General features: G+C 51.8%; 3 protein-coding genes and 1 pseudogene across 3 annotated transcripts; 2 read left to right on the top strand and 2 right to left on the bottom strand.

Moving 5' to 3' along the window:
- Window positions 1-1,371: 1,371 nt before the first annotated feature.
- On the bottom strand, window positions 1,372-5,106 carry LOC136480880 (stachyose synthase-like). Its single transcript, XM_066478312.1, has 4 exons — window positions 3,750-5,106; window positions 2,848-3,589; window positions 2,231-2,641; window positions 1,372-1,536 (listed from the first exon to the last, which is right to left on the bottom strand). Exons 1-4 carry the CDS (start codon window positions 4,472-4,474, stop codon window positions 1,372-1,374), a joined length of 2,043 nt encoding a protein of 680 aa, XP_066334409.1. The 5' UTR covers window positions 4,475-5,106.
- Window positions 5,107-5,256: 150 nt separating this feature from the next.
- On the bottom strand, window positions 5,257-6,058 carry LOC136482929 (heavy metal-associated isoprenylated plant protein 47-like). Its single transcript, XM_066480080.1, has 2 exons — window positions 5,921-6,058; window positions 5,257-5,810 (listed from the first exon to the last, which is right to left on the bottom strand). The coding sequence occupies exons 1-2, from the start codon at window positions 5,927-5,929 to the stop codon at window positions 5,457-5,459; spliced, it is 363 nt and encodes a 120-aa protein (XP_066336177.1). The 5' UTR covers window positions 5,930-6,058; the 3' UTR covers window positions 5,257-5,456.
- A 30,838-nt stretch (window positions 6,059-36,896) lies between these two features.
- LOC136480879 (cysteine-rich receptor-like protein kinase 5) lies at window positions 36,897-40,992 on the top strand (annotated as a pseudogene).
- Window positions 40,993-53,233: 12,241 nt separating this feature from the next.
- Window positions 53,234-54,347, top strand: LOC136480878 (uncharacterized). The gene is made up of 3 exons (XM_066478310.1): window positions 53,234-53,836; window positions 53,924-54,160; window positions 54,237-54,347. Exons 1-3 carry the CDS (start codon window positions 53,708-53,710, stop codon window positions 54,345-54,347), a joined length of 477 nt encoding a protein of 158 aa, XP_066334407.1. The 5' UTR covers window positions 53,234-53,707.
- Window positions 54,348-70,547: the final 16,200 nt, after the last annotated feature.

The following is a 70,547-nucleotide window of genomic DNA, read 5'->3' as shown; positions in this document are numbered from 1 at the left end:
GGCTATTTCATGGAAAAGCTCAAAGCAAACTGTCACTACATCGTCCACAATGAATGTCGAGTTTGTAGCGTGTTATGAGGCAATGGGGTAGGTGAACTGGCTAAAGAAGTTCATACCCGGTTTGAAGGTGGTTGACGACATCTATAGACCACTTAAGTTATACTACGATAATAATCCGATAGTACAGTATACTCACAACAATAAGTCAAGTGGTGTTGCCAAACACATTGACATAAAGTATTATGTTGTGAAAGATAAAGTTCAGGATCATGTCATAAGTCTTGAGCATATAAGTACCGAAAAAGATGCTCGTGAATCCGCTTACAAAAGGCTTACCACCCAACGTGTTTAGAGAACATGTAGCTAGCTTGGGTTTAAGGGAAAGCCTATAATTTCTGGACAAAAGAAGGCTTAAAGTTAAGTATCTATTTCAGAACAAAGTGGTGTGTTGTAGCTGTTAAATCTATCGGTAATTGATCGTGACGATGAACCATGCTCTATGTGCTAATCTGTAATGGAATGAACAAAAGTAAATGATATGAAATTGAAAGATGGTACTAAGATCAAGAGGGAGAATGTTAGTTGATCTCCGCCAATAGGTCCAACGGCCTATTGGGCCCTTGGATCTAGGCCCTGATCGGAGGCGCCCAACCCTAATATGGTTGGTGGGCTTCTGTCGCACAGCACTATAAAGTGAGGTGGAGATTAGAGCTCTAACTACGAGGTTGACCTGAGCCGCCGTAACCACCTACAGAGAAACACTAATCCGATCTAAAGAAGGGTGTTGCCAGCGACGGAAGCCGCCACCAACCTCACCGTCGTCTCTGCATCGCCACTGGACCTCGCCACCACTACGCTGGACTCCACTGCGCCGAGCTGTCATGACACCGGCGTCCGAGCCGATGCGATGCCATGGAACAAATGATAACCTAGGACGAGGTACATCAACCGTTTCCACATCTAATTAAGATGCTTACCCCTGATCTACATTTAACAGATACACTGATTCCCAACGACCATACGTACAAAAACAGAAAAAAGGGAATCGAATTTACAGCTGCAACTTGCAAGCATTGTTGCTTCCGTGGGCATCTCTTCTCCTAGAAACAGAAGACCACGGGTGTGTTTAGTTGCACCAAAATTTGCACCAAAATCTAAACTTTGACACTATGTAAAAAGAAGATTCTTCATCACATCAAACTTGCGGTACATGTATGGAGTACTAAATATTGATGAAATCAAAAACTAATTGCACAGTTTGGTTGTACTTTGCGAGATGAACATTTTGAGCCTAATTAGTCAACGATTAGAAAATTATTACAAATACATACGGAATGGTACAGTATTTCTGCCGCCGCCGAGTCGGGCCAGCTAAATGAGGGCCACATCAGAGACACCATCCTTCTCCTGCTTCCACGTCACATCGACCATCAGCTTGCCGCCATTTCCCCATTCAAAGTCAGCCTCACAGCCATCCACCAGGCCCTTCTTGGGTTCCACGTCAGAGTACACCAGTAGCCGTCCTCCCCCCTTCACCTTCATCTAAGGATGGAAACGGGTATATACCCGTCGGGTATCGTCGGAACGTTCTCTTCCCCGCTACGAAGAATTCATCCCGTCCCCATCCCCATTAACTGTCTCGGGTATAGATTCTTGCCCATCCCCGTACCCGTCGGGTATCGGTCGGGTAACAGATACTCGACGGGTACTGCATACCCGATAAACAAGGACACTTGGGGTCGCAGCTTTGCAATCGGAGACGTTTCTTCTTCACCCGGGTATAGGTGTCGGAGTCTCGGAAATGCCGAGGAGAAGGAGCGAGGTTGCGAGGAGGACGAGCAAAGGTGGCAGAGAGACCGAACTGAGGAAGCGAGGGGCACGAGCGCTCGTGAGACAGGCGTGCTTGTGCTGCTGGTGGAGATGGTGAGGAAAAATTGAACGAGGGTTCCTAGAATACACAAATTATATATATGACTGTTCAGATTTGGACCAAAATATCTATGTTGAGCTTCTTTGGACCTAATACTCGCATGACAGCTCAAATAGTCGGGTTCCCCAACGGGTAACGGGGACGGGTAAACAGAGAACGTTCCCGTACCCGCTATACCCGTCGGGTATGGATTCTTGCCCATTTAGATGCCCGCGGGTAAAGATATGATCCCATCCCTGTTCCCTAATGGATCAAATACCCGTCGGGCATCGGGTATCGGGTCCCCGTTGCCATCCTTACCTTCATCCTCACCTCGTCTCCACTGCCGTGCTGAACATCAATAATGGCGCCGCCACAGTTGAGCAAGTCAACCAGCCCAATTGGCGCGAAGCACGCTTTGGTGGCACCAGCACCGCCGATGGTTGTGACCGGAGCAAATGTGAAGAGCTCAAAGGACGATGGCTGGAGGGTGAACTGGATGGGTTCTGAATCTGGTGTCATCAGGAGGAGCTCCTCGGTTTGGCATCGGTAGACTGCGTATGATGCAGCTTTCGCCATGGCGGATGTGTCTTCCCGATAGCTCCACTCAACGTCGGCAGGCCGGACATCACCGGAGACCGGCTTGTAGCAGTGCGAGTAGCCTCGGAAGCGGTGCTCCACGGGGTCCCACCCTGCTCCCTGGCAGTTGAATGCCCCAATGACCCCTCCAAACTGCAAAAATTAATTTGGACAGTTTCAGAATTCTCATGTTAGTATATGGTACTACATGGTAGTATGCCACTTGGAATCCAACTTGTCAAGAGCAACAATTCAAGAACTGCCCGGGATATCTAAGTTCTACAGATGATAATCAAACATCTTAGTTAATTTGTGGTGACTGCAAACACTAAGCAAAGGCAGATTTAAAAAAAACTGACCTTGTTCAGGTTCCAAATCTTAAGGACCGTCTGCTGATCAAAGAGCGGATTTTTGAAGAAGCAGTCTCTGGTGGGCAGAGCATAGTGCAGGCACCTGGGCACTGTGCCATCGGGGAAGACGAGCCTCCTGAGCACGGCGAAGCCGTGGCCGCCGAGGGAGTCGCTGACGTAAACGGGGCCGCCGCAGATGGCCCGGGACGCGGCGTGGAAGGTGGCGCAGGCGTGGTCGGACTGGAACATGTCCCAGTCCGGGCGGATGAACTGCCCCATCCACAGGCTGTTGTAGGCGCAGTTCACCATGTGCACGCCCTGCAGCCAGAACACGCCCATGGGGTCGCCGTTGGGGTCCTCGAACCAGAAGTCGTCGCCGGCGCGGCCCATGGCCACCGTCAGCGTGCCCAGGAAAAAGAAGTCGTTGCACTGCTGCATGCTGGCGATGATGCCCGTGCCGGCGAAGTTCTTCGCGACGGAGAGGCCGTCGTAGTAGGCCTTGGCGAGCTCCACGCGCCCGCCGTGCTCCTCGCATACGTACTCCAGCGTGTGCACGACGTCGACTTTGACGCCTGTGACGCCCGCGCCGGCGAGGTACGAGTGCATGGACTCGTAGAGGTCGCCCGCCTGGTCGGGGCGCACCAGCCCGATCCCGCCCTCGATGATGCGGTCCACGGCGAGGTAGAAGGCGTCCCACGTGCACCACCCGAACCGGTCCGCCATCGGTGGCAACGCCTTCTCCTGGATCAGCCTGCGGTGCGGCGCAGCGCGCGTTCCATGTCCAGAATTAATCACAGCCGTCCGATCGTAAAATCAAGGGTTAAACTGACACAGCACACACGTGGGGCCTGCAAGGCCCTTCTAGGCGCACAAAGAAATGAACAAGATTTTGTACTAGCACAAGTACCAACCTGAACGTGCCGACGTGCACCCTGGCGGCGAGGTAGGCCTCCTGCATGACTCTATAGGGGTCGTCGCCGGCGTGCACGTAGGCGATGCGGCGGAAGTCGGTGCCCGTCACAGTGGCAGACCCGCTCTCGGCGCAGATGACGACGCCCTCGACCTCCCCAGGGAAGATGGCCGACCGGAAGCTCCCCTGCACGAGAGGAAGGACGAACACGTACCTGGCGCCGGCGCCCGCGAGCTCAGGCACCTCGAGGAGCACCCACTGCGTCTCCATCTGCAGGTCCCGCCCGCGCCGCCCCGCCCACGCCGTGCTCCACCACGTCTTGAACCGGAACACGCTCAGGAACCGCCGCGGGCCGGGCAGGCGCCCCACGCGGCACGGCGCGCGGCTCGCCGCCACGGGGAACGTGAAGCCCCGGCTCGCGTTCGCGGCGGCCTGACAGGCCAGATCCCGCGGCGCGTCCGATGACGCCTTGGTGGGGTCGGAGGCCTCCGCGAACGGGGTGAGGGTGACGTTCCCAGGGACGCCAGTGAGGAGCGCGGCCGTCTTGCCGGCACCGACGCCGACGGTGAGCTCGCCGTCCCGCAGCGAGAAGAGGCACGGCGACCCGGACGACGACGATGTGCCGGCCTTGGCTGCCGCCGTGGTGCCGGTGGTGGTGAGCTTGGGCGCGGCGGCGGCCGTGGGCGCGACCTTGGGCGTGGGCTTCGACTCGTTAGGCGGCGCCATTGGCAACGCAATGGTCAAGAACGATCAGAGGGTTGATCTCGCTCGGACGGAGTATGGCTGCTCTTCTCTATGCTAGCTGGCTGGCCAAGCTCGCTGAGAAGAACGGAGCGGGTTCCATGACGATATATAGGCGCGGGAGCTGGGAGGACGAAGGTGGCGGGCCCTTTTTTTCCTTTCTCACAGAAGCGTCTGGAGCGTGATGGCGTCGTCGAGGTTCGAGAGTCGAGACGTGTTGCAGTGTCTGCAGAGGTTCGCGAGTGATGTATGCAGCTTGTCGCTGTTGCATTGGTTAGTGTGATGATTGTTTTGTAGCGAGACGTCACGTGCGAGGTCGACTCTGTCTCGATGACGTGGCACGTTTATAACTGTACGTACTAAGTTACCAGTTGAAACAGCAGATATATTTGAATTTGAGTGATACTGAATTGATGGAACAAGAGCAATTCGAACTTGATTTTTGACTCATGGACAGGGCATTTGAAAGAGAAAATTTCGATGCTAACCAACTGGGATATGAATAGTTCTAGTAGGCATCTTGGGACAAAAAAAATCTGAATCAAGGGCATAACTGAAACCCGGTGATTAATGCTTCACCCTTGGAGCACTTAGTTAGTAACCGGGCAGGGTAGGTCAGCAGATCTTTCATGAACAGAGGAGAGCCAACGAATAAGCGTGGAATCAGCCTCATTTGCGTAGCGGCTGTGTAATTAGGCTCATCTTTTCTTTTAACTAAAACAGGTTGTGTGATCGTTGTGTAGCTCCCGGTTGAATTTGCATCAAACTATCTGGCAAACCCTATCTTTCATTGATCATCTTCAGTCTAGCAAGAACTTCTTACTTCCCGATGCCAACTTCCTAGCTTTTATCTTAGCCCACTGCTCGTACTTCGTAGTTGGTTTGGCCAGAGGGATCTCCTTTTCTTATGATTGGCACACCCTTTTTTTCCCAAAAAAAAACTATACATATGCACAAGCTGAGTGGTCTACATTATGGAGCAGGTGCTGCCCGGCCGCGAGTAGGAGTCGTAGACGACGCCGACCGGCGGCGGCGGCGGCGGGTAGTGGTAGTAGTACTGGGTGTAGTCGGCGACGGGGTCGGGCTTCTTCTCCTCCTTCTTCTTGTCCTCGCCGACCTCGACAAGCTGCGCGTCGCCCATCTTCTTGCGCAGGTCGCTGGTGAGCTTGATGGAGTCGACGCCCTCGCCGACGACGACGACCTGGTCCTTGCCGGCGCCGGCGATGGCCACGGAGTCGACCCCGCCCGCGGCGGCCACCAGCGCCATGGCCTTGGACCGGGACTTGTCGCTCGCCATCGGCACCTTGATCACGATCTTTTGCTGCAGAGTCAGGAGGCGCACACACACGCAGTGTCAGTTTGAGCCGAAATTAGGAGCAGAAGAGACAGAGAGCGCGCAAATGAAGAATCGAGCTGATGCAGTGCAGGTACCTTGGCCATGGCTGATTTAATCCAAACCTGAAGATTCAGAACGCCCCGCCAAGGATCGGTCGAAGAGGCTTGGTGTGGAGATCCGACTATCCGAGGGTTGTGTTGTGTGGAGGCTCGAAGCAGTAGTTGCTTTGCTGTGGTGGGAGCTGAGCAGAGCAGCGTCCCCTGAGCTGCTATATATAGCCGACCGGACCAACGGGAGATGAGCTCTTCTTGTCTATGATATGACCCGGCCGATGTGGTCACTGAGTGAGGAGAGGAGAGAAGAGAAGACTTGGACTCAGAGAGCGCGTGCAGGTCGCCTCGTCTTAGTCTAATGGCCCCTCCAAAGGGAAACCGTGTTCAGACTTTGGAGCACAGCACACCCCAAACAGGACGACTGTTATACGGTCAAGACGTCATGCGCATGCAGGCTTCCGGGCGGAGAACACCGGATGATCCGATCCCATCCCATCCCATCTGTTCAGTGCCACGTACGATACTGATGGGCAGACGGACACCACAGTCCCCCGTCTCGCACGCTACAGCTTGCTTAATCATATCATTCCATCCACGTGCGTGATCTGGCCACTCTTGGTGCCGTTGCTGCTTAGCTAGCTCCATGGATTCGCTTCAAGATTAACCAACTCTCTCGCCGCCAGCCGCGATATTATTATAGCAGTACGGAGTAATTGTCAATGATTTGGCATGGTAGAATAATTAAGTGGCACATCGCCGTGGGACCATAGAAGCACGCGATTTTCTTCTTGTGTGTCTCAGTAATAATTATACTATTATATACCGAAAAAAACAAAAGGGGAGCTTGACCTCAAGTCAGCGATAATTGCGATGTGCGGGGATGATAATAAATTAATAATAGCGGAGCCAGTCCTGGAGGACGACTTGACCTGGGACGACGACTGACCAGGCGAGCGATTCCATTCACACTCACACGGCGCGTACCTGGAAGGCTGGGCAGCAGGTTGTTCCGTTAACTGGAGAGCCAAGTTCGCATGAACGAGGAACCGAACTGGAGCCTGGAGGAGCTTTTGCTGCGCCGCAACCGGACGGTGACCGAGCCAGCACTCAGCAGAGCAGCGCTCATGTTTTGGGGGTCGATAGTGTTATGACTATCGTTGAAACAGCGATCCGCTTTCTGGTAAAATTTCAGGGGGCGGATCTTGTATCCAGACGGTTTGTGTTGTGTAGCCCCCTCTCCTGTATATATATACAAGAAACAACAGAATGACATTCCCATCCTATGCAAATTAAGATTTTTTTTAATATTCAAGTCGGAACTTTATAGCTTAAGTCATACTAACTATAGTCCAGTGACGCGACACGAATAGATTTTATTTTATTACTTGCTATAAGTTGTTATCCGCATATTAAGTTCGAAATCTTGTGTTTATTGCACTTTTTATTTAAAATTATTCGTTTGTATTTTCTTCAAATTAATGATATTATTAGATCTAAGGTTCCACTCTAATAATTACTAGAATGACGTTAAATATTAGCATTGTTTCCTCCAAGCAAACTTCAAATATCAAGGAGACCATGACCACCTTTTGTTTGCACTAACCTCTTCCACTTCTCAAGATGTCAACTTCGGTGTCATAGAAGTAGAGTATATGTGAAGGGCTTGTTCGGCAGTTGGTTTTGCAGCCGTCACCGCCGCTGCATCAGCTACTGCCTCTCACAGAATCACTGTATTAACCGCCAGCATCGGAAACTTTTACGAGTAGTTGAACAGGCCTGAAGTTGTATTTTTTTCTGTACAAAAATCGAGTGTTTATAACTATTCGCATTATTGATGGATGATAATGTTGCTGACAAAATGTATATAAGATCTAAAGTAACAACTTATATAAATTACCGTCTAAATATCAATTTAACTTTAAATGAATAGTTAGTGCCATTGTATATGAAACATTAAAGGAGCATTTTTTCATTTGTTGAAATGTAGAAATCTATATATCACTCATGCAAAACAACTATACTTGATCTATATCATGACGCAAACATGTATAATAAAATGTGTTGGTAATTTAGATGATAGAAGAGAGAAATATTGTCGGTGTTTCGGACCGGGGGTCCTCAACCAACCAGTGAATTTGTTCTGCGTGCTCCCGATTCCGGATGGTGATGCAAAGAGACACAAGGTTTATACTGGTTCAGGCAATCGAGGCCCTACGTCCAGTCTGAGAGATCGATCTTGTATTCCTTGCACCGGGGTGCTCGTAGTAGGGGGTTACAAGCTAAAGGGGAGAGGGAGCCGGTCCCAGGTCTCGGCAGGGTGTCGTGCGAGCCGCTTGAGACGTTGCTCTCAGGCGGCAGGGATGTGCGTGTGTGTGTGTTACCCCGTGTTCCCCCCCTAAAACAGCCCAAGTCCTCTCCTTTTATAGCCTAAGGGAGGACTAGGACGGTACATGAGCTAACTATACGGCGCCATGTGAACAGAGGCGGCGTGTCCGGGCCCTGTAGCCTGTTCCTGTGGCGGTGTGGCCGTCGGAGTGGTCCGTCCTTGGAGCACTGGGGCGGCGTGGCCGTCCCATCAGATCCTGTGCGTCGTGGGAGCCCCGGGACTGCCTCGGAGTGGGTGCGGCGGTGGACGTGCAAGCCACTGTGGACGGACTGCGCGCGAGGCCGAGACTTGGTCGGTGTCGAGGCTGCACCGTGGTGGAGGGGTCTCGGTAGGCACGAACCCCAAGATAGCCGAGACCTTGGTGTATAGTGCCGAGGCCTCGAGTGGGCGGCTGATCGTGGGTACAGTGTTAGGACACAGTGGCCGGTAATCCCCGCCGTACCCTGTCCCAGCCGGTATGGCGCCGATTGTGGACACAGCGTTAGGACACAGTGGCCGGTAATCCCCGCCGTACCCTGTCCCAGCCGGTATGGCGCTGATCGTGGATACAGCGTTAGGACACAGTGGCTGGTAATCCCCGCCGTGCCCTGTCTTGGCCGGCATGGCGCTGATGCGACCTCGGGTCGCGTCGGCCATTCTGTGGCGTTGAGCCGTCGTCCGGCTGAGATTGCGGGAGTGGTTGAAGCATTAATGGGACATGACACGTTGTCTGGAGGGTCGGTCGAGGCGGGGGGTGACGGGCTGCGGGCGACCCGGCCTCGAGCAACACGGAGACTGAGGCCTCGCGCGATACGGAGAATGTACCCCCTGCCGAGGCCTTCCCTGGAGAGCCTCGGGCGAGACGGAGGCGGCGCCCCCTGCCGAGGCCTTCCCTGGGGAGCCTCGCGCGAGGCGGATTTTGTTCCAGGATGCCGAGACCTCCTGCTCGAGGCTCGAGGCGAGGTGGAGGAGGGCCCAGTGGGCTCGGTCGTGGCAGGTGAGGGGCCCACGGCTTACCTTCTAGCTTTATTTTTTTAGATGGGATTTCAGCGACCCATTTGATGTTTGCTTGGGGTACCCCGTTCTAAGGTACCCGACAGTAGCCCCGAGCCTCAGGGTGAGTGCGTGCACTCTCCCTGAGGGTTTGTCGAGGCTGGGTTTATGCCTGCTCTGTAGGAATTGGTTTGTTTTTTGAGGTTCCGGTGCGTGCGCGCGAGCGCACCCACCGGGTGTAGCCCCCGAGCCCCTGGAGGAGTGAAGTTACTCCTCCAGGGGCTTTCTCCATTTTCGCGTTTGAGCGATTAGTTCTTATTGCATTTGTCGAGCCCATAAGCACAAGTTCGGGTTGCGGGGGTCTCGGCGAGGCTGCAGAAAAAAAGAAGCCCTCTAGCCTCCGCACGGAGCGAGAGGTTCGTCAGGGGTCCCCCTGACTTTGGGTATGTCCCTCACGCTTCCTTTCGCTCGAAAGGAGGGGTGGAATGTGCCAGGCTACCCTCGATGGGCGCGAGCGTGGACACTTTCGGTGAGTTGTTATCGGGTAGTCCGAGTGGAGGCCCGAGCCCCGTTCGCTAGGGGACGGCTAGCGGTCTAGAGACGCACTCCAAAAGTACTGGAGGATTTCTCTAGTGGGTGCCGAGGCCGTTCGTTGGGCCTCGGTGGCTCGGTGCCTCCCTACAGTGGGATCCCATTCGGATACTTTCCTGCCGGTCTCGGACACGACTTAGGACGCCCCGAGCGACGGTTCGTTCGGGCCTGGGCCATTCGTAGGCTCGCCCCGAAGTCGTCCCTGACTCTGTTGCCCTGGGGCGGCTGTCGAAACCTCTTGGAGGCCCAGCCTTCAAACCCCTGGACCGTAACGGGCTCGGTGCCCTTTATCGTGTTTTGTAATGAAACCTCTAGCATGGCTTTGAACTGTTTGTCTTGGTCTTTGGGTGCAAGAGGAGCCCCCGAGCCTCCGCCTGGAGCAAGAGGATGGTCGGGGGTCCCCTGACTTTTTCATTCGCCCCTCACATATCCTTTTCGTTTGGATGGAGGGTTTATTTGCCGAGCCCATTCTGGTCTTGGCAAGGTTGCAGGAAGAGCCCCTAGCCTCTGCGCAGAGCAAGAGGGCCGCCGGGAGTTCCCCTGACTTTTTATACGCCCCTCGCGCGTGAGGGTTTGTTTGCCGAGCCCCACAACTTGGGCATGGGCCCGAGTTGTGGGGTCTCAGTGTATTTGCAGGAAGAGCCCCCTAGCCTCTGCACAGGGTGAGAGGGCCGTCAGGGACTCCCCTATCTTTTTGTACGACCCTCACGCTTCCTTTTCGCTCGAAAGGAGGGTTTGTTTTGCCGAGCCCCTTTGAGTGCGAGCTGGGGTCGCTGGGTCTCGGCAAGGTTGCAGGAAGAGCCCCCTAGCCTCTGCATAAAGCGAGAAGGCCATCGGGGGTTCCCCTGACTTTTTGTGCGACCCTCGCGCTTCCTTTTCGCTCGGAAGGAGGGGTGGAATGTGCCTCGCTACCCTCGATGGGCACGAGCGGTGGCACTTCCGGTGAGCTGTTATCGGGTAGTCCGAGTGGAGGCCCGTACCCCATTCGCTAGGGGACGGCTAGCGGTCCAGAGACACACTCCAAGAGTACCAGAGGATGTCTCGAGTGGGTGCTGAGGCCGTTCGCTAGGCCTCGGTGGCTCGGTGCCTCCCTACGGTGGGATCCCATTCGGAGACTTTCCTCCGGTCTCGGACACAACTTTGGGCGTCCCAAGCGTTTCGCTTGCTTGGGCCTCGGCCCCGTATGGGCTCGCCCACGGTCGTCCCTGACTCTGTTATCCTGGGGCGGCTGTCGAAACCCTTTGGGGCCCAGCCTTCGAACCCCTGGATCGTAATAGGTTCAGAGCCCGGTTCCTTCATACGAAAGGAATAGGCCGCAGGGAATATCTTCCCTATTGGCCCGATACGGGCAGCGCGCCTTTTGAGGCAGTTTCATTGGGAGTCGAAACGACACCTGCTGCCGTAGTAGCCGAGCGTGGCGTGGTGGATGGGACGTAACCGTCCTCGTATTTAATGCGGGAGACGTGGGCGCGTGGGCCGGCGAAATCGGCTCGTGGTTAACCGCGCCGGATTGGGGGGAAACTTCCCCGATTTCATCGCCCGCTCGTTTCGCCTCCTCCCTGCATAAATACCTGGGGAGTTTTGCCCCTCCTCGTCTTACCTTGCCTGCATGAGCACCGCCCCCGTCGAGCCGTCGCTAGAGCAGCGAGTGCCGAGAAGAAGAGGAGGAAGAGCGAGCCTAGGGAGAAAGCGAGAAAAAAGCGAGAGTGTGGGAGGGAGAGAAAAGACTCACCGCCGCACCTGATTCCTCCATCGCACCCATGGCCGGTGACATCGTTGTTGTCGAGGCGGACCCCTAGGATCCGTCGGATGTCACCGAGGAGATGCTCCAGTCGCTTGTCGATGGTGGGCTCCTCCGCCCGGTGACCGACTCCACTAGGCCGGAATGGATTGCTCCGTACAGCGAGCCGGAGCCGAGGCCTCGCGACGGCTACGTCGTAAGCTTCGTCTCCTTCCACGAGCGTGGCCTCGGTGTCCTGGCGGACCGGTTCATGCGGGCGCTCGCGCACTACTACGGCGTGGAGCTCCACAATTTTAATCCCAACTCCATCGCTCAGGCGGCTATCTTTGTTGCCGTCTGCGAGGGGTATTTAGGGATCGCTCCCCATTGGGAGTTGTGGCTCCATCTGTTCCGGGCGGGGCATACTACAAAGCCGATGGGCACGTCGGGTAAGAGGAAGGCGGCGAGGGCCGGAGGCTGCACTCCCCAAGTGCGTCAGGACCGCCCGCACCTCTACATCCTGGCCCAACTCGCGTCCTCCAACCGCCGGTGGTACACGAGTTGGTTTTACCTTTGTAACGATGACAGAGGGCTCCCCCCCTACACCGGGCGGATTGCGGGGAGTTGCCCGGAGAAGTGGAAGTGGGGCGTCCCGAAGGTCGACCAGCCCAAGCTAGAGCCGCTCCTGGAGGGGCTGGCGAGGCTGCGGGGCCATGGCCTCACCGTGGCTGTGGTTGTGGCCGCGTTCCACCGCCGGAGGGTGCTGCCACTGATGGCTCGGCGGTGTCGGCTGTTCGAGATGAAGCCGGGTGAGCCCATTGAGGGCACCCGGATGTCCTCCTTCACCCTTTCCGAGGAGGAGATTCTTCGTCGGGTGGGGGAGACGGTAGAGGCGAAGCTGAGGGGCGACAACTTGACCCCTATCGCGATGCGGCCGTCGCGGGGGTTCCTTTCGCTGGTAAGTCGTGCGCCGCTGTAGCCTCTGAACCTCCTCAGTCTCCCCTTACCCCTTGTTCCCTCATGCGCGTTTGCCGTTCCTTCAGGGGGTGAGGGACGTGCGCTCCTCTCCACCGCCCGTTCCCGAGGACGTGGGGCGGCGGGCGGTCAACCGCGCTCACGCCGATGTGCAGAAGAGGCGAAAGGACGCCAAGGCGGCGAAGCGCATGAAGCACATCCTCGCGCGCGAGGAGCTGGATAAGTGCCGCCGTCAACAACGGAAGGACGATCTTCCGCTGGAGGAATCCCCGTCGACGTCGTTGTCGACGGAGGCCTCGGACGGGGACGACAAGGTCGAGGGAGGGCGAGGTCCCCTGGACCACCTTCCTGATGTCGTGGAGGTGGCACCCGGGGTGTCGGCAAGCAGCCCGGCACCCCCGGGAAGGGGAGGAGAAGCGGACCTGGGGCCGGTGGTTGCCCGCTCCGGGGCCGAGGCCGACACGCCCGAGGCGTGGGCGTTAGGCAAGCGCGCCGTCAGCCCGGTAGGCTCGGCGGCCGTGGTGGAGCGGGTGGCGGCGGAGGCGACGCCACCGCCCCTGCAGAGGACCGAAGGGGAGCCGGAGTCCGCTGAAGACCGACCGGCGTCGATGGATACGGAGGCGACGCCTCTGCCGCCGCCTCTGCCGCTATGGATGAGGTTTGCCGTGGCGAAGCAGGGGCCGCCCCGATCAAGGCAAGTGTATTCTTGGTAGGGTCATGGTGTTTTTCAGTCGCTTTTTTAGTTTTGCGCTGACCCTGTAGGTTAATTTTCCTTAGTCGGAAGCGGCCTGCGGACGACCTCCCCTTGGCGCCCCTTAAGGCGCTTAAGGCGAGCCCCGGCTCCTCCGCACACTAGGTGGCGGAGGCACAAGCCGCTATCCAACGCGGCGCGGCGTCGGCGAGGGTCGACCCGAAGGGGCCGGCCGCCCAAGGAGGGGCTGCCGAGGCGGCCCCTACACAGACGAGGGAGGGAGCGCTTCCGCCTCGTGGGGGCAAGGCTCACGAGTCAGATGGGGCCGGCATGCCCTTTGTTGCCGAGGCCCCCGGGGTCTCCGAGGCTGAGGCGATGGAGGCTACGGCGCCTACGACCGACAAGACCACGGTGGCCGCGGTCGGTGTCTCTGCGTCTGCCGAGGCCACGATGGCGGAGGCTAGAGCCCCCGAGACCGCCGAGGCCGTAATTGCAGAGGTCGGAGCCCCCGAGGTCACCAAGACCGTCGTGATGGCGGCTAGGCCGTCTGTGCAGGAGGCGGAGATGCAGGCGGCGGAGGCCTCGGTGGTGCCCTTGGTTCAGGGCCCGCCGTTGTTGCGAGAGAGCGCCCGGGAGGCGGAGGTCTATCTGATCTCCTCCGATGATACTTCCCGGGCGCGGGAGGTGGTCGACGCCGAGGAGACCGATGCCGTGGAGCAGCCAGCGCCGCTCTTGGACGAGGGAAGCTCGGCCCTCGTGCGGGTCCAGCCCGAGCCTCGCGGGTGGGATCACCCGCGGGTACTGTGGCGGAGCCGGGACGACCCTGAGGGGGAGCCTCTGTTTGCCCTTGAGGACGTGGCCGAGGGCAGGCGCTGGAACACCTTCGAGCAGTACCGCCAGCTGGCGGAGTGGTCGCTACGGACGACGCTGTCCGTGGTGGCCGACGAACTGCCCGGAGTCACCTAGGTTCGTGTTTTCCTTTCTCGCGCGACGTTTACTTTCCTGATTTTGTTGCGACCAATGACCCTCGCTCTGCTTCCCCAGGAGCTCGAGACCTGGTCGCTTGGGAAGTCGGTCTTTCTCCGGCGGGAGAGAGGCGTCTAGGACCAGCTTCACCGATAGAAGGACCTTCTTGCCGACGCTAACAAGCTTCTGTCGGCGCGAAGCGCGGAGGTGGAGGACCTCCGCCTTTGCTGTGCTGACGCGAAGGTCGAGGCGGCCACGGTCTAGGCGCAGCTCGCCCCTTTGGCGGCACGGGTCAAGGAGCTAGAGGAGGAGCTTACCCGCGCGGTCAGCGATCGGGATGCCTTCAGGTCCCGGGCCAAAGAAGCGACGGCCTCGGGCAAGGCCCTCGCCGGGCAGCTAGGGGCAGAGGAGAGTGCGCACCGGCTGACCAAAGGCGCTCTGAGCGAGGAACTTGCTGTGGTTGAGGCCTCGCAAATCGAGGCTATGGTTTTGAAGGGGACGGTCGAGGGTGAGTTCCAGTCCCCTTGTTTTGTTTCCTTTTCCTTATGTTTGCTCCCTGACTTCCTTGTATGACGCAGAGCTGGGAAGTGAAGCTTCCAGGGCGGCCGAGGCCTCTAGGTTCGAGGCCCGACGGTTGAAGGAGAAGGCCGAGGCTTGTCAAGCCGAGACCCGTCGCTGGGAGCAGAAGGCCAAGGGTGAGTTCCGTGGGCTTCCATCCCTAACTTAGGTTGTCCTTTCTCTCGCTCGACTTCATTCCATTTTCCGTGGTGCAGAGTCGGAGGCGGAGATCATTCGGACCGCCAAGGCTTCCAACGCGGTGCAGACGGTGCTCGAGACCGAGATCGGGGAGCACGAGGCGCTGAAGCGTGCTTCCCTTTCCACCTGCGAGGCCTTGGAGGTCGAGGGGGTTCAATCAGGCAGCTCCCTTGGGAGCCGCTTGATTGCGCTGAGCAGCCAGATGCGCGAGCGGCTCTGAGGGGCACTGTACACGGGTGTCAAGCGGGCGCTGGCTGTCATCTCCTCTCACTACCTTGGCATCGACCTCCCGGCCATCAGTGATGGCTATGTTCTGCCTGATGATGACGAGGAGGCCGACGCGACGGTGGCGAAGCTGATGGAGGCGGCGGAAGGCCCTGGCACGGCGCTGGCGACGCTCTTCGAAGAGGAGGTGGTTCCTCCCCTACCATCTGCCGGTGCTGAAGGCCCTGAGCCTTTATCTGGGCCTCAGGGGCTATGTAAAAATAGAATAGGGGTTATTTTTTGTATCGTAACGCTTATGGCCGTCGAGGCCTTTACTTTTGAAGTACTTGTGTTTCCTAGTTGTTTTTCTTATGTTTTCGAGCCTCTGCCCTCTGTCGCTCCTGATCGGATTTCGTTTGCAAAACACCCCCTTGGGGCCTAAGCCGTCCCTTGAGCGAGAGGTAGTGAGGGAGTGCCGTAGCCCGGAGGCGTAGGCCGTCTCGCGACTCTACTGGCCTCTTGCTTAGGAAACAGACCTTGGTCCGAGGGGTTTTTACAACTAATTCATCAGAGCCTGCTAGGGACTTGGCGTAGGATTTTTTGCGAAAAACAACTGAAGAATGGTGCATGGGACCTAGGGGACGCCTAGGGAGGGGTCCCCTATCTAGCCCTCGAGGGAGGCTTGGTTCTGCCTTGGCAGAACCGAGTTTCCCTTGCCGTGTTACTGTATTGCCGAGGCCTACGATGGGCTCGGGGGGTTTCTCGAAAAGTTAGACGAACTAAAGAACGTTTTTTAATTGTACTTCGAGAAACGATATATACAATGCTTGGAAATTTAGGGATAAAAGCGACGTAGTTGTTCTATGTTCCAAGCGTTGGTGAAGACTTCGCCCTTCTCGTTGGCCAGTTTGTTGGTCCCGGGCTTCAACACTCGGGCAATGATGTACGGTCCTTCCCATGGCGGGGTCAGCTTGTGGCGACCCTTGTTGCTCTGTGCTAGCCTTAACACCAGGTCGCCTACCTTCAAGTCTCGGCCTCGGACACGTCGGGCCTGATAGCGCCGCAGGCTCTGCTGGTATTTGGCCGAGTGTAGTAGCGCGACGTCTTGGGCTTCCTCCAGTTGATCAAGGGCGTCCTCTCGGGTGGTGCGGTTACTTTGTTCGTTATAGGCTTGTAGCCTCGGGGAACCATATTCCAAGTCGGTGGAGAGGATGGCCTCGGCCCCATAGACTAGGAAGAAAGGCGTGAATCCCGTGGCTCGGCTTGGAGTGTTCCTCAGGCTCCAGATGACCGACGAGAGCTTGGCGAGCCATTTTTTGCCAAACTTTTCCAATCGGTTGTGAATCCTTGGCTAGAGGCCTTGTAGGATCATGCCGTTGGCACGCTCTACTTGGCCGTTGGTCCTTGGGTGTCCTATGGCCGACCAGGCCACACGGATGTGGTGGTCGTCGCAAAACGTCAGGAACCTTTTGCCGGTGAACTGCGTCCCATTGTCGGTGATGATGGTGTTGGGGACCCCAAACCTATGGATGATGTCAGTGAAGAACAGCACCGCCTGCTCGGATTTGATTCGATTGATCAGACGAGCCTCGATCCATTTGGAGAACTTCTCGATTGATACCAATAGATGGGTGAAGCCCCTGGGGCCTTTTGCAGAGGCCTGACCATGTCAAGACCCCACATGGCGAATGGCCATGTGATCGGGATGGTTTGCAGGGCCAGGGCCAGGAGATGTGTTTGCCGGGCATAGTACTGGCATCCTTCGTAGGAGCGTACCAGCTTGGTAGCGTCAGCGACTACCGTCGGCCAGTAGAACCCTTGGCGAAAAGCATTCCCTACGAGCGTCCGAGGCGCCGCATGGTGCCCGCAGGCGCCCGCGTGTAAGTCCCAAAGCAGGGCTTGGCCCGCTTCGGAACTGATACACCGTTGGAGGACACCTAAGGGACTTCGCCTGTACAATTCGCCGTTGTAGAGGGCGTAGGTCTTGGCTCGCCACGCAAGCCGTCGTGCTTCGGTTCTGTCGTCAGGAAGCTCCCCCCGATCGAGCCAATCGAGGAACGGGACTCGCCAATCCGCGTCCCGATCAGTCCGTGGAGGCTCGGCGTTGACTTCCATGACCTCGGGCTTGGTCGAGGGGGTCTCGGCAGTAGAGGGGGCATCGAGCTTCGCCGCGGGTTCCACAGGTGGGCCCTCCTCTGTTGCCGAGGTGTATCCAATGGAAGGTTTGTGGAGGTCTCTGGCGAAGACGTTCGGGGGGACCGGGACCCGTGCTAAGGCCATCTTTGCCAGCTCGTCGGCGGCCTCGTTGTACTTCCGTGCGACGTGATTTAGCTCGAGACCGTCGAACTTGTCTTCTAGGCGTCGTACCAGCTTGTAGTAAGCCTCCATTTTGGGGTCGAGGCAGTTTGACTCCTTCATCACTTGATCTATGACGAGCCGCGAGTCGCCTCGGACGTCGAGGCGCCGTGCCCCAAGTTCGATGGCGACTTGTAGGCCGTTGACGAGGGCCTCGTATTCGGCCACGTTGTTGGAGGCGGCGAAGTGGAGCCGCACCATGTAGCGCATGTGTACTCTGAGGGGCGAAACGAAGAGCAGACCCACGCCTGCCCCGGTCTTCATCAGGGATCCGTCGAAGTACAGGGTCTAGCACCCCGTCTGAATTTGAGCGGGTGGCAGTTGGGTATCTGTCCATTCAGCCACGAAATCGGCCAAGACCTGAGACTTGATCGCTTTTCGAGGCGCAAAGGTCAAGGTTTCCCCCATAAGCTCGACGGCCCATTTGGCTATCCTGCCCGAGGCCTCCCGGTTATGAACTATTTCGCCCAGGGGGAAAGATGATACCACCGTCACTGGGTGCGATTCGAAGTAGTGGCGTAGTTTGCGCCGAGCCAGGACCACGGCGTAGACTAGCTTCTGGATGTGGGGGTAGCGTGCTTTGGTCTCGGAGAGCACCTCGCAGATGAAATAAACAGGTCGTTGGGTGGGCAGGACGTGCCCCTCTTCCTGCCTCTCTACCACTACGGCGGCGCTAACCACTTGGGTCGTTGCGACGACGTAGAGCAAGAGGGTCTCATCCATGGCCGGGGGTATCAGGACGGGAGGATTCGTAAGCAGTGCTTTGAGTCTGTCGAGGGCTTCTTCGGCCACGGGAGTCCAAGAAAAACGCTTGGATTTTCTCAAGAGTCGGTACAGAGGCAAACCTTTTTCGCCGAGGCGCGAGATGAAGCGGCTCAGGGCCGCAAGGCATCCCATGACCCTCTATACTCCCTTGAGGTCCCTGATTGGTCCCATGTCGGTTATGGCCGAGACCTTCTCTGGGTTGGTTTCGATGCCGCGTTCCGAGACTATGAATCCCAAGAGCATGCCTCGGGGAACCCTGAACACACACTTCTCGGGATTGAGCTTGATGCCCTTCTCTCTAAGGCATTTGAAGGTTATTGTCAAGTCATCGATGAGACCCTCGGCCTTCCTGGTCTTGACCATGATGTCGTCTACGTAGGCCTCGATGGTCCACCCAATGTTGTCGCCAAAGACCTGGGTCATGCACCGCTGGTACGTGACACCGGCGTTTCTGAGGCCGAAGGGCATCGTCACGTAGCAGTACATGCCGAATGGTGTGATGAAAGAAGTTGCGAGCTGGTCGGACTCTTTCATCTTGATTTGATGGTAACCAGAATACGCATCAAGGAAAGACAGGGTTTTGCATCCCGCAGTGGAGTCAACGATCTGATCGATTCGGGGTAATGGGAAGGGGATTTTTGGACAGGCTTTGTTCAAACCGGTATAGTCTACACACATCCTCCATTTCCCACTTTTCTTCCTAACTAACACGGGGTTAGCCAACCACTCCGGGTGGGATACTTCCTTGATGAACCCGGCCGCCAGTAGTTTCTGCACCTCCTCACCGATGCCCTACGCTTTTCCTCATTGAAGCGGCGCAGGCGTTGCCTCACCGGTCTAGAGCCGGCTCGGATGTCCAAGGCGTGCTCGGTGACTTTCCCTCGGTATGCCCGGCATGTCCGAGGGACTCCATGCAAATATGTCGGCATTCGCACGGAGGAAGTCGACGAGCACGGCTTCCTATTTGATGTCGAGGGTGGCGCTGATCCTCAGTGCCCGGTCGTCGGGGCAGGCGGGGTCGACCGGGATGAGTTTGATGGTTTCCGCGGGCTCGAATGCCCCCGCGCGACGCTTGGAGTTAGGCACCTCGCCACTGAGTTGGCCGAGGTAGGCGATGAGGGTCTCGGCCTCCGCGAGAGCCTCAGCGTACTCGATGCATTCAACGTCGCAGTCGTATGCGTGTTCGTACGTGGACTCAATCGTGATGACACCGCGAGGGCCTGGCATCTTGAGCTTGAAGTAGGTATAGTTGGGCACCGCCATGAACTTGGCGTAACACAGCCGCCCCAGAATGGCATGGTAGGCTCCCCTGAACCCGACTACCTCGAAGGTGAGGACTTCCTTGCGGTAGTTGGAGGGGGTGCCGAAGCAAACAGGAAGGTCGATGCGCCCGAGGGGTCACGTGCGCTTCCCTGGCACGATGCCGTGGAAGGGTGCGACGTCGCCTTGGAGCCTCGACCAGTCGATCTCCAAGAGCTCCAGGGTGTTGGCATAGAGGATGTTGAGGCCGCTGCCTCCGTCCATCAACACCTTGGAGAGTCGGGTGTTGCCGATGATCAGGTCGACAACCAGTGGGTACTGCCCGGGATTCGGAACATGGTCAGGGTGGTCATCTCGATCGAAGGTGATCGCCTCTCGAGACCAGTCGATGTACTGGGGGGTGGCCACCTTGACCGAGAAGACTTCTCGGCGTTCCCTCTTGCGCTGCCACACCGTAAGGCATGCCAAGGGCCCACCGAAGATCATGAAGGCGTTGCGTACCTCGGGGAACCCATCGCCCTTGTCCTCGTCCCGGTCGCCGGCGCCCTTTTGCTTGGCGTTGTCGTCGGGGAGCCCGAGCCTAGCATAGTAACGTCGCAGCATGGAGCAATCCTCGAGGGCGTGCTTGACCGGGCCTTGGTGATAAGGGCATGGTTTCTTGAGCATGTCGTCGAAAGGCCTAGGGCCTTTGGGGCCTCGGGGATTCTTGCGTTCCACGGCCCCGACCAGATCAGCCTCCATGACCTCCTGCTTCCCTAGGCGCCCCTTTTTCTTTCTCTTAGGGAGGTGGGAGGTCGAGGCATCGGGGGCCTCGTCCCTCCGTTTTCCCTTGGCGTCACTGTCGGGGAAGATGGCACCGACGGCCTCCTCGCCCGAGGCGAAGTTGGTGGCGATGTCGTGGAGCGCAGCAGCGGTGCGTGGCACGTTCCGACCTAGCTCCCGCACCAGGTCTTGGCAGGTGGTGCCGGAGAGGAAAGCCTGGACGATCTCCGAGTCGCCGATGCTGGGCAACTCGGTGCACTGCTTGGAGAAGTGCCGGATGAAATCTCGGAGGGACTCGCCTGGTTTCTGGCGGCAACTCTTAAGGTCCCAGGAGTTTCCGGGACGTACGTATGTGCCCTGGAAATTCCCAACGAAGACCCTAACCAAGTCGCGCCAGTCGTGGATTTGTGAGGGAGGGAGGTGCTCGAGCCAGGCTCGCGCCGAGTCTGACAAGAGCAAGGGGAGGCTACGGATGATGAGCAGGTCATCATCCGCGCCACCTAGCTGGCAGGCCAGGCGGTAGTCGGCAAGCCAGAGTTCGGGGTTGGTCTCACCGCTATATTTCGCGAGGTTGGCTGGTTGCCAAAAACGGGCCGGGAACTAGGCGACACGGATAGCTCTGCTAAAGACTTGAGGGCCAGGTGGCTCAGGAGAAGGACTGCAGTCTTCCTCGCTGTCGTAGCGGGCACCTCGGTGCACATGGTAGCCTCAGGCGGGCCCCTCACCGTCGTGGCGTCGTCGTCGGCCGACCACATCGTGGTCTCCCTGCACCTCGTGTCGATTGTCGAGGTGGTCAAGAAGCACGGGGACCCTGTGGGCTATCGGTGCTCGAGCAGGTTTGGGACGAGCCGAGGCTTCCCTGTCCTGCCGAGGCGGTGCCGTGGGCAGGTTCGAGACGCCCCCATGCCGTCGGGAGGCGGAACTCTCGGCCTGCTGAACCGCGGCGGTCTCTAGGAGATCTTGGAGCTTGCCGCGGACCCGCCGCCCCTCCGTGGTAGAAGGCTCGGGCATTGCGTGAACCAGTATTGCCGCAGCCGCGACGTTCTGGCTAGCGCGATTGAAGACCGGGGGTTGCTCACTCCCTTCGTCGTTATGGATGCGGTGATGCACGTCGAGGGCCCTCCGTCGAGCTCCCCCGCCTTCGCCGCGACCTCGCTGTTCCTATTCGAGAGAGTCTCGAAGCTGCTGCAGAAGGAGTTGGTCTTGCTCGACCTTGGCCTGGAGCTCACAAAGCTGTTCTAGGTCTGGGCGCTGAGGTCACGCAAGAGCGACGTTCTCATTTCGTGCGGCCGGCAGGACGGCGCGTGGAGGTGTAGCGATGCCCGCACCGGGGCGGAGCGGGGAACGGCTACCTGCCCCCTCGTCCTCTTCGCTCGCCCTTGGCATCCCGAGCCCGACGTGAAAACACTCGCGAGTGGGGTCGTAGGTGCCTTCGTTGTCAGAGTCGGAGTAGCCGAAGCAGTAGTCACTTGCGGCCAAGAACTGGCGCAAAGCCCCAGGGTTGTGGAGTCCAGAGAAATCCACCCCGGGCCATGCCTCGTCCTCGTCCGAGGAGTCAGAGTGGGTGCTCAGGTCGAGAGCGAAGCGCTGGCGGCGTTCCGAGGGGTGCTCATGAGCGGCAGTGTAAGCATAGGCGTAAGAGGCGGCGGCATTTCTCAACCCAAAGGGGTATGGGGACGGTGCCGTCGCCAGATTCTGCCCCGCCGGGGTCGGCTCTTCAGGGAGTGGTGGAGCAGAGCTTGACCACTGGGCATCGCCGCGTGCCACAGGCAACTTTCCTTTGTCCAAGCTCAGGCTAGACAGGTCCCCAGCCAGGGACCCTGTGCCAACAGCAGGTCGTAGGATAGCGGCGAGGGGTGGCGTGTTGCCCCGGATTCGCGTAGCGTCGGGGTGGCCTTGTTCATGCCGTGCTTGGCGAGCGCGGCGAGAGCGGCCGCTCGGACGCCGCCTGCGCCTGGGTTGCCGGGGCGTAACTTCATCGTCGGACGGTGGGGCTCGAGGAGTGAGGAGCACCATGTCGTACTCATGCCCTAGAGACATGAACTCTAGGCTCCCGAACCAAACCACGGTGCCAAGACGCAATGGTCGTATGGGGTCTGCCATCAGGAACCTGCTGGGATGATGAAACCGACACGCAGCAGCCCCTACCTAGCGCGCCAACTGTCGGTGTTTCGGACCGAGGGGTCCTCAACCAACCAGTGAATTTGTTCTACGTGCTCCCGATTCCGGATGGTGATGCAAAGAGACACAAGGTTTATACTGGTTCAGGCAATCGAGGCCCTGCGTCCAGTCTGAGAGATTGATCTTGTATTCCTTGCACTGGGGTGCTCGTAGTAGGGGGTTACAAGCTAAAGGGGAGAGGGAGCCGGTCCCAGGTCTCGACAGGGTGTCGTGCGAGCCGCTTGAGACGTTGCTCTCAGGCGGCAGGGATGTGCGTGTGTGTGTGTGTTACCCCGTGTTCCCCCCCTAAAACAGCCCAAGTCCTCTCCTTTTATAGCCTAAGGGAGGACTAGGACGGTACATGAGCTAACTATACGGCGCCGTGTGAACAGAGGCGGCGTGTCCGGGCCCTGTAGCCTGTTCCTGTGGCGGTGTGGCCGTCGGAGTGGTCCGTCCTTGGAGCACTGGGGTGGCGTGGCCGTCCCATCAGATCCTGTGCGTCGTGGGAGCCCCGGGACTGCCTCGGAGTGGGTGCGGCGGTGGACGTGCAAGCCACTGTGGACGGACTGCGCGCGAGGCCGAGACTTGGTCGGTGTCGAGGCTGCACCGTGGTGGAGGGGTCTCGGTAGGCACGAACCCCAAGATAGCCGAGACCTTGGTGTATAGTGCCGAGGCCTCGAGTGGGCGGCTGATCGTGGGTACAGTATTAGGACACAGTGGCCGGTAATCCCCGCCGTACCCTGTCCCAGCCGGTATGGCGCCGATTGTGGACACAGCGTTAGGACACAGTGGCCGGTAATCCCTGCCGTACCCTGTCCCAGCCGGTATGGCGCTGATCGTGGATACAGCGTTAGGACACAGTGGCCGGTAATCCCCGCCGTGCCCATGTCCCGGCCGGCATGGCGCTGATGCGACCTCGGGTCGCGTCGGCCATTCTGTGGCGTTGAGCCGTCGTCCGGCTGAGATTGCGGGAGTGGTTGAAGCATTAATGGGACATGACACGTTGTCTAGAGGGTCGGTCGAGGCGGGGGGTGATGGGCTGCGGGCGACCCGGCCTCGAGCGACACAGAGACTGAGGCCACGCGCGATACGGAGAACGTACCCCCTGCCGAGGCCTTCCCTGGAGAGCCTCGGGCGAGACGGAGGCGGCGCCCCCTGCCGAGGCCTTCCCTGGGGAGCCTCGCGCAAGGCGGATTTTGTTCCAGGATGCCAAGACCTCCTACTCGAGGCTCGAGGCGAGGTGGAGGAGGGTCCAGTGGGCTCGGTCGTGGCAGGTGAGGGGCCCACGGCTTACCTTCTAGCTTTATTTTTTTTAGATGGGATTTCAGTGACCCGTTTGATGTTTGCTTGGGGTACCCCGTTCTAAGGTACCCGACAAATATATGTGCCTAATTTTTGGTAATTTAAACTTTCCATAATAAAGATGTAATTTGAGAGAATATTTTAGTTTATTCTTTTAATAATGGCAGAAGTAAGTAATTTAGATGCAAATCTAAGGGGTTACTTTATATTACGGTTCATAAGTAGAGGTGGGTGGTTAGATGCATATTTATGGGGGTTGTTTTGTGTTTTTTTTCATAATGATAAATCTATTATCTATTATAATTAATGGTAATTAGAGTATACCACATTGGTAGCCAGACATTTGTATTTATTGCAATAATTTCTATAATTTATCTTTTTAGTGTATCTCATAAAAATTAACGTAGAGGCTCTACTAAGATTTCTAATTAATAATAGTAAGAATAAGATACCAGGTACATGCTGCGCATTGGTTTTTTTTCGACTTAATTTTGCGGATGCTCATTTTTGCTCACTCAAAAACTAAACGAACTCATTTTCCTTATTTTTTAAAGAAAACTCATTTTCTTTCCTAAACATAACAACAAAATAATTATACACCAGTCTGTGGATCCGAAGATGCATATAAGGCGAATAAAATGGAGACCGCGCAGGGGCTGTTCATGCACTGTTCGTGGCACGACTCTAAAAAAACGAGACATCTTTTTGCAAAGAAGGTAGTAGCAAATGTGGAATGAAAAGCTCTTAACGAAACAAAGTTAAAAGGTTCACTAGGTATGTGTGGCACGAAAGTACTAATGAATCTCAAAGTAGTGTTCCAAATGCATCTAGATCCGTCCCACAGGCCTGAATTTCTCTGAACCTCCACCATGAAGTATTTAAGCTCAGATAACCTTCAATTTGCTGACGCTCCTTTACGTATGAGTTGACCCCTGTTGTTCTGGGGAGTATCTAGGGCCATGTTTAGTTTTCCCGGATTCCTGAATTTGATACTATGCAAAAAAAAAGATTCTTCGTCACATCAAACTTGCGGTATATACATGGAGTACTAAATGTTGACGAAATTAAAAACTAATTGCACAGTTTGGTTATACTTTACGAGACGAACGTTTTGAGCCTAATTAGTCGACTGGACAATTATTATCAAATAAAAACAAAAGATACTGTAGCTACAGTACCGCCGGAAATTTGACGGCGCCGATTCGGTGCGTGAACTAAACACGGCCTAGAACGTAGGAGCACATACACAGCGTCAACATGCAGGGCCCCTCAACCTCTGCAATATGTGCACTGCCGTCTCCTGCTTGCAAACACATTCCATACTGGGCCCCAACTCGCCTACAATTGCATCACTTTTGGCCAAAATGTAGGGTAGTAAAAGTTTGACGTTAGCTCAATTATTGGTTGGTTGCATTGGTTGCTGAATCACAGGGGAGTTGTACAGCATTTTGCTGTTGCAGATTCAGCGTGGGGCCAGGAGGGTGATGAGTCAGCATGAATTAATCCTACTCACTGCATTTTAATAATAGTACAATTACAATATAATATAGGAGATCGAAGGAGCTGGAAATGATAGAGACCACCCATCCTAACCATTCACATTCAGTTTATATCAGCTTCAGAAAATGCCTGTATCTGAGACAGAGCCGTAGCTGCTCTCATTCTAGCCGCTCCTGTTACAAATTATAAGTCGTTTTAACTTTTTTGGTATATTCATTTTGTTATGCATCTAGATATGTCTAGATACAAAGCCAAATAGATGAACTAAAAAAGTCAAAGCGACTTATAATTTGAAACGGATGGTGTAGTAAATAATAATCACAAGTAAATAACTATGTGATTGAACATTTCCCCCAAAAATTATAATTCCAACCAATATATATAATCATGTTATGACAAGCAGACGAATTAATTAAAGATGCAATTTCTTGGTGCGCCGTGCACCTCATTTCCAGTGGGCTCTAGAGTACTCGCATGCAACAAATAAAAGTGGCAAAGTGCAGGTGATAGCGCAAAAATGATCTTGCCCATTCTACGTCAAACATGGCGCAAAGGATGCTCCTGAACAAGCGCGTGTTCTCAAGAGAACGTACATGATGACATGATTGTTTAAAGCCAAAGTGCATTAATGTGGGGCCATGCATCCACTGATTAAGAACTTAATAAGGAGAAGGTTTAACGCACTAGCTGCTGTGTTGCAAAGGTACTAACGGAGCCCAGTTTTTACTCGGTGCACACTACGAAACAAGGATAGTGTAACGCACTCTTGTAACATATTAATGTGTTCCAAAGAAAGTTCACAGTAACACAAAGCTATGTGTTGCAGGTGTCAGTAGTAACACAAAACACTTGTTCAGACACCAGATCGTCCGACATACAAGAGATTCTTCTAAAGATCTAATTAATGTTTTTTCCATTATCTTTGTTTTTGTAAGAGCTACATGTTTTGGAATTCAAGCTAAGTACATATATACAATATTAAAATGCAGGAAACACTCAGTTAGAGAGCATGGATATATGGCCCTACTTAGGTTCAACCGACGAAGGTAGAACCTTCACCCTGATCAGTGGCGGATCCAGAAACGAGGCAATAGAGGAGCTGTGCATTATGACATCTAGGGTGGGCCTGAACCTTCTAGCCAGAGTTTTCGGGCACGTTTGGATCTCTTGTCTCACCTTGCTAGGCTAGAAGTTAGAATAGTAACGTTGTTTGGATCTCTTACCCAGCCGCCTCGTTATCCGTGCAAGCAAGAATTTCCTTGCTACACTGGGCCAGCAGGTTTGGCTCACCTGCACTGGCAAGGTTCGCCTTGCTGGCACTACTACAAAAACGATTGTAGCAACGCCTTACTTTCTTTGTAGGGGCGGCTCTACAAATGGTTGTCAAATGAGCCGCCCTTACAAATGGATTTATAGGGGCGGCCGGTGTTATCAGCCGCCCCTACAAATGGCCCGATTTGTAGGGGCGGCTCAATATCCAGCCGCCCCAACAAATTGATTTGTAGGGGCGGCTCAATATTGAAGTGCCTCTACAAATGGACGCTAAGTATTAAAAAATAAGCACTAAAATTCAAATTTTGTAAACGACCTCGGATGAAGAAACAATCACAATGAAAGTTGTAGATCTCGAAAAGTTATGAAACTTTGTAGTAGACAACTTTTTCAGTTGAGATCATTTACTACTTGAAAATACTATTTGAAATTATTGTTCCCGTTTTGTCCTCTAATTCGGAGCCAATTCTTAAAATTGGTCTAGTTTTCGCATACGAACACCGATTTCGACGTTCCATATATCAAAATCGATCAGAAAAAAAATTCGGATCCGTTCATCCCCCGCTTTGTCGGGGTCGGAGAATTTTAAATTAGTCAAAAACTGGTCATAATATCATCTTTTCGTGGTCACAACTTTTTGTCGATTTTGAGCATGTCTTCTGAAATTTCCACAGGCCACGTCTTTCACTTGTTTGAGCTCATATTTTCTGTGGTTACTTCTTTTGTGCTCCTAAGTGAAGAAACAATATCAAAAAAATAAAAAGAAAAAGTCAAAATTTCCTCATGTGACTGTGTTTTATCTATGAACGTTATTTTGGAACACTAATTGATTTCAGATGATAAAATCATGAACATAGAAGTTGCAGAACTTATCAAAATCTACAAGTTTTATTTTGGTCATTTCTTCATCCGATAAAGTGGTAATAACATTGTTCACAAAAATTTACATCTCTCTCTTATAGTTTTATAAACAATAAGAGAGATATGTAACATTTGTGAACAATGTTACTACCACTATGTCGGATGAATAAATGATCAAAATAGAAATTGTAGATCTCAGAAAGTTATGAAACTCTGTAGTTGACAACTTTTTAATTTGAAATCATCTTGTTAAGGAAAACGACATTTGAATTTTAAAAAAATTGAAATTTGAATTTTTTAATGACCTCAGATGGACAAACAGCAAAACTAAAATTTATAGATCTCAAAAAGTTATGAAACTTTGTAGTTGATAACTTTTTGATTTGAAATCATCTTGTCATGGAAAACTACGTTTGAATTTCTCAAATTTAAAATTTAAATTTTGTAAACGACCTCGGATGGAGAAACTACCAAAATGAAAGTTGTAGATCTCGAAAAGTTATAAAACTTTGTAGTTGACAACTTTTTCATTTGAATTAGTTTAGGGCCTCAAATAATCAATTTATGCTCAATTTTGTATAATATGTGGGGAACCAAAATAGAACATAGAGACAAGTGATCATGAGGTGCAGTGGTAGAGGAGTTTACGCGCGAGCGAGAGATCGCTGGTTCGAAACCTGGCCGGCGCAAAGTGTGCAAAAATCGTGAAAAAATACTACAACCGTAGAGTGAGGGTATGTGTGGCTGCCGGTGGGGACCTCATCGGATTAAAAAAAATTTGCTATTTTTCCTCTTTTTCTGTGGTTTCTGGAAATCGATTTATAGGGGCGGCTGATAACACCAACCGCCCCTACAAATTGATTTGCCTATAAATCAGTGATTTGTAGCCACCCTTTTATAGAGGCGGGTGATAAAACCACCCCTACAAAAAATTACCAACTATCCCTAAAAACCTTTTTCTACGTAGTGTGGGCGAAGCTAGGCAAGGAAACCTAGCGAGACAACCAAACGTGCCCTTCATGAACTATTGAGGCATCTGATGGCCGAGGGGCTGAGGAAGGCAAGCATCGATAGTGATAGATTATGAGAACCTTACCTTAAATATTTGTTTTCCGTACGTAGTTAACAATAATCTAGAAGTTTTTTTAAATAAAATGCACACAGTAAAGGAGACACATAAAAAACTCATAATAAAAAATAATAAACTTATATAAAAGAGAAAAGGGGGAATTTTCACATGAACTCGTGGGCCGTGCGTGCTAGAAGTGGACGGTGGGTTGTGTCTGAGCCGATAAACTTCCTTCCAATTTCTTTCCTTCTTCCAAATTGCATTCCATTCCGGCCCACTACTTATGGGCCTCGTGAGCTTACCGGTCAATGGGTACACAAAAATTTGCAGAACAAGTCCATTTGATTTGTTTCAACTATTGCCTAAGGGCCTGTTCGGTTACCTTGGATTGGAGGCAGGAACCAATCTAGCTAATCAAGATTATACAAATTAGTGAAGCATTCCAACTTGGAATCATTTCAGGCACACTCAATCCAGAGAAACCGAACAAGCCCTAAAACTGGATTTTTAGACTCTTGAACCCGTCTGATTCTCTAAACAGTTTTGGAAACGATTTTAGGTGATGCAACCACGAGCAAGGTAAACCAGACCTTTACGGTAGTTTAGGAGGTCAATTAGACTTTACAAATTTAATTTGAAAATAAATTTTCAAAAGTATCCAAATATTTTCAAGAATAAATATCCGTTTAAAAATACTAAAACCTTATTTAATATTAAAAAATTCACTCAAGGGCCGTGCCTGCTAGACGTGCACGGCGGGCTGTGACTGGGCCGATAAACTTTGTTCCAATTTCTTTTCTTCTTTCAACTCTCACTCCCTTCCAGCCCACTATTTATCGGCCTCGTGGCTTACCAATCAATCGTTAATCTGTACGGATGAATCTCCTGGGCTCCTTCTCAAAAAAAAAAGAAAAGAAGATTAATCTGCTGGGCTCGTGTTGACAGTTCAAAGCCGCAGATGCCAGCCGAAAGGAACTCGGAAAATCAGAACACCAACCCGCCATGCCTAATTTTTTACTATTTAACCTTTCTTTGAATAAAATTTATATTTGGTCTTCTGAGAGATTTAAACTCATCTTTGACCCTGGGGTCGGCGCCATGAGTCCTGGCGCCGAGGTAACACGTCTCGGCGTCACAGATCTTGGCGCCGAGGTGCCTGGCCATGCACAGGAGAAAATCCTACGTGGCCGGTACCTCATCGTCAGAATACATGGCGTCGAGCTCGGCGCCACATATCTTAGCGCCGAGGTACCGGTTTCAAAATGTGAAGCCAAGGCTGTGTTTAGTTTATGAAATTTAGGAATTTGGCTACTGTAGCACTTTCGTTTGTATTTGGCAATTAGTTTTCAATCATGGACTAATTAGGCTCAAAACGTTCGGTCTCGCGATTTCCAACCAAACTGTGCAATTAGTTTTTTCATCTACATTTAATGCTTCATGCATGTATCGCAAGATTCAATGTGATTGCTACTGTAGCATTTTTTAATAAAGTTTTTGAGAACTAAACACAGCCCAAGTGAGACACAGAGGTGGGGGCTCCGACAAATGCGACGTTGAAGACCATGCGCTTGCGGCACGCCCCATCAGCTAGAGCCCAGCGCCCGAGCCGACCAGCAGCCTGCAGCGCTGGTTCGCCTACTCCGTTTCTCGCGTCGGTTTGAAAAAACCACCGGTGGCATCCCACCGTCTTGCGAAACCACCGACACGTGGCGAACATCCAGTGGCCACGCCCCCAGGCAGCCACACACATGGCCACACGGATCGCGGCTAGGAAGCATTGCCTCTTGCTACAGTGACCCACCATCACACACACGGTATGGCCGGCCATTGCTAGAGATCGCTACCCCTGGCAGCAAAGGTGCTACCTCCGTTTTTGTTTACTTGTCACCGATTTTTTTACCATAGCAATTTTGGCCATATATTTTTTTCTACAAAAAAATTTTTAGATACATCAAGTTTTCATATATATGATTCTTTATTGAACATACTCCATTAGTGTTATATCGAATTTTTACTGTAGTAATTTTGACCATACGGTTTTTCTACAAAAGATTTTTTAGATACATCAAGTTTTCACATATATGATTTTTTATTGAACATACTTCATTAGTGTTATATATATTGAAGTATCTACGATTTTTTTAAAAAAAAAACAGATAATCAAATTTGCTACGGTAAAAAATTGCTGACAAAGTAAACACAAACAGAGAGGAGTACTTTCTTCTTCCTCTCAAGTCTCATCAGCCGTTGCACCGTGCCTTTTGAGAGTCGGGTAAGGCTGCGTTTAGTTGGTGAAATTTAAGAATTTGGCTACTGTAGTATTTTCGTTTTTATTTGACAATTAGTGTTCAATCATGGACTAATTAGGCTCAAAACGTTCGTCTCGCGATTTCCAACAAAACTATGCAATTATTTTGTTTTTCGTCTATATTTAATGCTCCATGCACGTATTGCAAGATTCGATGTAATGGCTACTGTAGTATTTTTTGGGAAATTTTTTGGAAACTAAACAAGTACTAATAATATCTCGCCTCAGTTGCTGCTCATCTTTTGCTTCTGTTCATGATATCATCTCATGATCTTTCAACTTAACCAGCTGTAGTATTTGGATGGTGACATGACTTGAGAGAGTATACTGTAGTAGTGGACCATCATAGACAGGCCAGTAGAGGTGCATTCTTTCTTCGGTCTACGGGACATGTGTGGCCTACTGGCCGTGATATATTTTCTTTTTGTTTTTTTTTTCATACTACTACTCCTACATTCTTTCTTGCAACTTTAGCATCTGCAGTAACGAAATGTATATGAATTTTGTGTCCTTATTTTGCAACTTTTTGCCTACTGTGTTTTTATGAGTTATTTTTAAATCATGTCTCTTCGTTAAAAAAGACTAATAGTACGTATTATTATTGCACTTCTAGAGATTTTGTAATGCGTGTGTATACACAATATACGGGCAAATCATGATGCATTTTAGATTTTATGGTGTGTTTTTACCATGCTACAACTCGGTACAAATTAAACTTACTCAGTCAGTCAGTGAGGCTCCATCAGGCGTAGGCTCTGACGACGACGACCGCCACGCCACCTTGCTGTCCATTGCATGCAAGACGGTGGGATGCCGCCGGTGGTTTTTGCAAACCGGCGCGGGAAACGGAGTAAGGGAACCAGCGCGCTGCAGGCTGTTGGTTGGCTCGGGCGCCGAGGTCTAGCTGATGGGGCGCGCCGCACGTGGCTGGTCTAGGTTGTGTGCGCATGTGGCGCGCATCGCACGTGCCTAGTCTCCAACGTCGTCTCTGTCCGGGCCCACCTCTCTCTGCTGCACGTTTTGAAGCCGATACCTCGACGTCAAGATATGTGGCGCCGAAATACCGGTCACGTAGGATTTTCTTCTATGCAAGGTCAGGCATCTCGGCGTCAAGATCTGTGGCGCCGAGACATGTTACCTCGGCGTTACGACTCATGGTGCCGACCTTCATGGTCTAAAGATGAGTTTAAGCCTCTCAGAAGGCCAAATGTAAATTTTATTAAAAAAAAGGTTAAATAGTAAAAAATTAGGTCCGCCATGCCTTATCACCGGCCGTCCATCGCATTTCCCATCTTGTGCTGCGTCCGACACGTGCGCCTGCCGTCCACCTGCTCTGTTGACCAGTTTCTTCCACCTTCTCGTCTACACGCTCGCGACTTCTGTCCAATATATCTCACAATCAATATATCTCGCGACTCTCAGCAGGCCCCAATTTTTTACGACTTGGTTATTTTTTTTAAAAAAAAATTAAGTTTGGCCGTCTAGAGACGTAAACTCATCTTTGAACTATATAGGGTCGACGTCAGAACTTATGGTTCTGAGGTAACACATCTCGATGTCACAGATCTTGGCTTCGAGGTGTCTGGCCATGCACAACAGGACATCCTAGGTAGTATTGACGTGGCAAGTACCCCATAGATCTTGGCTCCGAGCTCGACGCCAAAGATCTGTGGCTCCGACCTCGGAGCCTCGGAGTTATGGATCCTAACGCCGAGTATGGATTCAAACTCCACGGCCAAATTCCCCTCGCCGAGACTGCTTTCATCTCTTCCTTCTCGCTCTCGGGTTTGCCACTGGATGGGAGACGGGGAACGGAGAGAGAGCCCGTGATACGTAGATATGCATGTGCCTCAGCGCACCGGCACCGCCGCCGTGTCCGCCGGCGCCGCTTCCGGTCGTGCACTCGATCGCGTGCGCCGCGGGAGAAAAAAGTATGCGCCAGTGTACGTACGTACAAACGACGGCCGGTCACCGGTGACCGCAAGCACTGTGCCGTCATGCCGTGGAAGCATCTGCTACTGCTTACTACTATACTGCTAGCTAGCAATCTTTGACGTACGCGAGCGATGGTTCATATTCGTCGGCCGCGCGCTGCCCGCGAGTGCGCGGCGCAGGATTCGTTCATGTGCGCGGCGTTATTGCGTCGCTGACGCGCCGGTCTGCCGCTGGGGGCCGGGGGGGCGCGGGCGGCCTCGGTCGTCGTCCTCGTCCTCGGCCACAAGGACGTCGCTGCCCTTCTTCCTTCTGCGGGGCCCTGGGGGCCGGAGGGCCGGAGAATAATTGGTGGCGCGGGGCCCGCTCGTCCGTACGGACATGCCGACATGCCGAGGTCTCCCTCCGTCTCTCCCCGTCACCAGTCACCACTATCTAGGCAGGCTCCGTGTATCTTGCCTGCCTTATCCCGCTGCGAACCTGCTACCTTTGCCGTCGGTCTACTCCCTCCGTCACAAGTACGTGATTTTGACTTTTCGAGAAACAACCTTAACTAAATATATATTAAAAATATTAATATTTATAATATATAATTAGTATTGTTCGATAGATATTTAAATCTAGTTTTTTAATAAATTTATTTAGAGATAGAAATATTATACGTATTTTTTATAAGTCGAGTTAAACTTATCGACACGTCAATCGTGACGACAAACGTCCATAGACAGGCCTATGCCGTGTGTGCTCCATGCTCGTGAGCCCATCGTCCACGTACTAGGAGTACATGTCGTTCCACCCGATCAGCTGCGACGGTACATGTTGTGTTATAACCTACATGCTTTAGGCATAATTACCACATTTAAAGAGTGTCATTTGGCAAAAACAATCAGCCTGTTCGGTTGGCTGGTTCGTATCGTTGCTGGTTTGTGAAGAAGTACTGCTGGCTGATTTGTGTGAGAGAAAAATATTGTTCCGGCTAAAAATTTACGATCGTTTACGACAAGCCACAACCAAACGAACAGGCTGAATACCAACATTAATAAAGTCCTATAACACATTTACCAAGTGAGGAACAGATACACAGTATGAACACATAGGGGGTGAATGGTTCATGGATATAGAGGAGCCTAGGCGTTGAGATGCATGGAGCGGATGATTGGTAATAATTATTTTTGTGAGATGCATGAAGCAGATGTTTGACGTCAGGATCCATGACTCCGAGCTCGGAGCCGAGATCCACGACTCCGAGGTCGGAGCCATAGATCTTGACGTCAAGCTCGGCGCCAAGATCTGTGGCTCCGAGCTCGGAGTCAAGATCTGTGGCTCCGAGGTACCGGTCACGTCAACGCCACCTAGGATGCCCTACTGAGGCTACTGTGCACGGCCAGGCACATCGAAGCTAATATCTGTGGCGGCGAGACGTGTTATCTCCGAGCCATGAATCCTGGCGCCGACCCCCAGAGTCCAAAGATAAGTTTACGTCTCACAGGAGGTCAAACATAAATTTTCTTTAAAAAAAAGACCAAATTGTAAAAAATTAGGTCAGCAGGCTATGGCCACGGCTTTGCGGTTCCTCTGGTGTGCACTCCTCCGCTTCCTCATTGCCGCCGCCCCTTGGCACTCCTCCACTTCCTCTGTTGCATCTGCAGCCGCTGTCTTCCTCGACCTTGGCTTCAACTCCTCTTCCTTGGCATGATGCTTCTTGCCTTGCTGCAGGTGCGGAGGAGTCGGCCGGCAGCGTCCCTCTCTGGTTGTGCACATCCTCCCTCTATACCTAAATATATATCATTTTCGCTTTTCGAGAAATAACTTTGACTAAATATATATTAAAAAATATTAATATTTATGGTACATAATTAATATCATTGAAAAGATTTTTGAATCTAGTTTTTAATAAACTTATTTGGATATACAAATGTTGCACGTATTTTCTATAAATCAAATCAAACTTGCGGCACGCACATCAGTGTGACCGTTATTTAGGGATGGATGAAGTATAGATCCGGTGCCCATCCTTCGAATGCCGTTACCATGGCCATGGGCCAAGTCAGATCTTGTGGTGAACACTGTCGCCCTGAGATGCGAGATGGTAGTGGTACGCCTTCACTTCCTCGTGATTTCTCTGTCATGTTGCCCTGAGCAATAGGCTCTGTTTAATGTCATCGTGTGTACGTTTATCTCCCCGCAGTAGGCTCATACTTCACAACTGATTTGTGTTTTCTATACAATTCTACTCATATATCTGTAATAAGCGGACATGTTTGTACTTCTGTCAACATATAAAGTTCAAAAGTGCACAGAACATTTGCCACTTCCTAGTGCATTCTCGCATATTTATGAAACCCTGATTCGGTGTGGGCCACACTTTCATCGCCTCATACTAGACCTGGCCTTCGGCGCCGGCCGGAGGTCATTCCACTTATTTCCCCCTGCTGGGATTAGCTAACCCAACAGGGGAGACGTGGTGGAGAAACAGAAGATCCATGGCACACAGGTACGAGCATGTAGATAGAGGGGATACAAGAACACAACTAAAGATCCAGAGGCAGTGTTCACCGTGCTTTGGTCGAGGTTAGCGCCTATAGCTCTCGTCGTCGACGACAGTCGCGGGCGGCAGCATTTGGCCGGAGCGCAGGAAGAAGGTGGAGAGGATAGGGATGGAGAGATGTGAAAGGAGAAAGTTGGGAGGGAATGAATTCAGATGAGCGGGGCGCGGTGAAAATGAGCGAAAGTTGGGAGGGAGTGAATTTATCGCACGAGATATCAGCGAGAACTCGTGTGGAAATGAGCTGCTGTGGAAGGTAGTATATCCCACGAGATATCAGCGAGAACTCGTGTGCAAGCTGCCGAAAATGTCCATTGACTTGCACGAATCACGGGGTAGCGACTGCCGCGCGATAAGGACCGGCGCGCCAGGCCGTTGTGGAAATTTCACCTTGCCTGAATCGCTTCAGTGCGGCGAGACCCAGGGAACTGCTTGCCCGGTGGCTGCTCGCCGGGCGGCGAGACAGCGAGGTCCGTTCAAGGTAGAGCGATCGAAGCGATTCAGGACAAGCAGTTCCCTGGGTCTCGCTGCACTGAAGCAATTCAGGACGTGCTAGCTCGCCAGTCAGGCAGCCACGACGAGGTCCCCGCGATGGGATCCGCAGCCCGATCGGCTGGGGCTGGTTGCCCCCTCACATGGATACTATTTATATGAACTAACCAGCAATACTTCTCTCTCATGTAAACGAAACCAGCCAACCGAACTGTCGGTCATTGCAGGAACCACGGAAAGGCGGTAGAGCGGAGGACCGGACTGCCCGGCCCGTGGTGCGCTCCTCTAAGGCTTGTGTTTGGTTTCAGACTGGTCAAACTTGTCTGGAGCACGCGTCAGTCCCAGGCGTCCGATTTCCCACGCCTGGGGACAGGATGAGCTGCCTGACAGGCATCTGCCTGCGAGGGCTCGATCCAAACAAGTTGTTCGTGGAAATGCTGCCTGACAGGATGAGCTGCCTGGCAGGCATCTGCCTGCGAGACTGTGACCAAGTTGTTCGTGGAAATGCTGGGAAGTGTCCCGTCTCTTCTCCGTCGGCGTCGGCGTCGGCACGGCACCTGGAGGGTTGAGCGGGACGTGTCAGCCAGCTATCAGTCGTTGACTCCTCTAGCCGTCGCCGCGGAGCTCGCTCTCCACGCGGAAATCGAGAAATGGGAGATTTTCTGTCATGGTGTTCCCCTGTCTGGTGCAAACCCAACTCTCTGATCCTGAAGATTTTGTGGGGTTTTCGGGCGGTGTTCATCACAATCATCCGTGTGCGTGCAGGGCGAACACAAGGTGTTCGTGGAAATGCCACGCAGCCTTGGTTCAGAAAGGACAGTTCACGCAGCAAGGATCAAAGGCTAAAAACCGTCCAACATGTAAGAGGATCAAAGACAAGGTCTCTCAGGTATCAAACATCCGAATTGCATTGCATGTAAGATATTCAGGTAATTGCACCCTCATTGATGAGTCAAAACACACTCAATTTCGAATGCTGTATCACTCACACTCCCACCACGGATCTATCCATGGTTTATATACTAGTTCCAAAAGGGTCACAGTAGTAGTATGGAAGTTGGAAATCTTGAACGTGTGGGACCCCTTGTCGAGAGCTGCTGCTACGCGTATGACCACTCTACTTACCTTTGTCTTTTACAGGACTAGTCCACCATTAGACCATGGTTGTTACCATCTACGTTGCTTCCTCAGAGCTTCTTTCATCCACCTAGTTGGCCAGAGCTTGTTTGCAAAAGATTGTTCTTGTTCTATTTGGATGATAACTCTGTAGCACAAGCAGTCCAATTTCATCACTTGTACTGCAAGCAACCAGTAAAGCAGAGAGAAAATGGACATCGCGAAGCTTGCAGGGGCTGATGCTGTCAAGCTTGTCGTGATGATTGTGCAGGCAGCTCAGACTGTTCGCCATAACAAGAAGACCTGCCAGCAGCTAGTCCACCATGTGCAGATAATCGGTGACCTCCTGAAAAAGCTGCAGACTCCGGAGATGATGCAACATCCAGAGACTAGGAACGGTCTTAATGAGCTTGAGGAGATTCTTTGTGAGGCATACATGCTTGTCACATCCTGCCAAAACAACAACTACATATACCACCTGTTCACATGCAAGAAGCAGGCAGATCGTTTCCGCATTCTGCAGAATAGGATGAACTCGTGTCTCCAAATTTTCCCACTCATCAGCCACATTGACACCACAGGCCGCCTGGACAAAATTCTTGAAATCATACGGCCTCCATGCTCACAGGTATGGTAATTGGTAAGATAAAAAGTAATTTGTTATAATTGCATCAATCATAAGTAGTTAGAAATAGTCTGGTTAATTTGTTCCATGAAGGTCTTGTGTTGAAAATAAATATGGAGCACCTCTAAATTGGTATGGGTTAATAAGAAATAAGAATTGTAAACTGGTTGTGTGCAAGCTTGGTGACAATGAAAGCTTCTTTAAGTTGTTTTTCTCCAAAAATATGCTTGAGACATTGTTGAAACTTGAATCTTGTGAACCTAATTGGCTCCGTGATTCCTGTTCACCCCAAAAAAACTGATGGTCTTCGTTATTTCTAGATAATAGTGAATATGAGAAACAAAGTGCACTTGGGGGATTACAAATTTGTATACATATGGCATGACCACATTTACATGGTATTCTTTCTCATATTTGTAGACTTCCTATGAAGCATCATGCAGTAGTATAGTAGGATTCAAATTATCCATGTCACATATTAATTTATTTTAAGAAACGTCTTCTTTCCAGATTCTTGGTCCTCAGGCACCTATTTTATTATTTCAGGTTGTAAGAGATGTGCCAAGAATGCTTGCAGGTTGCTCATCTTGTGACACCAGGTTAGAATGTGCAATTATTTTAGTGTAGCCCCTTTTTATACTTTTTTGGCTGGCTTGAACCTGACCTGAGCCCGATGTCAGGTAAAAAAAAGGAGAGATTTGAGTTTCATTTCAATTTTTAGACAATAATGTCAATCTATTTGTATATGCTAAAAATACATAATGGATAAGTTCCATAAATGTTAACAACATATTTCCCTGCCTAATTTTTGTTGCACATTCTGGAGACTTCACTAAATAACCCCATTAGTTGGCTTGACATTTGAGCTCCCTTGTGTTTTCATCATTCATAGTTCAATAACTAACATTTAGTAACCTGTGGTTTTGCTAATAGTTTGCATCTGGGATTTCTTGTATTGGCATTTTTCTCAATGAGATGTGGGATTCCTTGAATTGGCAGCGGTTATGGTACTTTGCATCCTCAATTATATTGAGAGTCTTGAGATTCTTTAGTTATTTGGTTATGTTCTTGCACACTACCAGAAGAATCAAGTCTGTCTACATGGTTTTGTTAAGTGGTTTTCTACTTTAGAGAGAGAGTTTCGTGAAAAGTCCTGTACACAATCTTGAATTTTGAACCTTTTTTATACTGTGATATGTAAGATGCAAGGATAACATTTTTTTTCTTCTTCCTTAGATAGCACGATTGAATTTACTCACCTTGTTAGTGGCAGGACTGAAGCGTATGGTAAAGTTAAAAGATGCTCCCTCCAATTGAATTGCGCAGGTATGGCCCATTAAATAGAGAAATGGTGATCAGAAACTACATCAGTATGCTTGTGGAAAGTAGCATTGTTTTGGAGCGCCAAATAGATTGATTTTAAGGGTCTCAAAGATCTTTCTCCTGTCATAACAGAGGCACTCAAGTTCAGTTTGTCCCAGTTGGTTGATGCTACAAACAACTTCTCCGACAGGAATCTAATTGGCAAAGGTAGCTTTGGCTGTGTTTACAAGGTAGGTGTCCCCAACCCCCCCACTAACACATGCCAAAACAGGGTAAACGAAATGACGCCCTAGAATGCATTTAACAAACTCTCATTGAATTTTGACCAAGGTAATAGTTACAATATATAATTTGGATACATGTAAATAGCATGACTAAATTTTTCAGAAGAATTTCTTTCATCTGCTTCATTGATGAAAATATGACAAAGAAAGTCAGTCACCAAAGTGGCTTCAGATTTCAACTAAATACATACGAGCATATATGAACCTAAGACTTTGAAAAGTAAAAAAAGTGTCATATTAAATTACGGATATAAGTTTGCCCCCCTATACTTTGATATGGTCATCACTTACGGATATAAGTTTGACCTTCTAGACTTTGATACGGTCATCCCGCTGCAGCACTGCTATTGAGGTGCCTTCTATAATCTTCTATTCTATTTCAACTGTGCTAATTTGCAATAAAGTGGAAAAGGTCATAACTATCAAATAGCATTGCAATTTTACATTAGATTAAAAACTCCACTATCATGTAATCGAACTCTTTATTAGGTGCCACAATAAAACTCTTCATCACTATAGAAAGGTGTGGTGGGGTGCATTGTAGGTCTGTGGGTGCATTATTGTACTCTTTGGTACCCTCTCTTCATAATCAAATGATACGCAGCTCTCATGTGCGTTTGAGAGAAAAAACACTAGAACTCTTCATTGAGTAGCCCAACCAGTTTGTGCAAAAATATTGATCATCATTTGAATATTATGTTTGCATTCAGGGTCAACTGCATGATGGACTTGAGGTTGCTGTCAAAAGATGTTTTGAGTTACCTTCTTCACCTAATCAACTGGATGTCCAAGATTATGAATTTCAAAATGAGATTTGCTTTCTTCCAAGGCTTCAGCATACCAATATAATTAAGCTTTTGGGAGACACTATGCAGGAAAGAGAGAGGATTTTGGTCTATGAATATATGTCAAATGGAAGCCTCGACTCCTTCATCTTTGGCATGTGTTCACTATTTTTTAGGTCATCTCAATTTTATACAAAATATAATGTGCTGTAGTGAGCTCATTAGAGTAAGCATTCTGTACTTAGGTGCAAGGACAAGAAGGTTGCATCTGGACTGGCCTACACGCTTTCAGATAATTGAAGGAATAGCTGAAGGGATGCTTTATCTTCATAAGCTTTGTGGACTACATATTATACATGGAGATTTAAAGCCAAGTAACATTCTCTTGGATACCAACATGAAGCCCAAGATTTCTGATTTTGGTTTATCTAGAACATATAATCCGGGAGTAGATGAAGAGTTTGCTGACCGCATAGTGGGCTCAATGTAAGATGTTATCAGATTGGTATCACGATTGTGATGGGTCGGCACAAGAGGCTCTTTCCTTCTTATTTTTCGAGAACTTACATTTTTATTTCCCTGTTGTAGTGGTTTTACTGCCCCTGAATGTCGGGAAAGACGTGTTTTCTCCATCAAGTCTGATGTATATGGCTTCGGAGCATTGCTTCTCGAGATAATAAGTAGACAACGGTGCTTTTCACTTGCAAGTGGAGAATCTGGTGATGATCATGGATTTCTGAATAAGAGGGTGCATAGAACTTTCATACTATCTCCATCTTTTTCAATAATAAACATCCAGCATGGACCTTTTAGTTAAATGCACCACTAACTGCCATTAAAATGGCAATCTATGATGTTATTTTTATTTTACTTTTGTTCCCTCACCTCAGGCGTGGCAGTTATGGAGAGCAGGCAGTTTGATCAAGTTTGTTGATTCACCCCCAGGCAACGAATCTGAGAGGATGGAGATACTAAGGTGCATCCAGCTAGCACTGCTGTGCGTGGAAGAGAACCCTGCAAACCGGCCCACCATGCAGGAGGTTGTTCTGATGTTAAGCAGCCACATTTTTGCGTTAGCCACACCTCAGCATCCAGCTTACCTCCGGGGCTGCTGAAATGGTGCGCACACACTCATAGCGTATCTGGTTTTGGCAACTTGGCGGAGCTTGTCGAATGACATCCAGGCATCCTGAAGATGCAAAGCATTAGCATATTTTCGCTGAGCAGGCAACCATGGATGACACTGTACAAAAACCATAACCTTCAGCGCAATGCTCGTACTGTAGGCTGTAGCATGCATGCCAACACCCTGAAATAGAACATTTTGGTCAGGGTCTCTTCAGGATCTGTTCATTATCGGCAATGGCGGGTGTGTTTGTACTGTTACAGACCAGATCTGTAGTATCAGTCAATATTGATGTTTTCACTTGTCTAATTTCCTGCAAGGAAAATTAGACAACGGCTCCTCGTACCGGTTGGTCAGGACGTCCGGTCGGCACTCTCGCGTGCAGGGTTCGAGCCCCCACGGGTGCGCTCGTTCGCCTGCCGGAGTTAAAAAAATCCCCTCGTCTGTCCCAAGTTCCCAAAGCACAGGTTAATGGACCGGCCCACTCACAGGGTTTTCTAGCCCCTGTGTAAGGGCGGGTCACGGGGTTCAGGGGTTTTCTCGGCCTGCGTGAGAAGGTCTTCTTCCTTAAGCACAAAGTTGCGGGGGCTGTCTGCCCACCGTAGGCCAAGTTTTTTTTTTTAATTTCCTGCAAGAGCCTTGGTGGCGCTCATGGTTGCTGACCTTGCATGAAGCTCATTTTCCGTCAATCAGGTTCTCTGGTCTGGGAAGCAAGATTCTTGTTTCTTTGTATGTGCATGAATTGGATCAGTTTTTTTGAGAGTTTTAGGGCAGTGCCCTGTCTTTCAGCTAAAGTCAAAAGACAGATACCATCCATTACAGCACTGCAGGTGGTATACCACCGGAGAAAAGGCATGAATTGGATCAGTTTGGAGGTCATATCTCTTCTACTTCATTTAAGTGGCAGACTCCAGATCCAGCATAAAAGAGATTTCATAGGAGCCCCTTGAGAGTTGATTAGAGATCCATATTTCTTATGTTTTTTTTTATTTTATTGAAAGGGAAGCAATAGATCGTTCATAGCCGCCGGCTGGCCGGAGCTCGCCGTCCATAACCGCCGGCCAGCCGGCTGCAACTGCAAGCAGTTCCCTCGGTGTCGTCGCAATGAAGCAATCCAGGACCAGGACGGGCAAGCTCGTCAAGCACGGCGACCACAGAAATGTAATGCCACGCAGCCTTGGTTCAGAAATGGAATTTCACTCACGGAATCGGGTTGACCTCCGTGCAACGATAAGGGCACGTACAACGGGCCTCCGGATGCCGTCTCTACGATGTGAAAATTGCAAAAAACGCCCCCGTTCGCAGCAGTAAATGAAGGAAGAGAATGGATCCGTCTCTTTGCGAGACGACGGCAAGCGCTCGTGCTCCGAGACGCAGTGGCCGACGCGCGGATCAGCTGTACATGCGGGCGAGAGAAAGATTGCGCCAAAATTGTGCCTTCTCTCCTGCTCGCAGGCATATTCGGCGGGCAGCAGCCACTGCCGGACCTTCACGCGCGGCCGTCGCCGGGCCTCCACCCTTCATATGTCTAGCACGAGCAAGGAACTAGCAGCGGCTTCATGGCTAGATCTTGCGATTCACCCCAACTGTACTCCCTGCTCATTGTCATGGTTAATTTGATATTATTTTCAGATAATAATAATTAGTTTCTCTTATTTATAATAATTAACTAATGCTTGAATAGGCTATTTTGTATCGACAAGCAACACAATAGAATACATGAATCATATTCATACCTGATCTTAGCTATATGCAAGCATTAAATAATTTATAGACAGTGAAATAGATAACCATTGTACAAGTTCTCGCCGTCTGGGGGTTGTACGTGCCCTAAGAGGCTCAATGACAAGGTCTCAAACATTCACATTGCATTAACTGCAGGTGAGAAATTCAGGCAGTAGAAATTGTTATAATCACCTTGTTCGCTTGTTGGTTTCAGCCAAGCTTATTCAACCAGTCAACAGTATTTTCCTCTCACAACAAACAAGCACCAGGCAGTCCAAACCAGCCTAGAAACCAACCAGCGAACGCGCTGAATAACTTTCGCATTCAGTATCACACACCCATCCCAATTCCCATGTCCTTTCTTCTTCCCTACTACCACCGGGCGCCGGCTGGCCTGCCTGGTCGACCGCTCCTGCTCATCCCTGTACCTGCCTGCCTTCCAAGAAAAAGTAAACGCTGGGGGTGGCCTTGTAGCAGCTGCCAGAGCGGTGGAAGCGGTCTGGCGCCGTCACCCGGCCGCTGTCAATGGCGGAGCTATCGTCCTCCGTCATATGCCGGCACCGGCAGCTCTCGCTGCAGAACGCCCTGTCGCCTCTGTTACATGCATAACCGTACGCCATCGTCAGAAGCCAGAGAATACACGACATCATAACTGACACATGCATGCATGAGTGCCTTAGCTTGTATGTGGCGAATTGAACTGACCTGTACATGTAGATGTCCATGCCCTCGGTGAGCTCCCTCTGGCAGAGGAAGCAACGCTGCAGGAACGACCAGCTCGGGATACTCGGAACCAACATGGGAGCAAGATGCAGCAGCTTATGACGCATGTACGCTCGTCTTATCACTGGAGACGGTGTTCTGCTTGCTGGTACTTCTGTGGATCGCAGCAGCTGTTGCTTCTGCTGCGCGTTCGTCGTCCTTGCCTCGAGGACGCCTACGCCTAAGCCGGCCATGGCTGCCGTGTGTTGTGCAGCTACAACAATTGTTGTTGTGATTATTAGCACTCAGGTATGCAATCTCCAGGAACTGGGAGTGGAAGGGGAAAAGAACACTATAGGTAGAACTGGCCCTCCCCCAACCCTAGCCCCTGGCGGGCTCCTCCCCGCCGGCGGCGCCGGCTGCCTCACCGGCACCGGCGCCCGCCTCCCCCTCCCCCTCCCACTTCCCCCCGCGAGCCACCTCCATCGCGACTGGCCCACGCCACGGGATCTCGGCCCCACCGCGCGCCCTCCCCGTCGCCGGCTCCACCGCGCCCGACTCCGGCGCAGGCTACCGCTCCGGCAGCGACGGCCGCCTATGCCTCCCCTAATCCCCCTCGCAATCTCCTCCGCGGCGCGGCCATGGCGCGGGGTCCTGCGGTGGCGGGGAGACGGCGCCGCACCCTGAGCCGGGGCCGACGGGAGAGATGGCCTCGCCGACCGCTGGGGCCGGGCATGGGGCTTGCCTGCCGGCGATGGTGATGGCCGACGCAGAGGAAGACAACCACGACACGCCTCCGCCCGATCTGAGGTCCAAGGTGGTTGCCGGATCCAGCGCGGACGGCCACCGTGCGGGCGATTCGGCGACCGCCGGTGACTGTGCGCACCCGAAACCGCTGCCGCCGACCACAGACATGGCCGGACCCCGGGCGGGCGGATCCACTGCCGCCGGCGACGGGGAGGCCACCGCGAGGCAGCAGCCGCCGCTGCCATGGCCCGCGAACTCGTCGGCGGTCCAGACACCCAGCTCGCCGCGGCGGTCTACTCCGGCATCGGGGATCGACATCTTCCTCGTCCACCCCTCCGCGCCCGCCTCCAGTTGCTCCGGCTCGCTGTCAGTCGCGGGGAGCCCAGTGATCGACGGCCCCGCCCAAAGTTCGCTGTCCAAGCTCTCCCCTTTCGCCCAGCCCTTCAGCCCGCGAGAGCGCCAGGGGGGACGCTCCAACGCTCGTCGTTGGGCTGAGGATGACCTCCTTGAGGCCTTTGATGCGGAGCGGGCATCGACCGCCTCCCCAGCCACGTACCTCGACGTGTCTTGGCGGGGCCAGCAACGGCCGAGAACGTCGCCCCTGGCTGAGGGAGCCCGGCGAGCCAACGTCGTCGGAGGCGCGTACAGCGGTGCTGCTCGTGCCGGCGCCGTGCGCGGGCGGCGCAACCACAAGCCTCACCCACCGCGTCCGCGACTCATCCATGGGTTTCCTGTCCAGGGCAGGGACGGCGAGAGCGGAACCGGCCGGGGTTCCCGCGGTCGTGCGCAGCGTCGGCCGGCCCATCTGAGGCTAGGACCGCAGCGTGCTTGTGGCTCCCGGCAGCGCTTCTCCGCTCCAGACGCCGGCGGTTGGCGCGAGGTCCTTTCACGTGGACCGTCAGGAGGCCACAACGAGGCCCCGCCACCGCGTTCAGTGCCCCGTTTCCCGCCAGAGCTACACGGGAAATGCCTCAACTGGCTCTCCTCATCGCACAGGGTGGTGAGATGCAGGCTGCCGCAACGCTGCCTGCGTTGCAAGGGCTTCCGCCATCGGGCGCGCGAATGCAAGCTGCTGCGGGCGGCGGGTTCGGCGAGGACCGTTCCTGCCGACTTGGGCGCCCTACCTCGATGCTCTGCCCAGGGTCGCTGCGCCCCCTCGCGCACTCAGGGCGGAGCTGCGCCGAGTGCGGCTGGGCGTGGCGGTGGAGGGCGTCGACGCCGGAGACGTTGGCGACGACCGAGGGGGGATGGCACCGCTGCGACAACGGCCTCCACTGCCGCCACCAACAGTACTCCCAGGGAAGGTCAAGTCGAGCCGACCAGTGAGACGCGCCATATATGGGGCCTCTCCGAGCTCGATCCGCTGTTGCTCTCACCATACCCGGACGACACGCACGCCACACACGAAGTCTTGGGGGACCCGATGCTGGAGGAGGTTGTAGCCTTGTTCGCAGCTGCCACCACTGCGTGCACCGGTGCCACTTCCCACCCCGCTCAGCTGGCCCTAGACTCGGCTCCACCACCACTCGAGCACGATCAGTCTCAGGTCACGCCGCCTCAGGCCGTGCAGACCACCTTAGGAGCTGATGCGCCTACGCAGGACGAGACGGGCGGTCTGCCTGGCTTCCGTCCGGCCGAACCCACGGTGGTTGCAAATATGTTCACTACACCGCCTCGGGAGGACCGCACGGTCGACGTTAGCAACAGCTCCGCCGCACGCCGCCTCAAGAGCTTCACCAGGCGCGTGCTGAAGAAGGTCGACTCTCCGTTTATTCGTGAGCCTCCCAAGCAGCCTCCTGCTAAGCCGGTATTGCCATTACGGAGCAGATGGTTGGCGACTCAACCCCTCTCTCAAGTACCTGCTTCTAAGCGGGGTGAGGTGCTGATCATGCAGCGTATGGGCTATCCCCAGGGTCCATCAGCGCCCTCCGCGTCGGAGCTGAAGACCTTTGACAAGATCTTCGACCACAACCTGACTACGTCCAACGTCGAAGCGTTGGAAGCGCTCTTCCCGGATGGTGGAAAGGGCTCTTCCAGGCAGCCGTGAAGACGCAAGGCCACCTCCTAGGTCGCACCACTGCGCCGATTTTGGTTGTTTTCCATTTATGTAATACCGAACCTAGAGGTCTTTTACTAGGATGGTCCAGCTACGGCTGTTTTAGGTCGACCTCCTACAGCGCTCGATAGAGGCGTGTTGTCTGTAGGTTTAAACTCTTCTTCCACTACAGGAAACCGGGACTTTGCCCAGTGCTCAAATCTTTGCCGAGTGCCAAATATCGGCAAATAGGGCTTTGCCGAGTGTCTGGCACTCGGCAAAATAAGGCACTCGGCAAAGCCAAACTTTGCCCAGTGCCAGACACTCGGCAAAGTTGGGCACTCGGCAAAGAGGCGCCCGGGGGTAACGGTACCCAACGTCGGCCTCTTTGCCGAGTGCCTTCTGTTTGGCACTCGGCAAAATATTGGCTTTGCCGAGTGCCTAGGGCTAGCACTCGGCAAAATATTCACTTTGCCGAGTGCCAAACCTTGGCACTTGGCAAAATAATTTTTTTTTGTTTTTTGCCACCAACTTTTTTTCTTAGATTTGTATTTGTACCATGAACAACATGTTCAAATTTGGCACAATTTCATTGTTGTTTGCTATATTTCTTCACTTTATTTTGTTTTCTTGCAATTTTCCGGAAAATGTAGGTTTGAACTGCAGGTGCATCGAATAATAGTTTTGATCCATTCCAAAAATGTTATTCTTGTTTGTTAGTGTCACTTTATGCTAAATATAGGAACTGTCTCCAAATTTTGATCAACGTGCTCACGGGGCAACGTCGCGAACTTGCGTGCGAGTGGTTATTTAATTCTATAAAATTCAAACAAATCCCGAAAATCATGAAACTTGGCGAGATGTCGTGATATCACATGCATATGCGGTGGTAAAAATTTAAAAACGTTTGGAGGACGTCATCACGTATGGTGTTCACAAACCAGGACATCATCACATGTGATACCCCGGCCCGCGCGCGCGCCTCGGCCCCGCGCCAGCGCGCCTCCGGCCCCGCGCCCCGCACGCCCCCCCGCCGGCTCCCCAGCCCCCGCCCCCCGCGCCCTTTGGCCCCTCCGCCTCCACCCCCCTCGCCTCCTCCCCCGCCCGCCGCCGTCGCCCCTCGCCCTCGCGCTCCCGCGCCCGCTCTGCGCCCTTGTAGGAAGGAGGGTAGTAGAGGAAGAGGAGAGGAAGCAGAAGGAGAAGAGGGGAGGTAGCATAAGAAAAAAGAGGGAGAAAAGAAGGGAGAGAGGAGAAGCGGAAAGAAAGGTACCGCCTCGTTCGTCGACCCTCACGCCGTAGCGGCGTCCCGTTTGTCGTCGCCGGCCCTCGGTCCTTCGCAGTCTCGCTGGCAAGGTAATGCCCTAATGTTAGTATAGTTCGTAAGTCGTAGGGTTAGTAGTAGTAGTTAATTAGTAGTGTTAGTATTAGTTAGTAAAAGTCGTAGTGACAGTAGTAGTAGTGTAGTTGTTGTTCATAGTTTAGTGTTAGTAGTAGTTATTGTTGTATGTATGTGGTTGATGGCCTTCGTGCCTATGTTTGGTATACATGTGGTTGTTGGCCTTCGTGCCAATGTTTTCTGCAGGTTTTGGGAACCTCTCCGTGCAGGGGAGGTGCTGCCGAAATTTTTAATGGAGTCTAACCGTTTGCCTTTTCTTTGCTGGACGAGGACCGTTGGGAGGCACTCGGTGACCCCGATCGTCTTCGTTGGTGTTGCGGTTCTGCCTACACTGCGTCGCCTCGCCACTGCAGCGACTCGCCATCGCCCCACTAGCCTGACCTCACCGACACCCTAGGTATAACCCATCTTGCATACTTGTATCTCGTGTAACCCCACTTAGGCGTCTCCCGTCCGAAAGAGATACGGTCGTTGGTATGCAGTTCTTTGCATACCAAATTCCGTACCTGTTTCGGATTGTCCACGTTTTTTGGACAGCCCGCGGATGCGTAGATGGGTTGGTTTTCGTGGCCCACTCCTGTCCGAGACAGAGTTTCGGCACCACCTCCTCGTTGTTCTCCTGATACACAATCTCCCTGCCAGGACGTGTATCGGGAGAACAGCGGGGAGGTGCTGCCAAAATTCTGTCTTAGATAGGAGCGGACCATGGAAGCCAACCTCATCTACGCATCCTCGGGTGGGATTAGGACCTATCCTTCACCTATTAGATGTATAGTAGGAACGCCTTGTGGATTTACCTGCAGTTTTTATTACTCGCTTACATATGCATGTGCCAGAGGATGGATAACCGTGAGTGGATGTACACGGGCCACACAAGTATGACCCCAGAATGGATCACCAAGACCAATGCTTTCCTGGAGCATGCATTTGGTGAGGCTGCTAAAGGGTCAGCCCGGATGCCGTGTCCGTGCAGCAGATGTGGCAACAAGAAAAGAAAAATTAAGAGGCTCGTGGGGGAAGATCTTATCAAGTATGGATTCACGACAAACTATACCCGCTGGATCCACCATGGTGAAGCCGATCGTATTAGAGAGGAGGTGGTGAGACAGCGTCTCGAGGATTATGATGGAGATGGCGGGATAGCAGACTGGATGGATGACATTCAGCAGGCACGGTTCGGTGAAGGATTGGAGGAGAAGCCAGAGGAAAGCGCAAAGACGTTCTATGATATGCTGTCTTCAGCGCAGAAGCCCTTGCACAAAAAGACAACGGTATCGCAGCTGGATGCAATTGGACGCATCATGGGGTTGAAGTCGCAATTTAGCATGAGTCGGGACAACTTCGATGGTATGTTGGCAGTTTTTGGATCCCTGCTTCCGAAGGATCACATCCTGCCAAAGAACTTGTACGAGTCACAGAAACTTCTTCGTGCACTTAAGATGCCGTATGAGCAGATCCATGCTTGTCCAAATGGATGCGTCCTTTTTAGGAAAGATCACGAGGGAGCAACACACTGTCCAAAGTGCAAATCCTCTAGGTACCTAGAGGTCGACACTAGTGATGGAAAGAAGGAACAGCTGAGTATCCCTACGAAGGTCCTACGGTACCTTCCTTTCATACCGAGGATCCAACGGCTGTACATGACAGATGAGTCCGTGAAACAGATGACATGGCACAAAAATGGCAAAAGGTACAATCCGGACAAGATGGTACACCCATCGGATGGCGATGCCTGGACCCATTTTGATGGCATACATCGTGTTAAAGCTGAGGAGGCTCGCAATGTACGTGTAGCGTTGGCAACAGATGGGTTCAACCCGTATGGATTGTCCGTGGCCCCATACACTTGTTGGCCCGTGTTCGTGATACCCCTAAATCTCCCCCCCGGTGTCATCTTTCAACCCAAGAACGTATTTTTGTCCCTGATAATTCCTGGACATCTGGGGAACAATATGGGTGTGTTCATGGAGCCTGTGTTCGATGATTTGATCGATGCTTGGGAAAAGGGGGTACTGACATACGACCGAGCTACAAAGAGAAACTTCACAATGCATGTGTGGTACCACGACTCCCTGCATGACTTCCTGGCGTATGGCCTATTCTGCGGGTGGTGTGTTCACGGGAAGTTCCCATGCCCAATATGCAAGGCAGGTGTGAGGTTCACTTGGCTGAAGAGTGGTGGCAAGTTTTCTTCGTTCGACCAACATCGTCAGTTCCTCCCCCTTGACCATCCATTCAGACGAGACATCAAGAACTTCACGAAAGGTGTTGAAGTCACCGATCCTGCACCTCAGATGATGACCGCTGCCGAGATCCACGCTGAGATAGAGGCTCTCAAAGTTGATAAAGAGAAAGGTCGTTTTGATGGATATGGTCAGTACCACATGTGGACTCATAAATCGGGCTTGACTAGGCTTCCCTATTTCAACGATCTTCTTCTTCCACACAACATTGATTTAATGCACACAGAGAAGAATATCGCCAAGGCGCTTTGGGGAACACTCATGGACACAGAAAAGTCAAAGGACAATGTTAAGGCAAGAGTGGACCTGGCAGCACTGTGCGATAGACCAAAGCAAGTGATGAAGACTCCTGCGCCTGGCAAGAAATGGAAAAGGACTTCGGTCGATTTCGTTTTGAAGAAGGACCAAAGGAGGGAAGTATGTCAGTGGGTTCAGTCGTTAATGTTCCCTGATGGGTATGCGGCGAATCTGAGGAGGGGAGTGAACGTGTCCACTTGTTGAGTGTTAGGGATGAAGAGTCATGACTTCCACATATGGATTGAGCGGCTCCTTCCAGCGATGACCAGAGGTTTTGTCCCCGAGCATGTGTGGCGCGTCCTAGCAGAGTTGAGCTATTTCTTTCGCCAGCTTTGTGCCAAGGAGCTATCTCGGGCCGTGATTGATGACTTAGAGAAAGTGGCACCTGTGTTGCTCTGTAAGATGGAGAAGATCTTCCCACCCGGCTTCTTCCTCTCAATGCAGCATCTGATTTTGCACCTGCCTCACGAGGCACGAATGGGGGGGGCCGTGCAAGCCTATTGGTGCTATCCAATCGAGAGATGTCTAAAGGTTCTTCGGAAAAAGTGTAGAAATAAAGCTAGAATTGAGGCATCCATGGCAGAGGCATTCATTCTTGAGGAGGTGTCAAACTTCACAACATCATACTATAAGGATAGCCTTCCCAGCGTGCACAATCCAATCCCTCGTTACAACACCGACGAGAGGTCATCAAATCTCAGCCTTTTCAAAGGTCAACTTGGCAGGGCAAGCGCTTCGAGCACCAAGACCTTGCGGAATGATGAGTGGCGCACTATCATGTTGTATGTGTTGTTGAACCTTGACGAAGTGAACCCTTATGTGCAGTAAGTTCTCAATGAGCTTGTTACATATGCCGTCACTATCGTCTATCTATCCAACCCCCTTATCTCTTGCTTTTTCAGGGAATTTCTGAATACATACTGGACAGGAAATAGGGATCCTTCCCCTCAAGAACAAGATAGTCTTCTCAAAGATGGTGTGCCCGATTTCATTTCATGGTTCGAAAAGAAGGTACCATCCAATTTACATCGTTCCATCTGTGACATCCCACTTTGCTCCTACGAGCGAGTAATGATCTATCCGCCCTCACCTTATAGGCACGCACAGATGCGGAAATGGATGAAGAGTTGAAACAGGTTGTCAAAGGCTTCCCCTATAGGGTCAAGTCATTCACCGTATATGATGTGAATGGCTATCGCTTCCACACAAGAAGCCACGAGCTCAGTCGGCCCAATCGAAAAACCACGAATACTGGAGTTCGTACGCCCGGCACCGATGACCACGACTACTACGGCATAGTCGAAGAAATATACGAGCTCAACTTTGAGCTTCGCGGAGGTCATAAGCCAGTCGTATTCAAATGCCATTGGTTCGATCCCAATGTCACGAGAAGAGCCCCTGAGATTGGACAAGTTGAAATTCGACAAGATTCCCTCTATCAAGGAGACGATGTCTATATTGTGGCTCAACAGGCCACGCAAGTTTATTATCTTCCATGGGCGTGCCAAAAAGATCCCACTCTTGAGGGTTGGTACCTTGCGCAGTTGGTATCACCGCATGGCAAAGTGCCTGTCCTAAACGATGAGGATTACAACTTTGACCCAAACACATATACAGGGGAGTTCTATCAACCCGAGGGGCTAGATGGCATGTTTCACATAGACATGTTTTTGCTGATGGGCATGGAAGTAGACAATGACATTGATGAGGACGATGGAGATGAGGACGATGGAGAAGAGGTGCAAAATGCCAAAGACTTAGCACTGCTTGAGCGATTATGGTTTGGCGTTGCCATTGATGACAATGATGGAGATGAGGCGAAAATGTTAGACAATATTGCTAGTGATGACGACACTTATGATCCGGCCGCTGCCGATCCTGAAGATTATTTCTAATTCATGTAATACTATATTATTATTATTTTCTAGTTATGTTTCGTTCATTTTGCATCTCTATATTTGTCTATATTGTGCTAACTGGTTTACTCTTTGTATTTGTAGGCACTCGACAAAATGTCGGGCGGAAGGCGGACCTGGACCTGCAACTCGCTCTACGCGAGGACGACTCAGGAGGCGGAGGCGGAGGCGGAGGCATCGGCGAGGAGCCGTCCGGCCTGCCGCCCCCGTGGCCGTCCGAGGAGGGCGGTGCAGTCGTCTACCGTCCCCCCGCCCGAGGAGGACCGGACGACGACCACTGACGACGAGGACTAGTAGGTGGCCCCCTAGACAGGAGGGGTGACACTTCCTCTAGGGGGGTGACACTTCCTCTGGGGGGTGGCGGGGGGTTCCACTTCGAGCACCTTATCGGCACCGTACTTGCGCAGGTCCTCGCAGCTCCCGACGCGGCCGATCCCATTTCAGAGGAGTCCGGTGATTCGTCCCAAGGGCGACAAGTAAGTATCCGTTCATTTTGCATCTCTTCTTGTTCATATGCTGAAAACCGAACTGCGGACTAACAATTCTTCTTACTGACTCCTGTAGGAACTGGGAACTTGTGTCCGGGGGCGATCATCGGCAGTGCAATGGGATCCTCGGTGGCCTGATCCGCCTGCACTACCCTAGTTTGGTCACCCACGCCTAGGTTGAGTCGCCTCCCTGGACGTGGGACCACTTCAACTCCGCCGTGGATGCCGTGTACGGCACCGTACAGGAGCGGATCAGGCGTGAGTTCTGGGTGAGTCTACATCACACTACATTGCTCAATACTATGGAATCATTAGACGTTCTTGAAATAATGAAAGGACAAATGATGTCTATATGCAGGACTTCTTCACGTTGGAGGAGGGGCATGACCCCGCCTGGGTGACGAAGGTGCAGGACAGGGCATGCAGGGGCCGAGTCACGGACCTGTACTACGAGGCGAGGCTGCAGTGCCACATCAACCACTCGTGCGACGTCCTTGGTTGGTACCCGGGGAAGAGCGAGGCCAGGACCATGACACTCACTAGGGAGCAGTACCTCGCAGTAAGTTATAAAACATTGTTACTGACTCATTCCATGATGAATAGGTAGCCTTCATTTTATATTCTAACATTTCTAATACAATACTTGATGGCATGCAGATGTGTCCTTCTTGGTGCGCCAGGCACAGAGACTATTGGGCGGCCATCGTGGACAAGTGGGTCTCCGATGAGTGGAGGGAGAGGCACGCCCTCCATCGGGAGTGCCGCCTGCAGATGGGTGGGCCAGCGCACCACCAAGGCAACCGGCCCCTCAGTTCGTACGCCCAGGCCTGGGTACACGCTACGCACTTATTTATTTATTTGTTCTAACGCTCAATTCTCATTACTTCTAATCGTCTTTGTGTTTTCCTCGCAGTCCCAGTCACATGATGGCCAGGAATGCAACGAGTTCATGGCGTACGCCATGGCACACAAGGGCAAGGCGACAGCCCCGGACACCGTCTACAACCCGGAGGACGGGCCCGAGGCGTACAGCAACACGAGCGTCCACAGCAAGCTCACCGACTACGCCTCGGCGGCCCGCGAGCGGCATGGGGAGGACTTCGACCCCGCCACCCAGCCCCTTGATACCGACCTCGTGATGAGGCTCGGAGGAGGGAAGCAGCACGGCCAGTACTGAATGGCCTCCAACATGGTCGACTCGACCTCTGTGCCCAACCTCGTCCAGATCCGAGCACAGAGCACGAGCTCCTCCGTCCCCATTCGACCTCGGCAGGCGAGCACACTGCAGCAGATGGCGGCACTCCAGGTTAGTTCTATTTCATTCATCGTTCATTACTTTTACACATGTACCTTGCATTTGCATTGTTTAAACGTTGGTGATTGAATATTGTAGGCCACTGTGGAGAGGATGGAGGCCGAGAGGGTCGAGAGGGAGAGGGAGAGGGCCCAGAGGGAGGCCGAGAGGGCCGAGTGGGAGGTCCTGAGGGCCCAGAGGGCGGCCGAGGCGCAGAGGATGCAGGACATGTTCTCATTCATATCGAGCCTCGGCACCACTCTCCCGGGTGTGGTGGTGCCCCAGTCGCTGCTCGCTCCAGTTGTGCCTCCTACTCCTCTAGCTCTAGGCACTCCGGTGAGTATATATATGGTTGATCAAGTCCTTTAGCTTGTGTAGATACTAATGAATTCAATTCTCCTTTGTGCAACAGTCGTCGGGTTCGAACCCGACTCCTTCGCCTCAGCACACACACCCCGGCTGGACAGGTCCACCACCGCAAGGAGGTGCCCCTTCAAGCTCCCATTGGGATCAGTGGCAGTAGGTGGTGCCCCTTCATGTTTCATTGACTTTTCTTGATCTAGGACTTGTGTTGGATAAAGACTTCTTAGATGTTGTCATGGATTTGCACATTGGATGTGCGTGTGATGGATTATGCAGGAGGATGTGCTTGTGATGGATGTTGGATGTGTGTAACACCTCTGGTGTTACGAGTTTACTTAGCACCTCGATCTAGGCTTAAGAGAAATTATCAACACGAGTTCCATGGATTTTAAATTTTAAACTCACATGCAATGATAAAACAAACCTTACATGAGTCACTTTTGCGGTTAGGAAAAAACTAAACGAACATTGTAGGTGAGTTCATGTTAGGTGAAAACATGCTAATGAGATCCTAATCGGAAACATATAATAAGTTGTCTTACTTGTTTGGCTTTGGTCGATGTTTTAAAAAATCGTGTTGATCACTGTTTCGGCCGCTTGGCCCCTGGGGCCCGGTATCAATGGCGATGGATGCCCCTGCCTCGCTTGTCCCCGCTAGCCAACGTCGGAGGGACTGCTCGGGGTTGACCGCTCAAATCCAGCATGTCACGCCAAGCCATGGCGTCCCACGCCCTGCCCTCGTGCACTTGTCTGCCTCTGTCCCCTAGCCCCTTCCTTTTTCTTTACCGCGAAGCACCTCCCCGCTGCCTCGCCAGCCTCCGCGCTCGGCTGCCTCGCGCAAGCAACCGCACGCCATTCCTATTCCGTCCCCGCAGTTCCATCGCGCATGAGCACCCTCGGTCGCTCGGGACTGTTGCCCCGTGCCTGCAGCGCGCACCTGGGTTGCTTTGCCCCGTGGCCACCCCGACGCCATCCGCCGGGCCTTGGCGCCGGCACCTCGCCTCCCCGGTTCCCCCCCGAGCCGCCGTGGCTGTCTAGCATTTTGCGTGCGGCTCTGCTCCGCCGTCGTCCCACGGCTCGCTGCGTCTCCGCGCGCAGCGCGCCTAAGGCTGCTGCGGTTTTTCCCTCTGCTCCCCTGCACGCCCGCAACCTCCATGGCTCTGCCCTGGTCCACGCTGGCCGTGCCCTCGGCGCCCTGGACGCCCGCACCCCGCCAGGCGCGAGTGCACAAGCCTCACCGTGCTGGACCGCTCCACCGCACAGCCGCGCTCCCTCTCCCTCTGCATGTCCAGCCACCATCGTCCGCGGTCCGCTGTGAGTTTCCCCTCTCGAACTCACCGGCCTTGTCCCGTGTGCCTTCCCATGCCGCAGCACCGGCCAAGGCTGACCCTTCCGCCATCGTTCTCCCCTCTCCTCCCGTGCCCTGCACGCCGGCGTTCCCGCAGCGCGTCAGAGCCGCAGCACCCCACGCTTCCCACACCAGCGCCCTCCCTTTTCTTCTCCTTGCCCGCGCGCCCGAGCCTACGCTAGAGCTGGTCCATCCCCGCGCGCATGCCTCGGTCCCGTGCTGGGCATGTTTTTCCTTGGCGCACCGTGGCCGCATTTCCTTCCCCTCCAAAAATTCATCGTGCACGAAGCGCTTCCCTCAAATTCCTTGCGCTCACTGGTGCCCGAGGTCCCTAGATTGTCATTGCTATCGATCGTGGTGGAAATCGTCCATCAGAGAGCTCGCACGAGGCATCGCCGTCGCCGCTGGCCATCATGGGCGCCGCATTTGAGCTCGGCCATGGTTTCCTCTACTTCCTTGCTTCCTCTGTTTGATTCTTGATGTTTTGGTTCCGCACTGATGTCACAGCTTTGTCCGTGAAGCAGTTTCGCCGGCGGGTCTTCGTAGCAGCAGGAACGCCGCTATCGTCGTGGTGCACCGGCGCCACCATTGCTGCGCACGAGGCCAGCACAGCTCCAGCCCTTTCCACCTTGAACCGTTCCGCGACTAGGACTATGGTAAGCCCCTAGTGCTCCTCGCATGTTGTCTTGGTTCTGGTACGTATCCTTGCGCCGTAGCGAGCTCGTCGCCCCGATGAACGGCCGCCGCCATCGGTCTGCACACGGTCGGGCGTGTGTGACCTTGCTCTGTTATTCGAAGCCGTCCGCGCCCTTGCGCTGGGCCAGCCAGCGGCCACCGTGGCTGGGCCGCCGGTCGGGCGCGCTCGTGGGCCGTCAGTCCCCACCTAGGCCGTCTGTCGTTTTCCGCTGGGCCGGCCTACCTAGGACTGCGGCGCCTGGGCTGCTCGCGCTGCTGGGCCGACACCGCGCCGCGTTGGGCCTGCTTGCGCTGCTGGGCCGCGTTTCTGCTGGGCAGTTTCGTTGCCGACGGCCTTGTTTCATTTTTAGGGTATTTTCTAATTTACTGTTGAAGCAAACTTGTAAAATCAGTAGCAAATTGTGTAGTTGTCCAAAAATTACGAAACCAGTTTGGTTGAGTTCCTAAAATCATGATCCATCCAATAGTGTATTTTGTTCACATAGTTTGATGACATTCTTAGGAACCATATAATTAATCTAAGATATGTAATATTGAAAAATATAAATTTGTAGGAACTTTCGTAACAAATTGGTAATAGTATTAGATCTGAAATCTTTACAGTAGGTTCCTAGCAATATTAGCGGCTCACCATAATTTTGTAGTTCTAGAATAATTAGTTGCTAGATAAATAATAATGTCCTATTGCGAATAAAGAAACACCGTTGGTTTATGTAACTAAAAGAATTGTTGAGAAATAATGCCTTGTTCGACAACACGGATATGTAGCCTAAGTATGGTCGTCGTTAGATCTGACTTGTTAATGTGAGCGGCGTAAGGCGTATTTATACGAGTCACGATTGCAGTCAATTAATTATATCTTTGCATGGCATTGCATTGCATATCATAATAGGGACATCGGTGGATCACGGAGTCGTCGGGAGTTGCTGGAGGAATGGTGCTTTTGGAGATCATGTCGCCATGATGGAAAGCTAACTTCTGATTATATTTTACCCAGGCAAGCCCCGGTGCATAACCCCTATTTTCTGCAGTTTAAATTATATTTGTGCATTAAGTTTTAAGGAGTTGAATGAAACCCACTTGCATATATATATCTTTATCCTATGAGTCTTACTAGTATGACAGGATCGTGTAGATTGCTATGCTACAGGACTCCGGTAGAAGTCGAGTGATTGCCTGTCACTCGCGAGATATAGTAAATATGTTACTATATGATTATCACTTGGAATATATAAATGGTGGAAAGAAAAATGGTGACCGGGCAGGGATGTGGTTTGGGTATTGGTGGGTGTAAGAAGTTGTGTCGTCGCGGAGGCGGGTCATAGCTTGGTTACACTGTTTTTCCCTGTCTGGTCGGTTAAGGACCGATCGTTGCATCTGACTCTAGGCAGGTCACAGACTTATTATCCCGAGCACATACTTGTGTATGGGCGCTTGGAAAGCTTGTTGCTCTCTTGTCGCGGATCCGGCTCTTTCCGGACCGACTGTCAGGGTTTTATTTTGGTGGAGGAGGTCCTTGCACCGCACTGAGTCCGGGACTCAGGGGCGGGGGCTGGGAGTCCCAGTTTGGACGGGGACCTGGACACCCGGGACAGGAGAGTGACGGGTTGGTCCTGCTTGTGCCTAGGGTACAAGTGGGGCGTGTGTTTTCGGGGTACCCAGCTGGGAGTATTGATTCGCGAATCGCCGGGCTGTCCGGTACGGCTTGTCTACGGTTTAGCATCGTAGTAAGAACTAAAAGATGAAGGATGGAAGATGGACAAAGGAAATCTGATTGCTTACCACCTGCTTGAAAGTAGCACAGGTGCTTACATAGAATGGTTAGTTAATGAACCAATGCGGCTATTAATAAAAACCGAATATAAGGACGCACGTTTAGTAATGCTTCCTGCAAATGCAATGAACCCACAAGCCAAATAGCTTTGCATATCCTTGGAGTCTTTTCTTTTCTCCTATCGGGTAAGTCTTGCTGAGTACAATTGAGTACTCAGGGTTTTATTCCCCCTGTTGCAGGTGACAGGTGGACGTTTGGGCTGACCTTTGTGTGTGGATTCCTCCTGGTGGGCTCAGAGAGGATTTCCTTTACGCTGCGATCGTAGTTGTTATTTATAACTCTCACCAAATACTTTTATAAATGAAAGTTTCATAATCTGTTGCCATAGTCTATATATATCAATACTTCATCATGTCATTAATAGAGGTTTATTTCCGCTGTAACTCTGCTCACATGTTTCTATTCCGCTGTTCAATTAAATTGTTTATAACTCTGATAACATGAATTCATTCCGCTGTTATATTAATAAAGGTTATACTATGATGTTGTATTAAAAGTGATGTAAGAAATGGTTACGAATGATGTAAGCTTTATTCTCTCATTTGTGATCCTGATGGCAAAAATGTGGATTTTCGGGTTCTCCCCTGGGGTGTGTCCGACGGAACCAAGTAATCTAGTGTTCTCGCCTGAGTGCTTAGTGTCTAATGGAAGACAAGCACTCCTGTGAGGCATTAAATTAGGCGGTTCTGCCACAGGTGGTATCGGAGCATAAATGAGGAAATAAAGCTTCGAAAGTCTTTTCTAAACTAAAAATTGACAACCCATTGTTGCAAAAAGTTAGGACGTTTATATGCGAAGTTATATAAGTAGCCCTATTACTATGGTTATGTATCCAGGATAGATGGCACTTTGCTGACTTAGGTAGACTTAATCAAGTTTCTGCAGGTACACTGACTCGAGCATAGTCCGATAGTATCGGCTAGTTACAGGGAGAGAACGATGTGCCAAAACTCTGAGAACGGTTGCCCTATATGTGGCAACAGTGAAAGGACGTATAGGACGTGCATTCATGCATATCCTGCCTATGCATTGTAGTACTCGTATTACTTGCAGATACGCCACCCTTAGGTGTCCCGCGTGTCGTATTGTGCACGACTGACTCGTCCTGTTCTAGAGTTAGGTCTGAACTGTGGCTTCGTGTTTCGCGTTCGCCCGTGGTTCACGCCGGTCGTGACCCACGTCTCCCCATACCCCTTTCTGCGCTCTTGTCGGACCCTTGCCCTACAGCCGTACTAGTCAGTAATGGCATCGCACGTCGCTCGCCTCGAACTCGTGGAATTTGGTCGATCCGCCGTAGTGATATCGCGCGGGAACCCTGGTGAACCGCGCCAGGACCACTGAACGCTCCGCCTTTATAAGTAGAGCCTGGCTTAGCCATTGGTACCACCACTCAGCGCACTTTAGCTCGCTTAGCTTCTCCCTTGAGCCAGCTTTTCACTCAGCCTTACTTGCAACCACCGCCAGAGATGGCAGGAGCCTGGGTTAGCACCTACTGCCTGAATGTTGAGGGGTTTCCCAAAATCCTGCATGCCACCCTGCAAAAGCTCGGAGTCAATGATCGCCCCGAGTATGAGGGCCGTGAGTATGAGGAGCATGGCACCGAGCGGTGTGAGGTTACAGTCTACATCGGGAAGAGTGAAGAGTTCCCTAACCTCACCGAAGCCTGGAGTGTGACCGCAACCGGGTTTAGCTTCATCGACACCTACCAGGTTGTGGCCCGCAAAGCCTTACGGTACCTCTGCCAGATCTATGAGGAGCCCATTGCCCGTACCCCCATGCGGTTCTTTCCACCTTTGGATAGGAACCGGCGGGCATGGAGGGCTCGCATGGAGGCTTTGCAAGGGCGGGATGTGCAAGAGGACAGTCCCACTATGGTGCACTTGACCACGTACCTGCTCGCTCTGGATGAGCAGTATGACCGTCAAGCCTTGGAGCTGAGGGCGTGCCTTCGGCGCGCCGAGGAAGCCGAGGTCTTCAACTGGATGCTCCAGGTGCAGCTCGCCGAAGCGCATGCCAGCGCTGCAGCTGCTGAGAGCCGAGAGGCTACCATGGAGGAATCTCTGAAGGAGGCTGAAGATCGGCATGTCCATCAGCTGGGTGAGGCCTATTTGTTCACTAGGGCTAGGCGGAGGTCGCTGGTTGATGGAAGGCAGGATGCCCCGATCTTGGAAGGGATCCCTCTCCACCCGCTAGAAAGAAGAACAGGTGTTGCAGCACCGCCAGCACCTCCACCCTCGGAAGTGTCAGAAGAAGAGTCCTTGGTTCCTCTCACTCAGCCGTTGCCCCGTGAAGATGTAGATTAGTGCCTTTGGATGTTGTACCCGCAGTAGTAGTGTTTTTCATCACTATCCCCCAGTATGGTACTTTTGTCTGCTGTTCGTCCTTCGGAGTTGTTGAGATCGTTCGATCGTAGGTGAATGCTGTGTCGGGAACAGGAGCCTGAATGCCTGTACGTTGTACCCGTGTAAGATCGTTGGAACATGCATTTTAATTATTTCGCTGTGTTTATTGCGTTCATTTACTTTAAAGTCTTGTTAGGCTTGCTCTAAGTTTTCAAGGGCGATGATAAGTGAGTTACAAGAGAAGTTGTCATTCAGATGCCAAGCAGATCAGCCGTGATTGGATGTTATTGGACACTGTATCGACTAACTTTGGATGTCCCAACAGAACACTTAATTTTTTTTAAAACAAATCCGTCGTTGGATTTGAATTCCTTGTCCCTTGTTGTGGAGGGAAACCTTTGTTGTTGAATTTTTCCCTTGCGATACCCCTTACTCTGTGGTCTATGACCCCACAGCCTTCATGGCGTGTAAGTTGGTGATAGTTGCCTGGTTAAAAGCTTATGGTGCCGCGACGAAACCGAGGGCTCCATGTGGAACAGCTGCCACATGTGACGCTGCTCGGCACGCGCTGGTATCGAGGTTGTTAACCAAGTACCTTTACCAAGTTACCCCACCGTACTGTTTTGTTTTAAAGTTTTCTCCTTGAAAATGTTCGGGTGTTCAAACGGGAAATCCATAATGGGGATGCAAAAGTGTCTTGCAAGGTAAAAAGGAGATGGTTTGGAGAAAGGAAGTATGACATGATCTGGGTTTACAGAAAAGACAGATGTGGTCAAGGAAGGTCAACAGTGGATAGTCGGGAGTAGTTGCAAAAGTCAGAGTGGACGTTTTGTCCTAAGCCCTGTGCTTAGTTGACCGTGCTACGCATGCCGGGTTATTTCGCTGCGTGCCCTGCGAACGCCGTCGATGTCGGGTCCATTATCGTCCCGTTTTCGCGTGACCACGGCATCGTGCAGTGCACACCGTCTTTGTGCACTGTGCGTTGCTCCTTTTCCAGCATCCGGTCGGCTCCCGACTCTCGCGCCTCGTCCCCGTACCGGACCCCCCCATTTCCCTTTCTTTTCCTTCTTCTTTTGGTGACACGACCGCCCGCACGCCTGCCTCGTCGAGCGGACACCCCCTCTACTCTCCTTTATTTCCCCATCCGCCGCTCACACAGGAAGCACACCATGTTTTCGATCCTATCTCCGCAGCATGCACCGTCTGTGTATCCCATCCCCGCCGCATCCGCCTCCGGTGTGTTGTTTTCCCCTCTCCGTTTGCCTATATAAGACCCCTTGGTCTTCGCTCTTCTTCTTCATCCACCTTCCTCTCACATTCACAGCAGAGCTACGAAATTCATTCGACGTTGTAAAGCTAGATTCGTCAGTTTGAGGTCTGAGAAGAAGAAAGGATCCGGTTCGTCGAAGAAGTTCAAGTTCCCTTTGGTAGTCAATCTTAGGGTTCACGATGTTTTACTTCTCAGTCGACTGTTTCTGGATCTGTTGGTGCTACGCCATGTTTTGGATAATCATTATCTTGTTGTTTCTCCATTGTCCTCGTCTATCTCGACTTCTAGATTAAGTCTCGGTTGTACCAAGTTGCTCTTCACCATGTATCCCTAGATCTCCGTGTGGCTTAGTATTCGAAGTCGTGTAATCTTTCGTGTAGTCCCTGATCTACGGAATGTAATCGCGTTTCCCCTTTTCTGCTTCCAGTTTCGAATCTCGGGACGAGATTCTTTTTAAGGGGGGTTGGTTGTAACACCTCTGGTGTTACGAGTTTACTTAGCACCTCGATCTAGGCTTAAGAGAAATTATCAACATGAGTTCCATGGATTTTAAATTTTAAACTCACATGCAATGATAAAACAAACCTTACATGAGTCACTTTTGCGGTTAGGAAAAAACTAAACGAACATTGTAGGTGAGTTCATGTTAGGTGAAAACATGCTAATGAGATCCTAATCGGAAACATATAATAAGTTGTCTTACTTGTTTGGCTTTGGTCGATGTTTTAAAAAATCGTGTTGATCACTGTTTCGGCCGCTTGGCCCCTGGGGCCCGGTATCAATGGTGATGGATGCCCCTGCCTCGCTTGTCCCCGCTAGCCAACGTCGGAGGGACTGCTCGGGGTTGACCGCTCAAATCCAGCATGTCACGCCAAGCCATGGCGTCCCACGCCCTGCCCTCGTGCACTTGTCTGCCTCTGTCCCCTAGCCCCTTCCTTTTTCTTTACCGCGAAGCACCTCCCCGCTGCCTCGCCAGCCTCCGCGCTTGGCTGCCTCGCGCAAGCAACCGCACGCCATTCCTATTCCGTCCCCGCAGTTCCATCGCGCATGAGCACCCTCGGTCGCTCGGGACTGTTGCCCCGTGCCTGCAGCGCGCACCTGGGTTGCTTTGCCCCGTGGCCACCCCGACGCCATCCGCCGGGCCTTGGCGCCGGCACCTCGCCTCCCCGGTTCCCCCCTGAGCCGCCGTGGCTGTCTAGCATTTTGCGTGCGGCTCTGCTCCGCCGTCGTCCCACGGCTCGCTGCGTCTCCGCGCGCAGCGCGCCTAAGGCTGCTGCGGTTTTTCCCTCTGCTCCCCTGCACGCCCGCAACCTCCATGGCTCTGCCCTGGTCCACACTGGCCGTGCCCTCGGCGCCCTGGACGCCCGCACCCCGCCAGGCGCGAGTGCACAAGCCTCACCGTGCTGGACCGCTCCACCGCACAGCCGCGCTCCCTCTCCCTCTGCATGTCCAGCCACCATCGTCCGCGGTCCGCTGTGAGTTTCCCCTCTCGAACTCACCGGCCTTGTCCCGTGTGCCTTCCCATGCCGCAGCACCGGCCAAGGCTGACCCTTCCGCCATCGTTCTCCCCTCTCCTCCCGTGCCCTGCACGCCGGCGTTCCCGCAGCGCGTCAGAGCCGCAGCACCCCACGCTTCCCACACCAGCGCCCTCCCTTTTCTTCTCCTTGCCCACGCGCCCGAGCCTACGCTAGAGCCGGTCCATCCCCGCGCGCATGCCTCGGTCCCGTGCTGGGCATGTTTTTCCTTGGCGCACCGTGGCCGCATTTCCTTCCCCTCCAAAAATTCATCGTGCACGAAGCGCTTCCCTCAAATTCCTTGCGCTCACTGGTGCCCGAGGTCCCTAGATTGTCATTGCTGTCGATCGTGGTGGAAATCGTCCATCAGAGAGCTCGCACGAGGCATCGCCGTCGCCGCTGGCCATCATGGGCGCCGCATTTGAGCTCGGCCATGGTTTCCTCTACTTCCTTGCTTCCTCTGTTTGATTCTTGATGTTTTGGTTCCGCACTGATGTCATGGCTTTGTCCGTGAAGCAGTTTCGCCGGCGGGTCTTCGTAGCAGCAGGAACGCCGCTATCGTCGTGGTGCACCGGCGCCACCATTGCTGCGCACGAGGCCAGCGCAGCTCCAGCCCTTTCCACCATGAACCGTTCCGCGACTAGGACTATGGTAAGCCCCTAGTGCTCCTCGCATGTCGTCTTGGTTCTGGTACATATCCTTGCGCCGTAGCGAGCTTGTCGCCCCGATGAACGGCCGCCGCCATCGGTCTGCACACGGTCGGGCGTGTGCGACCTTGCTCTGTTATTCGAAGCCGTCCGCGCCCTTGCGCTGGGCCAGCCAGCGGCCACCGTGGCTGGGCCGCCGGTCGGGCGCGCTCGTGGGCCGTCAGTCCCCACCTAGGCCGTCTGTCGTTTTCCGCTGGGCCGCCAGCGCTGGGCCGGCCTACCTAGGACTGCGGCGCCTGGGCTGCTCGCGCTGCTGGGCCGACACCGCGCCGCGTTGGGCCTGCTTGCGCTGCTGGGCCGCGTTTCTGCTGGGCAGTTTCGTTGCCGACGGCCTTGTTTCATTTTTAGGGTATTTTCTAATTTACTGTTGAAGCAAACTTGTAAAATCAGTAGCAAATTGTGTAGTTGTCCAAAAATTACGAAACCAGTTTGGTTGAGTTCCTAAAATCATGATCCATCCAATAGTGTATTTTGTTCATAGTTTGATGACATTCTTAGGAACCATATAATTAATCTAAGATATGTAATATTGAAAAATATAAATTTGTAGGAACTTTCGTAACAAATTGGTAATAGTATTAGATCTGAAATCTTTACAGTAGGTTCCTAGCAATATTAGCGGCTCACCATAATTTTGTAGTTCTAGAATAATTAGTTGCTAGATAAATAATAATGTCCTATTGCGAATAAAGAAACACCGTTGGTTTATGTAACTAAAAGAATTGTTGAGAAATAATGCCTTGTTCGACAACACGGATATGTAGCCTAAGTATGGTCGTCGTTAGATCTGACTTGTTAACGTGAGCGGCGTAAGGCGTATTTATACGAGTCACGATTGCAGTCAATTAATTATATCTTTGCATGGCATTACATTGCATATCATAATAGGGACATCGGTGGATCACGGAGTCGTCGGGAGTTGCTGGAGGAATGGTGCTTTTGGAGATCATGTCGCCATGATGGAAAGCTAACTTCTGATTATATTTTACCCAGGCAAGCCCCGGTGCATAACCCCTATTTTCTGCAGTTTAAATTATATTTGTGCATTAAGTTTTAAGGAGTTGAATGAAACCCACTTGCATATATATATCTTTATCCTATGAGTCTTACTAGTATGACAGGATCGTGTAGATTGCTATGCTACAGGACTCCGGTAGAAGTCGAGTGATTGCCTGTCACTCGCGAGATATAGTAAATATGTTACTATATGATTATCACTTGGAATATATAAATGGTGGAAAGAAAAATGGTGACCGGGCAGGGATGTGGTTTGGGTATTGGTGGGTGTAAGAAGTTGTGTCGTCGCGGAGGCGGGTCATAGCTTGGTTACACTGTTTTTCCCTGTCTGGTCGGTTAAGGACCGATCGTTGCATCTGACTCTAGGCAGGTCACAGACTTATTATCCCGAGCACATACTTGTGTATGGGCGCTTGGAAAGCTTGTTGCTCTCTTGTCGTGGATCCGGCTCTTTCCGGACCGACTGTCAGGGTTTTATTTTGGTGGAGGAGGTCCTTGCACCGCACTGAGTCCGGGACTCAGGGGCGGGGGCTGGGAGTCCCAGTTTGGACGGGGACCTGGACACCCGGGACAGGAGAGTGACGGGTTGGTCCTGCTTGTGCCTAGGGTACAAGTGGGGCGTGTGTTTTCGGGGTACCCAGCTGGGAGTATTGATTCGCGAATCGCCGGGCTGTCCGGTACGGCTTGTCTACGGTTTAGCATCGTAGTAAGAACTAAAAGATGAAGGATGGAAGATGGACAAAGGAAATCTGATTGCTTACCACCTGCTTGAAAGTAGCACAGGTGCTTACATAGAATGGTTAGTTAATGAACCAATGCGGCTATTAATAAAAACCGAATATAAGGACGCACGTTTAGTAATGCTTCCTGCAAATGCAATGAACCCACAAGCCAAATAGCTTTGCATATCCTTGGAGTCTTTTCTTTTCTCCTATCGGGTAAGTCTTGCTGAGTACAATTGAGTACTCAGGGTTTTATTCCCCCTGTTGCAGGTGACAGGTGGACGTTTGGGCTGACCTTTGTGTGTGGATTCCTCCTGGTGGGCTCAGAGAGGATTTCCTTTACACTGCGATCGTAGTTGTTATTTATAACTCTCACCAAATACTTTTATAAATGAAAGTTTCATAATCTGTTGCCATAGTCTATATATATCAATACTTCATCATGTCATTAATAGAGGTTTATTTCCGCTGTAACTCTGCTCATATGTTTCTATTCCGCTGTTCAATTAAATTGTTTATAACTCTGATAACATGAATTCATTCCGCTGTTATATTAATAAAGGTTATACTATGATGTTGTATTAAAAGTGATGTAAGAAATGGTTACGAATGATGTAAGCTTTATTCTCTCATTTGTGATCCTGATGGCAAAAATGTGGATTTTCGGGTTCTCCCCTGGGGTGTGTCCGACGGAACCAAGTAATCTAGTGTTCTCGCCTGAGTGCTTAGTGTCTAATGGAAGACAAGCACTCCTGTGAGGCATTAAATTAGGCGGTTCTGCCACAATGTGCTTGTGATGTATTATGGATTATGTATGCGTTTTGTGTGATGCTAAATGCCTGTGTGCTGTCTCATGTATTATATATGCGTTTTGCGTGTTTGCTTTCGAAGGAAAGCAACAATAAAAAAAATTGCAAATTTCCCAGCTTTGCCGAGTGCCAACACTCGGCAAAGAAGTCTTTGCCGAGTGCCAGGGGTGTGGCACTCGGCAAAGCTGGAAAAAAATGCTGCAAAAAACAGCCACTTTCCCAGTTTTGCCGAGTGCCACAGCCTGGCACTCCGCAAAGAGGTCAATTTTGCCGAGTGCCACAGTCTGGCACTCGGCAAAGAGGTCAATTTTGCCGAGTGCCAGATGGTACCACTCGGCAAAGACTATTTTTAAAAAGATTTTTTTTAAAAAAAAATTGTTTCTTTGCCGAGTGCTCAGCCCTGGCTCTCGGCAAAAATTCAAATTTTGCCGAGTGCCAGTCCCTAGGCACTCGGCAAAGCCGGCGTCAAATATTGACGGCAGTTATTTTTTTGCCGAGTGCGGGCTTGGCGCTCGACAAAAACTTTGCCAAGTGTCGATTTTTGGCACTCGGCAAAGAAATTTTTGCCGACAAAATCTTTGCCGAGGGACCTTTGCCGAGTGCGGCACTCGGCAAAGCCTTTGCCGAGTGCTTGGCTGGCTTTGCCGAGTGCCCCTAGCACTCGGCAAAGAGGGCGTCTGCAGTTGTGTTCTTTAATACAATGATACATAAAAATTTTGCGTATTCGAGAAAAAAAACACTCAGGTATGCATTGTTTACTCTGTCCGTTCCAAAATTCAAATCATTATTAACTTTGTCCGAATTCCAAGTAAAAACTAGTAAGGTGGTCCATGCAATAGTATAGGTAGCTAGTTTTTTTTTCACAGTATCATTTAGATCTTTTTACACGAAAATATCTTTTAAAAATAGTTTTTGTTTTTTATTGTAATAATTGTCCTCTCTCCGTGAGCCCTCGGAATGAAATGCACAGGTCGAACACAGGTCCGTGCACAGGTCGAGCAGCACCGTGACGGCCCGCGCGTTGTCTGAGTTCTCGATGAGCTTGCAGAGCACCCACGCCGCCGTCTCCTTGGCCGCCTCGCTGCCGGCGCCCGCGTCGAGGACACGGACCACGTGCGCGATGGTGCCGCCGACGACCAAGTCCCCCATATGCGCGTCGGACCCGGCGATCACCGAGACCGCCTCCAGGGCCTCCTCCTGGACGCGGGCTTCGGGGCCCTCGCCGCTCTCGGTGTCGTCGCCCTTGTCGTGAGCGTCGCCGTCGCCCTTCTTCGCCGGGGACCCGCTCCTCGACGAGCTCCAGCTGCAGGAGCAGCTCGCGTTCCTCGTTGACACCGGCCACCAGCTGCCCCTGCTCGACGTCAGCTCGAGGAGATGATGCGCGCGCGTGCTCCTGGACGTGGAGACCTTCTCCGGGCTGATGGAGTACCTGGCCGGCGCCGGCGACCTCAAGGGCGTGCACCGGCTGCTCGGGCTGGTGTGGCAATGCTCGCCCTGAGGGTGTTTGATGAAATGCGCGCCGCGTGGGCAGAGAGGAAGAGGTGGAGAAGGAGAGAGCAGGGGCAGAAGAGACATTTGATGCCCGTATGCTGACTTGGATCCCTGTTGGCGCGAGGGCTGGCGTGCCATTTGAGCAAAAGTGGCATTTTTGTGTCTGTTTTCCGTCTTTGCTGATGAAAATATAGCGGCAACTGTTGAGATGCTATCTGAGGAGGTGCCAATCTTTATAATGGTAAAAAGTTAAATCTCCCTTTGATGTATGATATGATGATCAGTTGGTAGGAGTTCAGTTGGAGACAGTAAGCATAAGCAGTATATATTATGATTATCATTATTATATTCTAAGGTGTCTAGTAAGTCTACTCCCTCTGTCCATATTTATCTGTCATTTTCCGTTTTCGTACCACAAGTTTGACTAAATTTGTAGAAAATACGTGCAACATTTATATCTTCAGATAAATTTATTAAAGAACTAGATTAAAAGATCTATCTAATGATATCAATTATGTATCATAAATATTAATATTTTTTATATAAATTTAATCAAAGTCATTTTTCAGAAAACAAGAACGACATATATTTAGAAACGGACGGAGTATCCGGCTAGGATTAGCATCAGATCAGGATGAAATGTGAGGACGGACTTCTTTAAACAGTTGTCTGCACACGCGTTGGGTCGTTGGGAGTCCTCAGGAGGTCCGGTGGAGTTCCCGGAACTCCTCCCTCGGATGTCGCAGCCCACTGCATCGTCCTGTGTGGGCAGGCATGCTCATTGGACTGCGGCTCTGCATATGCCAGTACATCGTTGTGTCCACTGTGCACTCGTTGTTGTTTTATCTTTTTTCTCCTTTCGCGCAGACGTTGGCCAATATTTTGGTACCGCTCCTACATCCAGCTTCACGACTATGTAAAGTAACATGTTGCTCTTCTTTTGTATCCGTAGTAGGAGCAGGTGTCGAAAGACATCCCGGTTGCACTGTAGCCATAGTAGGTGCAGGGAACAAAGTCACTGTAGCAGCATGACAGTCTGACATGTCTGTGTAGTAGGATTAGATAGGTAGAGTTGTATATATCTCTTTCACTGCAACTTAGTAAAGAGAGCGAATTCAGTTTTGCCATCTTCTAGCTAAGTTCTGGCCAACGCTAGTGCTTGTGCTATGTGTGCTCTGTTCTCCCTCCCTCTTTTACCTCTAGCCTAGTGTGTGCGAGATCGCCGGTGAGCGGACTGCTCACCCGTGCGAGTGATCTCGGGCTAATAAACTATACCAATGCAATCAAATGAGAAGAGTGGGATGAGCGGGACGGGCGGAGAAGTGGACAGCGGGATGTGGAAGAGGATAACAACGGCAAATAGAGACAGGAAGGACAGGAACGAAATAAATAGGAGAAGAAAGAAAAAACAGAAGGATATTATAGACGTCTCATCATTTTTATCTACCATGAAAAGTTGTTTTATTCAACTTTCTTCTAAAAAAATTGCTTCATCATATATATTAGCCAGTGGTGAAGGTAGAGCAAATTAGCGGAGGGGTGTGTTTGCCTCGTATATACATAGACTTGTCGTATAGGGTACATACATGGTAAAATTTTAATCATAAAACGCACCCACTAGCTATTGAGTAGCTTCGCTCCGATAGGAGCTAGAGCCAGAACAGTAGTTTTAACTGGAGCTTTACTGAACACAACTGAGTTGGAATAATGGAGAACTCTACTAAACAAATCCTGAGTTGGAATGGAAAGTTCAGGGGCAAATCTATCTAATACTAAGGCGGCCGGGGCTCAAGCCTCCCCTTACCACCGTCAGAAGCATGGAGCCCTTCCTAATTCCACCTATAAATTTATACAGAATAAGAAGGAAGTGTCCCTCCTAGTACATATTCTAGATCCCCACTGGCCACTGGAAAGCTGGGGAAGATCCGGTGGACTCCCTGAGATCTCCATCTCAACTCCCGGGGTGTGAACACCCAGTCAGCAAAGGCAAGCAGTAGTGCTCGGCTAAGAGAACGAAACCGAGGCTGCTCTGGTCCGAGTTGCGCTTGCTCCCTGTGTCTCCCCTGCAGCTTTGCATAACCCCTGCTTTGCCTTGTCGTAGTCGTAGGTCATCTGTGGTGGGAGCAGCAGTCAAACATAACTACACAAGGCTTCTAGATGTACTCCACCGGACGCCCATGGCGCCACAGGGTAACTCACGCTGAAACCCTCGTCAACCTCCGAACCATGCATGCAGATCAGGCTTTAGGCGGAGCAACTCTGATCCATCTCTTGTCCAGACGAACTATATACATCAAACTAGTTCACATTATTATCTAAATTTTTTTTATAAAAGCAAATACAACTAAGTTTCCAGTCTCTTCATGCAAGTTATTTGTGTTACCTCCTGCTAAGTGTCACATCATTTCTCACTAAATGTCACATTATCTTTCACTAAGTACAAGTACTATTTTCAATCTAATATCATATAAGATATATATGTTATATTATTTTGTAGTTGGGCATATATCGCTGTGTCCAGCAGTAGGTTTTTATCATTGCGAACGAACGTTGCCCTTACTTCGATGGAGAGAGATGTATTGGAACAGAGAATCGTCAGAGAGCCTGAGA

This window comes from Miscanthus floridulus, chromosome 9 (genome assembly GCF_019320115.1).
Source record: "Miscanthus floridulus cultivar M001 chromosome 9, ASM1932011v1, whole genome shotgun sequence".
Classification (NCBI taxonomy): domain Eukaryota; kingdom Viridiplantae; phylum Streptophyta; class Magnoliopsida; order Poales; family Poaceae; genus Miscanthus; species Miscanthus floridulus.
The sequence above is the reverse complement of the archived record's forward strand: the minus strand, read 5'-3'. Positions and strand labels throughout refer to the sequence as shown.

Excerpts from the sequence above, each read along its gene's own strand:
- LOC136480880 (XM_066478312.1), bottom strand. The coding sequence starts at position 4,474 with ATGGCGCCGCCTAACGAGTCGAAGCCCACGCCCAAGGTCGCGCCCACG. Across the intron at positions 3,590-3,749 it reads GTGCACGTCGGCACGTTCAG|GCTGATCCAGGAGAAGGCGT; the intron begins GTTGGTACTTGT and ends GCCGCACCGCAG. Across the intron at positions 2,642-2,847 it reads AGATTTGGAACCTGAACAAG|TTTGGAGGGGTCATTGGGGC; the intron begins GTCAGTTTTTTT and ends TAATTTTTGCAG.
- LOC136480878 (XM_066478310.1), top strand. The coding sequence starts at position 53,708 with ATGGCCTCCAACATGGTCGACTCGACCTCTGTGCCCAACCTCGTCCAG. Across the intron at positions 53,837-53,923 it reads AGCAGATGGCGGCACTCCAG|GCCACTGTGGAGAGGATGGA; the intron begins GTTAGTTCTATT and ends TGAATATTGTAG. Across the intron at positions 54,161-54,236 it reads CTCTAGCTCTAGGCACTCCG|TCGTCGGGTTCGAACCCGAC; the intron begins GTGAGTATATAT and ends TTTGTGCAACAG.